The following is a 72,089-nucleotide window of genomic DNA, read 5'->3' as shown; positions in this document are numbered from 1 at the left end:
GTGAGATCCACACCATTGATCGGTAGGCCTCACTTGGCCCATCATAAAAATATGAAAACTAGCCTATAGGAACACCCACCGGTTGATCTCTTCGGTCCGTTGGAACGCCAATGTCCTTGTGCTTCACTTTGATGTAGAGAATGGGAGATGAATGGCTAAGATGGAGGATCTTGGGAGAGGGAAAGTGGGTCACACAACACTCTTTCTCACACTTGAAAAACCATGGACGTGGGATTTTATTTTTTTTCTTTGTTGCTTTGAAAAAAATGAAGGAATGAAAAAATAAAGGAGAGAGGGAGAGTAGCTTAGGTAGGTAATGATGACTTGTAAGAGAGGGTGGCTAGCATTAAATGCTTGTAAGAAGGGCTAAGGGTAGGGTGGCTAGCCATAAGTACTTGTAAGAAGGGATAGGGGTAGGTAGGGTGGCTATAGCTAAGGTAGGGTGACTATAGCTAGGGTAGGGTGATGTCATCGTTCTCATAATTTCCTAGAGATTGGTGCCACATGGAATAGGTGGGCCCCGCAATACGCGGTCCACGGTCATTATAATGCATGGTCCCCAACTTATGATCTAAGCGTCGGTTTGACGCACAAGACGCGGCGTTGGAACCGCAGCGACGGAGCGGTCGCAATAGTATAAGTCTTGGATTAATTCGACTTAAATTTACAAAATACGACTTAGGGTTATGCGCAAACGTTGATTATACGTCGCAGTTGCTGGAATTCGTCGAGAATGATCGCGGACATCGACGGAATAGTACGGATTAGGGCACGGGTCTTACAGCTCTCCCCTCCAAATAAAAATTTCGTCCTCGAAATTTAAACAACAACACAAGAAAACATAAATCATAATAGAAGAGGAAGCAAGGCATCGCCTTATAAATATCAGAGACAACATACGACATGCAACATACAATCAATCATCAAAGAGATGAGGATAGCGCTCTCGAATCTCAGCCTCGCGCTCCCAAGATGCCTCATCCACAGAATGGTGACCCCACTGAACCTTCACCAAGGGAATGACCTTGGTTCGGAGGACCTGCTCCTTCCGATCAAGGATACGAACTGGCTGCTCAATGTAAGAAGCGTCCTCACGAACCTCCAACGGCTGCCAATCGATAACAGGAACGATGTCTGACCCACACTTCCTTAACATAGAGACGTGGAAAACGTTGTGGACGCCAGACAACTGTGATGGTAAGGCAAGCCGATAGGCCACAGCGCTAATGCGCTCAGTGATTTCGAAAGGTCCTATGAATCTCGGGGCAAGCTTGCCCTTCGCTCCAAATCTAACTACGCCCTTCATGGGCGAGACCTTGAGATACACATGGTCCCCTACATCAAACTCCAAGGGACGACGCCGGCGATCAGCAAAACTCTTCTGCCGGCTCTGAGCTATGCGCATCCTCTGCCTAATAATATCAATAACCTCTGATGTCTCCTGCACAAGTTCGGGACCTAGGAGACGCCGCTCTCCAACCTCGGTCCAACAACTCGGAGATCTGCACGGCCTCCCATATAATGCCTCAAAAGGAGCCATGCCAATGGTCGCCTGGAAGCGAACTCAACCAATCGCAGATGCTCATCCCAGCCACCCCGAAGTCAATCACGCAGTTCGAAGCATATCCTCAAGGATCTGGTTGACCCTCTCGGCCTCGGCCATCGCCTACGGATGATACGCAGATCGAGCCGCAACTCGTGCCCATAGCTCTCAAAGCTCCTCCAATCGAGACGTGAACCTCGGGTCTCGGTCGAAACGATCGAGACCGGTACGCCGTGCAGTCTCACAATCTCCTCAAGGAATAACCTCGCAAGCCGGTCCAAAGGCCAAGTCGCACGAATCACAAGAAAATGTGCCGACTTCGTCAGACGGTCCACGACAACCCAGATAGCGTCATGACCGCGCTGAGTCCTCGGCAAACCCATAATGAAATCTGTAGATACGTGCTCCCACTTCCACATCGGGACGCTCAACGGCTGCAATAGACCAGGGGGTCTCTGATGATCGGCCTTGACACGCTGGCATGTGTCACACTCGGCCACAAAACTGGCAATCTGGCTCTTCATCCCTGCCCAGTAATACTGCCTCCTCATATCACGGTACATCTTTGTCGAACCAGGGTGGATAGAAAACCGCGATCGATGTGCCTCGGTCATAAGATCTCTGCACAACTCAGGAATATCCAGGACATACAATCAGCCTCTAAAACGAAGTCTACCATCGCACCAATCGCTAACTGCTCGACTCTCGATGCCGCCTCTGCTCGGTAATCCCGTAACGACTCATCTGTCCCGAGCCTCGATCACCCTTGCGACAAGAGAGGGTTGAATTGATGGCTCAATAGTCGAACGATAGAAGACTGCAGACCAAAATCAAAATCGTACTCGCTATATCCTCGAGCATTTTCCACTCGAATCATCATATGTGCCACTGGGCCTCGTGGCTGACGGCTAAGGGCATCCGCCACCACATTCACCTTGCCTAGGTGGTACCGGAGGTCAAAATCATAATCCTTCGTAAGCTCCATCTACCTCTTGTTCAGTTCAGACCGAGAAAATAGATACTTCAAGCTCTTATGGTCGAGAAGAGCTCGAACCTAACCCCATAGAGATAGTGTCTCCACACCTTCGATGCGAGCTGCCAACTCTAAGTCATGCGTGGGGTAGTTCAGGCCATGAACCTTGAGTGACGAGACGCAAAGGCTATAGGTCTGCCGTGCTGCAGGACAACACCTAATCCAATACGCGAAGCATCAAATACCACGAATCCATCACTCCAGAGGGAAGAGTGAGGACAGAGCGAATGTAGGCAGTCCTTCAGCTCCACGAATGCCCGCTCATATGTGTCAGTCCAAACAAAATCTGCGCCCTTCCAAGTCAACCTGGTCAACGGGGCTGCAATGTGGGAGAAGCCCTCAATGAAACACCAATAGTATCCTACTAAACCAAGGAAACTATGGATTTCGGACGCAGTCGTGGGCTGACCCCACTGACGCAATGCCTCAACCTTCGAGGGGTCCCCTGAGACACCCTCCCTTGTCACCACGTGACCGAGGAATCTCACCTCCTCCTGCCAGAACTCGCACTTCTCCAGCTTTGCATACAGCTGATGGGCACGTAGGGTCTGCAACGCAATCTCTAGATGCTGCATATGGTCCCCACTGGTCCTCAAATATATCAGAATATCGTCGATGAAGACCATAACAAATTGATCGAGATATGGACAGAACACCTCATTCATCAACTGCATGAAGGCCGCGGGTGTATTGGTTAGTTTGAAGGACATGACTTGAAACTCAAAATGACCATAATGCGTCCTGAAAGCCATCTTTAAGATGTCCTCCTCTCGGACTCGAATATGATGATAACTGGAACGCAGGTCAATCTTCGAAAAGAACTGTGCACCCTGCAGCTGATCAAACAAATCATCTATCCTCAAGAGTGGGTACTTGTTCTTGATAGTGATCCAGTTGAGCTCGCGATAATCTACGCAGAGCCTCAATGAGTCATCCTTCTTCCTGACGAAAAGTTCTAACACTCCCCAAGGCGAACTACTCGGATAAATAAATCCCAACTCACACAACTCGTCCAACTGTCACTGTAGCTCACGCAACTCTATCAGTGCCATACAGTACGGGGCCTTTGAGATAGGCGCAGTACTAGGCATGAGATCAATCTGAAACTCAATATGATAGCGCGGTGGCAATCCCGGAATCTCCTGGAACACGTCAGGGAAGTCACAAACAATCTGCAACCGATCAATACAATAGGCAATAGGCTCCTCAACGGCACAGGACATCAACCAAGACAATGGCTCTCCTCGGGGCTCGACAACGAACTAAAACTGCGGCAAGCCTGGTTTACAAAACGTGACTGTCCTTGTGGAACAATTCAAGATGGCGTGTACTCGGCAAGCCAATCCATGCCTAAGATAACGTCAAAATCTGACATTGACAAGGCAAACAAGTCAGCCGGCAAAAAGATATCACCGACAAAAACCGGGAAGATGGACGAAACGGCCCAATACCGTGGTCCTCCCCAAGGGCGTCGATACGATCAATCCCTCACTAGTAGACTCTGTCAACATCGATCGGCAGAAACCCTCGGACATGAATGAGTGAGAAGCGCATAATCAAATAATACTCGAGCGATGCATGAAGAGACGGGAAGTATACCCTCGACGACTCCTCCGATGATCATGGGTCCTGCTGAGCCTGCAGTAGAATCTAGCTCGAGCCGGCCGGGAAGGTGCTCGTCCTCTCGGCCCTCGGTGCTGCTGCCTCTGCGGCGACCTATATCTGCCCTCTCGCTGCCTGAGGTCTCGGCCGAGGCTGGGTCGTCGCCGATGAGGTTTGGCTGGTCTTTGGAGCCGAGGTCCGGTCTTTGAGGCCGCCTGTGGTCTGCTCTCGGCGGATGTAAGTGAGGCTCGCGTGGTGCTCTGCCGCCGCAGATGAGGGCGAGGCACTCGACAAGCGATGCCCTGTCCCACCACATCCAAAATAAGTCCCTGAACGGCTGCTGGGGTGGCGCCGGAGGTGTGCTTGGACGCTGGTGCTCTAGCAGTGGGTGGCTCTGCACTCGTGGTCGCCGCCGCCTGGGAGCTACCGGAGGGGTCTCGCCTCTTCGACCCTCCTCTCGATCTTTGTCGGCTCGCGCGGCCACCCACTCGACCTCATAAATCTGGGCCCTCCGCACTACCGCTCGAAAGGTCGGGAGCTCGTGCCCAATCACACGGCCTCGAAGACCGTAACGCAAGCCACTCTCGAAACGGCGGGCCTTCCGCCTCATCATCAACCATATAAGGCGCAAATCTCGATGCGCCACGAAACGAGCCGCATCGTGCCACTGGCTCATGTCTCCCGCACTGCAGTCTCGAACTCTAGTGCCTCTCGACGCCGAATATGGTCGGGAAGTATCGCTCCTCGAATCGATCTACAAAATCATCCCACGTCCAGACGTAGTCCCTGCGACGCCGGTAACCGAGGTCCACCAGTGCTCGGCCGCCTGAAAAAGAAACACCGCTAACCGAACTCGCTGGGTCGTGCATGACATGGTATCAAAATCTTCTCCACATCGGAGCGCCACCTCTCAGCCGCTGTCGCTCGCCCTGGAAACGTGGAGGATCAAACTGTCGAACTCTCGAAGTAGGGCACTTGCGCGCTCCTGCTCTGCCGGTGAAACAACCGGTGTCTGCTCGCTCGCAGTGCGGCCGTCACGGCTGCGATTCTGCTGCAACTGAGAAGCACTCACGGATACGGTTGGATCCGCACTGGTATCTGGTGGAGGTGCAGCAACCTCAGGATGGGCGGTATGAATCTCTGGTAGAGGAGAGACATCCTCAGGCTAGGCAGTAAGAATCTCTGATGGTGGAGCAGGGGTCGTAGGTGGTAATGCGGGAGCCGCAGGTGGTAGAGTTGAAGTATCCGGTGGTGGTGCGGGAGTCGATCGGGTCACTCTCCTGCGCGCCATGTCCTACAAGGAAGAGCGAAGGCGCCTATCAACTTTGAAAACTCTCGAAGGCACGCTCGTTAAGGGTCGGTAATAAAAGATCGCTAGGCTATCCGAACTTAGGACTTAATCATTCATAGCAGACATGTAATGTTGTTCTTGGTTATTCCCGAGTTATGCTCTGATACCAACTTCTGTCACGCCCCAAACTCAGAAACCGGGCTCACAAAATTTTCGATTGCCGAATCCGGCGCCGACAGCCTCCGTAGAACCCCATTCTCGGATCCCGGCACCCATTCACCAGGTTCCGATCCTGGGATACTACAAGGAGGGTTTCAAATCATCAGTCTGATTCATAATGAGCATAACAAAAGCATAACCCACAAACAATAAGCACAAGAACACCACCACAAAATCCACTATGATCAAAAACTTTTTAGTACAATGCGACAGAAAGGGGAAATACAATGTAACAAAAGGAGCAAAACTCCAGAAGCTCAGCTGCACGCTCCAACTACAACGAGACTATGGCTGCGACTGCGTCCTGGTGTCACCTGCACGCATCAATCGTGCATAAGCTTATAGAAAGCTTAGAGGGTGGTGTAAGTATGTGCGTAATATAAACGTGCTCAAAATGCAAGGTCAGGGTAATGCGGAATCATGGTGATGAGCACATGAATGCAATCAGCCGTATCAAGGCTATGCGGTGCAAGATATGAATGCTATCGGCCATAACACAGCCATGTGATGTGAGATGCAACTCAAGCAGGCCAATCCTCATCATGTATCAGTACAGTTCTCATTCAGGATAATCACCGGGGTTCAATACACTCCAAATGGCATGTCGCTCTGCGCGCAAACCAAGTGAGCGTAAGAAACCTCACTATCCGCTTGATCAATAGTCGTCAATACCTATCCGAGACGTCGATAGCGGACCCATTCGCGAGTTGGTCAAACTCAACCTAGTATTGCCCCCTACCCTTGGGCGAGTAAGGCCACACTCCTTTCCAACCGACCACGACACGGTGGGAGACGCGGCCTCTCGGTATTCGGCCCTCATGCGCTCGTACATCTACTCGGTCTCGACGTTGGAGTCATCCTCTCGGTACCATCGGGTTTAGGGATTTTCACCCAGGTGGACATCTATGGCGCCCGTATGCTAGAACCAAACATTTCCTATGTTCCAATCCCGCCACCCACGATGTGTCCGTGGAGGCTATGGCCCCGGTGTCGCTAGGGCATACAAGAACTACAATCACACAATGCAAGTGCATGAGTCACACTACCGTCATGCAATAGTCCTGCGTAAACCATGCGCTCATGCAGGGCAACTCCGCCTATCATAAACAAACTGCCGAAGGCATATGCTATGATCAATCACTCCTCATACCACATACATATGATGCGTATGATAATAAATCATGGATCTATACTAAACATGCATATAGGGATGGGCTCTGCGTATCATAGAGATGGGCCTAGACGGCTGCAGAGTATAAGTATGGACCTATCAGTGGGCCTTAAGGAGTGTGACAATGCGGACATTTAACCAACATTATCCTTACAATGTGGACGTCAAACCAACATTGTTCCCAAGGCATAGCCCGCCATAAAGTACCATTACACAAACCATAGGAAATCACACATTGCAATGGACCAATATACATCTCATTAGGCCTCGACCCATAGTTCTCAGATACATCAAATGGGCCATCTCATATGGGCCTTATATAAATCAAGTGGGTCGCATTAGTGGGCCTTATGTACATTGCAATGGGCCATAACCCATGGGCCTTTAAATACGTTAAATGGGTCGAATCACATGGGCCTTATGTATATACCAAGGTGGGCCTCAACAATGGCCACAAATACACATCCAGGTGGGCCTCAACAACGGCCACAAGTACACATCAAGTGGGCCTCAACAACGGCCATATGGTTGAACAACTTGGATGCAACACATGCATCATGGTGGGGCCCATAGAGGCCCACCATCATATATATATAATATTAATATATGTAAATATATACAATATTATATATAATAATAATATAATATTATATATATATATATACATATATATATATATATATATATAAATATGTATGTATGTATATCCACACACACTCACACAAGTGCACACACACCCACATGCATACACACGTGCACACCCACCCACATGCATACACACGTGCGCACACGTGCACACTCACGTGCAGCAGGGAGGGGGTCCCACCGTCCAGGAAGATGGTGCGGACGAACACATACATCAAGTAGGCCCCACCGTCCGTCTGGACGGTGGGCATGTAACACATGCATCACTGTGGGTCCCATGTGAGGCCCACCATAGCGTTTATCTTCCATCCGATCCGTTCATAAGGTCACACGGGCCAGGGTGAAGGGGAACAACAAATTTCAGCTTGATCTGGAACTTCTGTGGACCCAGAAAGGGTTTCAATGGTAGAGTTCAATTCACACTGTTTCTTGTGATGTGGGCCGCCCGAGCGTTGGATTGGCCTGATTTTTAGAGGGGGGTCCACGTCAGATAGTGGCCCACCAAATGGGCGGTGTGGATACAAAATATACATCATGGTGGGGCCCACGGATGGAGCCGTGGGTCCCTGCCTCTTGGCCGCCCGCCCGTGTAAAATGCAGCAGCGTCTGCTGCTGTGTCAGTGGCAGAAGGCGCTGCCCTTATATTTTTTTTTTTTGAAAATCCATGATCTTGGGGTTTTTTGAGTGCGGGGACCACATCAGGTGGATCCGTCCCAACTATCAATTCCTGGGTCTCAAAACAAACCCAACGAGCCCAACATTGGGTATTTTTCGGAGTACAGAGACGGTAGGGTGATTTTTGACGGTAAGGAAGTTGTTTTCGTATGCTCTGGCCCACCAAAAAATTGGATTAGTCCCATCCTTAGGCTCAACGCCTAAAATGATCCCCTGAATGGGATGGACGGCGTGGATTAAGCACAAACATCCAGGTGGGACCTGCATGAGCGGTCCGCCCCAAAACCCAAAGAAATTTCTTTTTTTTTTTTTTTTTGTTCAGCCAACGTCCAGCGTCCAGTTTGGTTCAGCCAACGTCCAGCGTCCCTGGACGCTGGACGGTTTTGGGCAGTGACTATACAAGGTGGGCCTTGCTCTGGTGGACCACCAAGGATGAATGGTATGGGTTCAACGCATATGAAGTGGGCCCCTCTTACCGATGGCTTGGATAAACCACATACTTCATGGTGGGGTCCATCCAAGTGGACCACATGGCCACATCATTATCATATGAAAGAAAATGAAAAAGAGAGAGTGAGAGAGAGAGAGGGAGAAAAAAAAGAGCGGGACACACGTGTGATGGAGGGACCCCGACATTATGGGCCCTCCCTTACATCCAATCATACACAAAAATAATCAAAGTGGGCCATCGGCCACATCTTTGGGTCCCAAGTGAGATCCACACCATTGATCGGTAGGCCTCACTTGGCCCATCATAAAAATATGAAAACTAGCCTATAGGAACACCCACCGGTTGATCTCTTTGGTCCGTTGGAACGCCAATGTCCTTGTGCTTCACTTTGATGTAGAGGATGGGAGATGAATGGCTAAGATGGAGGATCTTGGGAGAGGGAAAGTGGGTCACACAACACTCTTTCTCACACTTGAAAAACCATGGACGTGGGATTTTTTTTTTTTTTTCTTTGTTGCTTTGAAAAAATGAAGGAATGAAAAAATAAAGGAGAGAGGGAGAGATAAGAGAGAGGGAGAGTAGTTTAGGTAGGTAATGATGACTTGTAAGAGAGGGTGGCTAGCATTAAATGCTTGTAAGAAGGGCTAAGGGTAGGGTGGCTAGCCATAAGTACTTGTAAGAAGGGATAGGAGTAGGTAGGGTGGCTATAGCTAAGGTAGGGTGGCTATAGCTAGGGTAGGGTGATGTCATCGTTCTCATAATTTCCTAGAGATTGGTGCCACATGGAATAGGTGGGCCCCGCAATACGCGGTCCACGGTCATTATAATGCATGGTCCCCAACTTATGATCTAAGCGTCGGTTTGACGCACAAGACGCGGCGTTGGAACCGCAGCGACGGAGCGGTTGCAATAGTATAAGTCTTGGATTAATTCGACTTAAATTTACAAAATACGACTTAGGGTTATGCGCAAACGTTGATTATACGTCGCAGTTGCTGGAATTCGTCGAGAAGGATCGCGGACATCGACGGAATAGTACGGATTAGGGCACGGGTCTTACACTTCAGATGCGTTCTGGTTATGTAAATTCAAGATTTCTAGGTTTTTTTCACGATTTATTAGCAATCTTTGAAGTTATTAGATATAGATTGAAAATCGTCATTTTAGTGTTTTAATTGAAAAGGCTATTGGTACATCTACCAATCGTAGCTCGCCGATTTTTATATCTGGTGCGCTGAAGTCGATTGGAGATGTCGCTTGATGGTGTCTGATCTGGACCATTCATCAGTTGTGCCCCATCTTGACTGAGGTGGCCCACCACATTATAGTCTCCACATTGCTAGCCAGAACCGTGGAACTGATCCAAAACCAAACCGTTTTTCACAGTCCAGTTCCTGTCCGGTCCGAGGGTACCAACGGTCCGGTTCCGGTTCCAAAAATGGCAGAACCGTTAAGAACAGTTCGGTTCCGGTTTCACCCTAGAACTGGACCGAACCAACTCGTGTGCATCCCTATTCCAAACAAACCACAAGACAAGATATACGTGGAAAAACCCTAAACAAGGGTAAAAAACCACGGGTGTAAACTTCCACTATGAAAAAAATAAGATTACAAGCAATATACTAACCTTTTCCCTTTAGATGTATAGAGAAAACCCTTTACCCACACTTTAGAATAACTCCCATCATACCTAGAAAGGCCCTAAGAACTCCTATTTATATTTTAAGCAACTTTCCTTTCGCACTTCTGCGAAAACCGACTCAAATTTCAGTAGTCCGCACAAGATTTAGACTCAAATCTGCGTAAGCTCGACTGGTCGTGCAGAGTGCTCGACCAGTCAAGCGGCACCCTCGACCGGTCGAGCACATCCCACGACTGGTCGAGCACCTCGAAAATCCATAACCACTACTCGCTAGAAAACAAGTCGAGCCAGTCCACAACTGGTCATGTGGGCCCCTCAACTGGTCGAGCAGCCCACTCGACTGGTCGAGTGGTGCTGCCTAGATGTGACTCTGCATCTCAACAGATTGAACTTCATAAATCTACCCATTAAGATGCCTTTTCATTACTTGATTTGTGCCCATACAATAAGTAGCATTTATCATATGAATACATTAGGGCCTATTTGATTTTTTGGCTCGACTGTAATTACCTTATAAATAGGTAATAATTATTTACCTAGATAATTACCGCATCTTTCCCAATGCAGATGTGACAACTTACTTTTTTAACACTTATATTGAGAAATTTACGAAATCAATGTAGGGCCCATTGTGACGTATGTGACTTATCCACACCGCTCATTTGTTATGTCAGTTGAATTTAAGGCATGAAACCAAAAACAAGGCAGATCCATACCTCAAGTTGACCACACCACAGGAAACAACAGGAATCGAACACCTATCATTAAAAACTTCTTAGGGCCGTTAAAAGTTTTGGATCAAGCTAATATCTGTGTTTTCCACTTATCCATGTCCGTGTGACCCTATGAACGGATTAGATGATGAAAAAAACCTCAATGTGGGGCTAGTGAAGGAAATAACTTTCAACGGTGGATGAATTAATATCACTGTTTCCTTTCATGTGGGCCATTTGAGAGTTGGATCTACCTCATTTTTTGGCTGATGCGCCAAAAGGTTCTAAAAAAATAGATGGATGGTACGGATATATCATATACATTACGGTGGGGTCCATAAATTTAAATCAATACTTTTGTATCGATTTTTGAGGTAGAATTACTCTTACATTTTCAAACAGGTGAAAAGATAATAATTACTTATTTACAAGGATTTAGGTGAAAAGATAATAATTACTTATTTACCAGGATTTACATGCATCTTGGAAAATATTTTTTTTATTTTTTGTTAGTATACCCCACAGTCAATTCACACTTCTCTCTTAGCCACCCCCACAAGAGATTGATACCAAGACCTCAGTGTTGAAACTAGCTATCTTTCACTCTGTCTACCACCTGAGCTATGGATTAGGGTGTTCTGAATACATTAGATTGCTCCGATAATAAATACAGACAATGTATAACATTAGCTACAGTATATTCAAATTATCAGCATATACCAAAAAAGGAGGAAATTAGAGAATTTAGTATATTTCAAATTATCAACATATATCCAAAACAGGAGGAAATTAGAGAATTTCAAACATGTCAATGTAAATACTGGGGAATCTACTCTTTGTTGTTGTGGTGCCCAACACAAACCAAGACAGAAAAGAAAACTGTTGCACCATTCGGGAGCGGATTATGTGCGGCCCGGAAGAGGATTGCGTACTGAGTAACTGAGTACGCTAAGCATGCTGAGTAAACTATGTGGGGTCCACTGTGATTTATGTATTTTATCCACTTCGTCCATCCATTTTACCAGATAATTTTAGAGAGTCAACCTAAAAACGAAGTATATCTAAGCCTCAACTGGACCACACCATAGGAAGCAGTGTCAATTGAACATTTACCGTTGAAAATTTCTTGGGGGCCACAAAAGTTTTGGATCAAGCTTGTATTTGTGTTTTCCCTTCATCCATGTCTTTGTGATCTTATGAACAGGTTGGATGAGAAATAAACATCACTGTGGGCCCTAGAAAGGTTTCAATGGTGGAAGTCATTATTCCAACTGTTTCCTATGGTACGGTCTACTTGATCTTTGGGTATGCTTAAATTTTGATCTCAACCCATAAAATAATATGAAAAAATGGATGGACGACATAGATAGACCAGATATATTCACAGTGGTCCCGAGAGAGTTTACTCAGTATGATAAGAGCGTACTGAGTAACTCAGTACGCATTCCGATTCCGTGCGGCCCCACCCTCCCCCAAGACGGAAGCGGACTGCGTACCGAGTAACTCAGTACACTAAGCGTACTGATTAAACTCTGTGGAGTCTATTATGATTTATATATTTTATCCTGTCTGTCTATCCATTTTACAAGATAATTTTAGGGCCTTAGCTCAAAACCAAAGCATATGCAAGAATAAAATGGACCACACCACATAAAACAGTGTGAATTGAATTTATACCGTTGAAAAATTCTTGGGGACCACAGAAGTTCTGGATAAGGATTATATTTGTTTTTTCCCTTTCTCCATGTTTGTTTCGTCTTATGGACAGTTTGGATGAAAAATAAACATCACTGTGGGGCCTAGAAAGGTTTCAATGGTGGAAATCATTATTTCCACTGTTTCCTGTGGCATGGTCCACTTGAGGTTTGTATAAGCTTAAATTTTGGGATCAACGCCTCAAATTAGATGAAAAAACGGATAGAAAGTGTGGATAAACCCTATAAATTCACAGTGGGCCCAACTGAGTTTACTCAGTACGATAAGAGCATATTGAGTAACTCGGTAGGCAATCCGATTTTTTTATTTTATTTTTTACACAACAGTACCCAATCCGATTTCCCCAAAGGCGGTATGGCCCTTACTGTGGGGCCATCTTGATGTACGTATCCTATATTCACGTGGTTCATCCTTTTTATAGATCATTTTACAGCATCACCCAAAAATGGAAGATCCAAATCTCAGGTGGAGCGTACTATAAGGAAACGGTGGTGATTGAAAGTCCTACCATTAAAAACTTCCTAGGGCCCACTTTCATGTTTCAGTAATGTTTATTTGTCATCCAACCTGTTGATAAGATAAAATAATAAATAAATAAATTAAATTTAAAAAAAAAAAACCATGGATGAAGGGAAAAATACAAATATCAGCTTGATCCAAAACTTTTGTGGCCCATTAATGGTCTATCACTACTGTTTCCTATGTTATGATCCACCTGAGAATTGGATCTGCATCATTTTTGGTCTTATGCCCTAAAATGATCTCAAAAAACATATTGGCAGCATGGATATAGAATGTATACATGAAGGTGGGCCCCACCGTCTTGGGTGACGCCATGGCCATACCTAATCGGCTCCCCGCCCCATTCTTCCAGAGCAAGTAAGCTCTAGTGCAAAATTCTCACATCAGTAAAGATGACACAAACAATATTTGAATGGTCCAACATTTTCCTCAAAAAGAAAAGTCAATCATCAAAATGCATCCAGTGCCATTTGGTAAATGATATCAACACTAGAATCCCTTGACTGGTGCGCCTTGCGATGGATCCAGTTCATCCCATTAGTGGACCACTTCATGGACAAGTCATAGCCCAAAAGATTGTACCCATTAAAACTTCATAACTATCCAACCTGTTACTTGTTTTGGATGCTCAAAATGTTTCAAGCATCAGTCCACAATATATATATATATATATTATTGATTGGCGAAAACAACAAACCACTGCAATTTTTTTTACCACTGATTCTCCATGATGCATCCTATCAGTTGGTTGGTTTGGATTGATGGATGCATCTGCCAGTCTTATCAACATAAGATTTATTAAGTGATGATATTAAAAATAAAAATAAATAAATAAAATAACTACAGACAAGATAACCTTAATCCATGCATAAAATAACTCAATAAATCAACAAGCATCACTTGCTTCCAGAAATTAAGGAATCCACTATAAGAAATGAAAATGTAATGAACCAACGAGAAACGATCATGCATACATTTTTGTCAATGGGTAAAAGGTTAATCATAAAAAAACACAAAGTTGCTCCTATCTCTGAAAAACAAAAACAGATTGAACACCTTTCTCGTCATTTCTCAAAGAAGATAAACAGAGTCCTTAAAAAGTGACTCAACTAGAATAGGTGGGTCGACTTGAAATTCAGCTGAGTTGACTCGACTACTTTCCAACTTGATGAGTTTCATAACTATGGTTTGAATAACTAAAGAAGATTGAAACAAAGATCTAGGAATCTTGTTTCATGTTATTGATTTTATTTATTTATTTATTTATTATTATTATTATTATCAATTACAAATGAATTTTATTAAGCCAAATGAGAAAGAAAAGTTACAAGATCCATCAAGATAATGGGTAAGAATTCAATGTAGGAATAGAAGATTTATAAATCCCTTCCTTTGCTAATAGGACTGTCATACAATTACCCTCTACTGAAACTTCCTTGAACTAATTACTGAATGTGCATCAAGGATAAAGCTTAAGTTTGGGGGGATGTATGTGTGTGGGTGAGTGGCTGGAGGGCTGTTGTACTTCTCCCTGAAGCCCGATGAAGTACGGAGGACAAATCTCCCTCAACTAAAAGAGAACCTCCCACCTGGTTGTATCAGGTTATTGATGCTGAATGGATCAATAATAAATTCTAGAGCCTGGATCCAATACGAGCCCTCTAAATTCTATAGTGACATGAGTGCATGTGTGGGTAGGGGTGTGTGTGTGTGTGTTAAGGTATTCAAAATTGGTTACGTAACAGCCGTTATGTAACGGTAACGGTCATGAGTGTTATGCATTGTGGGGTTGAAATGGCTGTAACGGCCATTACAGAAAAAACAGGCCGTAAAGGCCCTAGAACAGCCATTACAGAAAAAACAGGCCGTAAAGGCCCTGTAACGGCCCGTAACGGTCCTGTAAAAGTTTTTTTATAAAATAAAAAAGGACCGTAATGGCCGATACGGGGGCTGTAACGGAAGTGGCCATTACGGCCACCGTTACCATTTTGGAACACCTTAGTGTGTGTGTATAAACATACATATTGTTTATCTTTGAGAAGAAAAGTCCAGCACATAAGTGTGAGATAAGAATTTGTCAGGTGCAGGACACCATGACCCACACTACTAAAAATCAGGTTGGTCCAGTCATCAGATGGGCCACAAGAATGCATTGAATATCGAGCATTAGCCACTTACTTCCTAAACTTGAGCTTTTTTCATACACACATGGCCTACCAGATGAGCAGACGGGATTGATTTTTAGCCCAGGAATTTTCACAGTGGGTCCTCAATCACGTGCAAAGTGCAAACATGCTGAAATGTGTACCACAAAGATATCCTCAACCCATATTCATGCAAATCTCTTGAAAGTTTCTCAAAGGTTCTCTTCTATTTGTTTCTAGAGCTATTGGGTATTTAGAGATGAAATCAAATTTCAAGCATGCCTGTGAAGCGGAAGTTCCAATCAGCGGAAATTCAGAGCCATAATAGTGCTGAAGACAATAATCAAGTACAACAAAATAAATGTGCAGTTCCAGTTTGCTTTTCTGAAGGCAGTTGGACACAACTGTGGCAGAGATCCTACAGAAACAATGATAACAAACATAGTCACAATCACAAATCCTCTCATAAGATGCAAACTTTATAAACAGAATCAATAATTCATATGAGATGGGAATTATACAATCCTCAACCCAACAAAAGACTAGTAACTAGGGTCCACTGTCTGTTCAAAAGGGGGGGCTCATGGTTCTATTATCCACAACATTAGTCTGATGGGCTAATCTCCCATAAATTTCCTAGATTGGAATCTTATAAATCCAATCTTTGGCCCTTTCCCATTAATGTATGGCTTTTTCTTCTTTTTTTTTTCTTAACCATTGATTCACCCTTAATTAATTGAAGGGTTGGATTGTCCCGTTATGGAGATGTTTGGGACATAGCCCATCCAAGGTGGGGCCATCAGGTCACCAATCTGGATCAGTACCATGATCTCCAATTGGACATACATGGGACCTGCTGACAAAAATACATATATCCTCAGGCCACTGATTAGATAATTCTCAGTACACAAAATGCAAGCCATGAGAAATACCAAATGTTCCTTGGGGTTAAGGGACACCCCAGAATGCCTTTCTTTCTCTATAGACTTGGCCAAAACTCGACCTGCCAAAACGATTTCAGGCAGTAAAATTATAGGCCACAATGCCCACCTCCACATTCGTGCACATGTTCAGGGATTGGGTCAAGGCCTGAATCAGCTACACTATGTTCCGAATTATCTCCCAAGGTAATGTGTGTAACATATCTATCAAATTTGTCTGATATGTGCTCATGCATAGTATCTTTGAGCTGACTGTTCCAAGATTGTATCCCTCCTGCCTGTTCTTGGCAATGCTGGGAGCAATACATTGAAATCATACATGACGAACAGGGTATACTATTTGCTGAAGTTCATTGAAGCAGAAGTGGCAGTGAGTTTCGTGACATTGTTTCAATGCAATCTGCAAAACACTGTAACAAGAAGCATACACAGATTTAGTGTACTATGTCTTATGACTAAATCAATGCATTAACCACTCAGACATTTTGAGAACTGTAAAATGTTTGTTTTGTTAATCATCCCTTAAGAACGAAATAAGAATACATATAAAATCTTATTGGGTGCAAAGAGAAAAACAAGGCCCATTAGACCAGTGATGCAATCAGCTAATGTAGTATGCTGCATTAGCATGTACTTCCTACATAGAAGTAGAGTTGAAGTCAGTATCTTTGAGTATGAGTTGGATTCTTATCCTGTGGGACATAACAGATTTAATTGTTGGATAAGAATAGAGCTACTATTTGTGAGAGGATTGGACGAAAAGAATTTCCATGAACTGAGCCAATAAATAAACATGCATGCCATTAAGTTCAACACTTTTTAGGGTTTTATTGTAACTGAATTTTTTAATGAGCCCTCCCTCCCTCCCTCAACAACCAATCCACCCACGACCAGACCATTCAAAAGCCCATGTGAGAAGGACTCTGATCATCTATAGGATACTCAACCCACCTGATCGTTGCTACCATTGTGGGGTCCCATCTAAAGTTCCTCCAGGGACAAGACCCCTTTAGTTTGTTTTCCTAGTTTCCTTCTTTAGTTTGTTTATCTTGGACAACAAGTTTCTCTTGGTATTTACATCATTTACCTTACAGTCCACTTTTTAGGTATCAAACAATGTTGGAACAACATGAAATTGGTCTTATTTGGAAACCTACTGAGTTAGCTTTCCACAAACCCATGATCATGTACAGATACCGTTTTAGTTACAGTCAATTTTTTCGAGGTGTGTATGATTGTGAAATTCCAAGTTAGAGATAGAATTAACTTACGACTCAGCTAACTTTAGGGCCAAGCAACTAACATCTACTGTTAAAGTTATGGTTGATGTTTTGAAGGAATGTATAGTGGTGAGATTCCAAGTTAGAGAGAGAATTAACTTAGGACTTTGCTAACTTGAGGGCAGAGCAACTAACATCTACATATGTGCATGCAATCTCTGAATTTTAATAGTTGAGTTAATTTTCATTCTGGAATGATTGATAAAAGGTTAAGATTGTCTCCCAAAGGAATGTGATTTGGTCATCGCTAAGTTAATGGTGGGTCTTACATGTTCGTGATTATATCTAGAACTTTGCTGAGTTTCTCATAGTTCTTAGTAACCGGGTTTTTCGTTTATCTGCCACTGAGCCACTCACCAGATTTTGAAGCATCCTTGTTTCTATGTTGCCTCTGGTTGACACTTCACTTTCAAACTCTCGACAGCTGATCATTTTGATGAACAGGACTGCACCAACCTTTCCATGGATCAAAGGCCCAACTCCACACCAACAAAGTCTTAAAAAGAGAAAAAAAGTGGAGTGCACAGGAGTAGTACATGTCAATATTTACATATTCCACATAATGATCCAAGTCATAGATTTTACATACAGCTCAGAAGGTCACATAAAAGTTACACAACCTGATTGCAGTCGACAACTATTTCCACCGGATGACACAAGTAAAACTTTCTAGTGAGTTGACTAGTGATGTCAACCTTCTGAGTGATAACCTAATATACAGAGCGGGTTTTTAGAGAATTCTCCACAATTTCTCTATGTATTGCTTTAGCCTCAATTGGGGCTTTTATAGAGATATACAACCTAATAGCAAGGAAATACTAATTACATAATCAATATACATGGAAGGAAACATTAATTATAGTAGAAAATCAATATAAATGCCACCCCCCCCCCCCCCAAAAAAAAATCGATGTGGGGGGATCAACTGACAACAGTTTGCAAATTAGGAAAGAGTGATGAGCAGGCATCATAATCTTGGTGACAATATCCGCAATATGATCTTGAGACAACACATGGAGAAGTGAAATAATCCCGGATAGAAACTTTTCCCAAATGAAATGGCAATAAACCTTAATGTGTTTTGTTCGCTCATGAAAGACATGATTAGAAGCAATTTGGATAACACTAGTATTATTGACATGGAGTGGAGTCAGTACAATTACATGAATCTTGAAATCAAATAGAAGACCTTGTAACCAAACGATCTCACCGCAGGCTAATGACATAGCTCGTACTAAGCTTTTGTGCTGGATTTAGAGACTGTGGACTACTTCTTACACTTCCAAGAGATAAGAGAAGTGCCAAGAAACATATAATATTCAGTGGTCAATCAACGTGTACTAGCACAACCAACCCAATTAATGTCGGCATAAGCAATTAGACCAAGGGAGGTGGTCGATGAGAAAATTAAGGATTGATTGATGGTGCCTCATAAGTAGCGGATAATCCTCAAGACTGAAAACAAAGAGAAAACGATATGAAAGCAAAGAGAAACGAATCTCCTTTGGTTTTCTATGTATTTGAGACAACCCAAAGGGGTTGAATATATAGAGATTTACAGTCATCTATACAAGATAAATGATAAAGACAGAATCATCTATTTATGGAAATTAGATATACAAGGCTTGTAAGACGCGTGTCTTAGCTCGTACCATTCCGTAGGTTTCCACGGTCATTCCAGTTGAATTTCGGCGACCCGCGATCTTTTATCGGTAGTTGCGCGTGACCCGAGTCGCATCTCGTATTCTAGAGTCGGCTCGACGCGAGACTTATACCAGTGCGACCGCGCCGTCACTGCGGTTTCGACGCCGCGTCTCGCGCGCCGAGGTGATACCCAGGCAAGGAGATGTGGGCCCGCGTTTGGTTCGAGGAAACGCCGCATGTTGCAATTCCGAGAAAATCTTTACGAAAGGTCACATCAATCTATCAATAAATCAAAGTACTCCCATCACCTCACACCCCATCCCCAAGTACAACCACCCCTCCCCTAAAGTCAACACTCTCTTACAAACAAGTACACCTACCCATCACTCACCATCCCTCTCTCCCATCAGTCCTCTCCCATCATCTCTCTCTCTCTCTCTCTCTCTCTCTCTCTCTCTTATTCTCTCTCTCATTCTCCCAAGCAACCCCAAGAGGAGAATCGTCCATGACTTCCATGGAGAACCCATGTGTGGCCCACCTTCCTATCACCCAATCCAAACCTCTAAAATCGATCTCAACCGTTGAATCTTGTTCCCTTCAAGCTCTACAACGCGTTGGTGGAAGAATGAAGAAGAAGATCCTAAGGTGGGTGTTCCTTTCATTTGATTTTGATGTACGGTCCACGTGGGCCCATAGTGGCGGGGTCCCTCCTCCACCTCTCTCTCTCTTGGTGTGTGGCCCACCAATGATGCTGGTGTTTTATCCATGGTGTGGGACCAGCCATGATGGATGGATCTATCCACACCATCCAGAAACCAGACGTGTGGGAACCACCCTGATGCATGTGTTGCCCTAGCCGTCCAGCTATGTGGGTCCCACCTTGATGTACCTGCTATATGAGCGTGGACCCCACCTTATTTTTTTTAGACCAGGGAGGTGGGCCACCTGGACGAGACACCCATCCAGACCGTCTGTCAGATGGACGTCCAGGTCTGGACGGTGGACCAATAGCCCTTCCAGCTGTTGTGTAGAAGCTCTCGGGATCCCACCACGGTATGTATCCATCCCGTAGACGTCACCAAGCTCTCAGGATCCCACCACGGTATGTATCCATCCCGTACACGTCACCAAGCTCTCAGGATCCCACCGTGGTATGTATCCATCCCACCTTTCATCTAGACGGTGGGAACCATCCTGATATACGTGGACGGTTAAGATTAAACAGCCTCAACGTCAGCAGTTCCGTGGACCCCCACCTGTACGTATATGTTGCATCCACACCGTCCAGTAGCTGGACGGTGGGTGCTGTTTGTTGCATGTGTTACAACCACCGTCCAGCAGCTGAACAGTGGCATACCTTGTGAAGCAAGTGTTTTATCTACCCCGTCCATCTCCCACGTGGAGACTACCATGATATATGTGTCTTAATCCACACCGTCCATCATCTAAGGACGTGGGACCCCAGCAGTAGACGGCTGCTTAATTGACGTCCACAAGTTCGGTGGGTCCCACGTGATATGGGTATTGCATCTACACCGTCCGTCTCTAGCGCCCAGGGCCTGGACTGGGCGGTGGTTTTTTTTCAAATAATAATCCATCATCTAAGGACGTGGGACCCCAGCAGTAGACGGCTGCTGAATTGACGTCCACAAGTTCGGTGGGTCCCACGTGATATGGGTATTGCATCTGCACCGTCCGTCTCTAGCGTCCAGGGCCTGGACTGGACGGTGGTTTTTTTCAGATAATAATTATAATAATACATTATATAATACATTACCTACAGCAGTAGTGTGACCTATCCACGTGGGGCCCTCCTAATGTATACATCTAACGCCGTCCATCTGTTCTCTAAACAGATTGACCGTCCGTGGACGGTGGGCCAGCTATATATAGAAGTGACGTCAGCAAGGTTTGGGGGTCCCACATACCTTGTGCTGCACCTCCACCGTTCATCTGACTGAACGGTGGGACCCACACGTGTGGAGTCCAGCACCGTCCAGCAGGGATGAAGGACCCCACCGTGATGTGGTGTTTTCACTAATGCCGTCCATCTAAAGGGCGAGCTCAGTTAAAGCTTGAGACCAAAATAAGACAGATCTATATCAAGAGGACCACACTACATAAAACATTGAGTGAACGTCCACCATTGAAACCCTTCTCGGGGTCACAACGGTTCTGGACCAATTTGAAATTTGTTTTTCATCTTAATTCAGGTTTGTGTGGCCTTATGAACAAATTGTATGGGAAATAAATATTATGGTGGGTCTTGAGAATTCTAATGGTGGGAATCATTATCACCACGGTTATTTGGAGTACCGTCCATGTGATTTAAATATTTCTTGTTAATACTCTAAAATGATCCCTAGGAATAGATGAATGGGGTAGATGGTGCGACCCCCTCTCTTGATGAAGGTTGGGCCCATGCCATGCGGCCCTTGTGAGGTGTATTAGGCCCATTAGTGCGGCCCATATAATGCGGCCCATGTATTGCTACCCATTTGATATTCAAGGCCCATGGGCGAGGCCCAATGTGATGTATTCAAGGCCCATGGGTGTGGCCTATTATGATACACTTGAGGCCCTCGCATGAAGCCCAATGCGATGTATGTGAGGTCCAATGTGATGCATGTGTAGCCGTTGCGTTGCGTATAAATCCCTTATGTATGCCACTCCTTGGGAACAATGTCGGTTAGATGTCCACATTGAGGGGCAATGATGGTTGGACGTCCTCATTGCGACCTTCCCTTAGGCCTTGTTAGGCCCATTCTCTTCGTGGGTAAACCCAAATAAGTGGGCCTCATTTGCCGTAGACGGATGACTTTATGCTATCGGATTTGATATAATCACGACCGAGTGCCGATCTTTATACTATGGTTGATCGGCTGATCATCCATAGACCCCGCCTTGTTTATCTGCTGATTATCGGTGCTGATTATCGATCGATTCCGATTGTCGTGATCGATTGTCGATTCCGATTTACGTGACCGATTTGCCGATTTTGATTATTGATCGATTCTGATTGTCGTGACCGATTGCCGATTCCGATTGACGCGACCGATTTGCTGATTCTGATTATCGATCGATTCCGATTACCGTGACCGATTGCCGATTCCGATTAACGTGATCGATTTACCGATTCTGATTATCGATCGATTTCGATTGTTGTGACCGATTGCCGATTCCGATTGACGTGACCGATTTGCCGATTCTGATTATCGATCGATTTCGATTGTCGTGACCGATTGCCGATTCTGATTGACGTGACCGATTTGTCAATTCTGATTATCGATCGATTCTGATTGTCGTGACCGATTGTTGATTCCGATTGACGTGACCGATTTACCGATTCTTATTATTGATCGATTTCGATTGTCATGACCGATTGCCAATTTCGATTGACGTGACTGATTTGCCGATTCCGATTGTCGTGGCCGATTGCTGATTAGCGATCGAGGCCGTTTATGATAACCAATTACCAATTCTGATTGTCGTGGCCGATTGCTAATTCTAATTGACTTGACCGATTTACCAATTCCAATTGTCGAGGCCAATTATGGATGCCGAGGCCGATTGTTGATTCCGACTCTGATTGTCGAAGACGATTGTCAAGGCCGATTGTCGAGGCCGTTCCGATTCTGATTATCGAGGCCGATTCTGATTTGTCGAGGCCGATTGTATAGGACGATTTCGATTGTCGAGGCCGAGTATTGAGGCCGATTCCGAGTGTCGATTCTGATTGTTAAGGCCGACCTCGATTGTCGAGGCCGATTTCGATTGCCTAGGTCGATTGTCATAACCTATATGATGTACATGCGACCTGTAGTTGAGGCCCATTATGACACGTATTAGGTTCATGATGCATGACCCATTTGATGTATTCAAGACCCATGTGTAGGGCCCACATGTCATGTATTTGAGGCCCATAGGCAAGGCCCATTGTGATGTATTCATGGCCCATGGGTAAGGCTCTTTATGATGTATTCATGGCCTATAGGCAATGCCCATTGTGATATGTATTAGGCCCATGAGAAGGGTCCACCTGTTGTGTATATGTGGCCCTTGAGTAAGGCCCATCGTGTTGTATATTAGGCCTTTGTGTGAGGCCGTGAGCCCATTATATGTGGCCATTCCTTGGGGGCAATGTTGATTAAATGTCCACATTGTCGAGGCCGATTGTTGATGCCGGTTATTGATACCGATTATAAGTATATAACAGCATAGCATCATAATATATGCCCATACGCATCATCTGCATGTTTGTTATGAGATGTGATTGACCATTGCATATGCCATAGGGCAGGTTGTTCATAGGGCTCCTTGATAAGCGGAATTGCCCCACATGAGAGCATGACATGCATAGGATTGATGCATGATTGGACTGTATGACTCATGCATCTCGCATTTGTGTGACATGACCACCATACGCCCTAACGACATCAGGGTCGTAGCCTCTATAGGTATTTCGTGGATAGCCAGATGAGACACCGAAAATCTGTTCTACATGGGGTGCTATAGATATCCTTGGGTGAAAGTCCCAGAACCCTCTTGCTTCCAGAGGTGGCTCCAATGTCTAAATCAAGTGAATGCATAAGCGCATGAGGGCCGTATACCGTTAAGGCGCGTATCCTACTGTGTCGTGGTCGGTTGGAAGGGGGTACGACCTTACCTGCCCTAGAGGGGGGACAATGCTAGGCTGAGTCTGACCAGCTTAAGGAATGGATCCGCTATCGATGAGCCGGGCCTGATATTTGCAGGCGGATAGTGAGGTCTCTTTCACTCACCTTGTTGCGCGCGATGAGGCGGCAATCTTGTTTGGAGTGTAATAGACCCCGGTGATTTCCCCAGAGAGTAACCATACTGATATATAGACTTATTGAGCAGGAATTGTATATCCATTCATTTATTCATTCACTATCCACTCGGGCTGGTGGTGCGTAATTATTTGTTACGTGTATCGTCGCACGACTAGGATTTCAGTTGGGCGCGCGACTAACCTAATATCAGGAGTTTACCACATTGAGTCGGACTAGCCTAATTTAGGTATGAGACTGGTTTGGATAGAAATTCCTTATGGTGGACCCCGTAGCCTGTGATACTACGTACTATCATCCCGACTTCACATTCCAGCATGGTTATTTCATTTCGCACCGCATATTACATTGCATTCGCAGTACTTAGCATTTTGGGTTACTATGTTTTTGCACTTATATGGCCTAGATAAGGTTAATGGTATTTGTGGCTTGTAAGGATTTACATATTGCATTGCATCCTCAGCATCTATTATTGTCTTATTATGTTTTGCATCGCATAGCCTTGGTACAACTGATAGCACTCATGGACTTACCAGTATATTTTCGCTTACTTGGATATCGTATGATTCATGTCTTGTCAGTATTTTCGCTTATTCCGATGATGTATGATTTATGGGCTTTATGGTATACTTGACACTTATTTTGTGCACACACTTTCACCACCCTCTAAGCTTTTGTAAGTTTATACACGATAAATGCGTGCAAATGACATTAGGTTGCAGCAGCGTTGAGCTTGGAGCGTGCAGCTGTCCTCTGGAGCTTTGATTTCGATATATATGTATTTCCCTTTCTGCATTGTATCCAAATGATTATAGTAGTGGATATGTGATGATGATGTTGCCTTTATGATTTGGGTATACTTGTGGTTATGCTTCTCATGAGACAAATGTACGTTGGAAAATCCTCCTTGTAGGATCCCAGGATCGAAACCTGGCATATGACGCTAGGGGCCGAGAATGGGGTACTACGAAGGCTGTAAGCACCGGGTTCGGCGATCGGGATTCCTGTGAATCCGATTTCTGGGTTTGGGGCATGACAAGGCTTGTGTGTGTATATACAAGGCATGTGGTTATACAAAGCATGTGGCCATGCAGCTTGTCTAACATTCCCCCTCAAACTAATGCTGGTCATCGACAAGTAATAGTTTGCTAACTATAAATGAGTGACGTGCAAAAGTGAGAGACTTCATGAGAATGTCTGCAATCTAATCATAAGATGCAACATGTGGAAGAGAAATGAGCCCAGATTGAAACTTCTCTCGGATGAAGTGACAGTCAACTTCAATATGCTTTGTCCGTTAATGAAAAACAGGGTTAAAGGCAATCTGAATGACACTTAGATTATCTACATGTAGTGGAGTAGGATTATGTATATGAACGTCCAAGTTAGAAAGAAGTCCACGTAACCAAACAAGTTCACTACAAGCAGCTGACATCGCTCGATACTCGGCCTCCGTGCTTGATTTGGAAACAGTGTCCTACTTCTTACACTTTCAAGAGATGAAAGAAGTACCAAGAAAAACACAGTAGCCAGTGGTAGATCTTCGTGTGAGAGCGCAACCAGTCCAGTCAGCATCCGAATAAGCACAAAGGTCTAGAGTTGTCGTGGAGGAGAAGAAAAATGATCGATCTAGAGTTCCACGTACATACCGTAGGATGCGCAACACCGCAGTCATATGAAGAGTCCGAAGAGAAGAAATAAACTAGCTGACAACTTGGATAGCGTAGGCAATATCAGGGCGAGTCATTGTTAAGTAAAACAGACTCCCAACCAAACGGTCATATAATGCGGGCCACGCAAGAAGATCACCATCATCACGGCTATATTGAACGTCAAGTTCTAAGGGAATCTGAACTGTCTTCTAATCCGTCAATGAAGCCAAAACGAGAAGATCCTAAGTATATTTATGCTGGTTGACCAAGATCCCACATTGAGAACGCGAAAATTCAAGCCTAAGAAAGTATGTTAGATGGCCGAGGTCCTTCATTTTGATGGATGATTTTAGAACTTCCTTTAATGCCGAGATAACATCGCTACTAGTCAGGAGTAGGTCGTCAACATATACGAGAACAATGACAATTCCATGATCAGTGGTGCATAAAAATAAGTGTCACGCCCCAAACTCGGAAAACGGGCTCACAAAATTTCCGATCGCCGAATCCGGTACCGACAGCCTCCGTAGTGCCCCATTTTCGGATTCCGGCATTCTCATGCCAGGTTCCGATCCTGGGATCCTACAAGGAGGGTTTTCATAATAAATTTTTTTTTTTGTAATAGAGCATAACCACAAGCATAACCAAGTCACAAAACAACATCACCACATATCCACTAAATCAAAAACTTTAAGTACAATGCAGAAAGGGAAATACAGGGTGATCAAAAGCTTCAAAATAAACTGATGTGCACTCCGGCCTCAGCGCTGCTGCTGTCCAACACAACCTGCACGCAACGATCGTGCATAAGCTTACAAAAGCTTAGAGGGTGGTGCAAGTGTGTGTGCAAGGCCAGCGCCAAGTGTACAATATCAGAGTAATGCGGAAATATGCGATAAGTCCATGAATGCCATCAGCTGCACCAATGCTATATGATGCAAGACATGAATGCTATCGGCCATACCAAGGCCATGCGATGCGAGGCCTATGTAGCCAAATGTCATATGCGAGATGCAAAGCAAGCATGTCAGTCCTCAGCAAGTACACATATAAGTACAGTTTCCCTCTGGGTATCACCGGGGTCTAGTACACTCACACTAACTGCCGCCTCCCTAGCTGCACAACCAAGCAAGTGGAAGAGACCACACTATCTGCCTGACCAGTAGTCTGCCAATGCCTACCCGACTCGTCTATAGCGGACTCATTTGTGAGCTGGTCAAACTCAGCCTAGCTTATAACCCCCTCACTCGGGTGGATAAGGCCACACCCCCTTCCAATCGACCACGACACAGTGGGAGACGCGGCCTACTGGTATTCGGCACTCGGGTGCTCATGTATCCACTCGGTCTAGACGTTGGAGCATCTCCTGGTACCAAAAAGGTTATGAGACTTTCATCCAAGGACATCCTAAGTGCCCACAATGCTAGAGCCAATATTTTCGGTATCCCATATGACCATCCACGATGTGCCTGTGGAGGCCACGGCCCGATGTCGCTAGGGCATGCAGTGAATCATGACACACAATGCGAAATGCATGAGTCAAATCGTCAAATCATGCAGTAATCCTGTGCGTACCACGCACTCATGTGGGGGCACTCCGTCTCATAAGGAGTCCCGTAAATGTCTCAGCCCAACGGCTTATGCTATGATCAAGCATTCCTCATATCAAGCATACATATGATGCATATGGGCATGTATCATGGAGCTATACTAAGCATGTTATAAAGTAAGGAACTATCAACAAGTATGGGCCTATCAATGGGCCTTAAGGAGAGTTACAATGCGGACATTTAACCAACATTGTATTTACAATGTGGACGTCAAACCGACATCGCTCCCAAGGCATGGCTCGCCATAAAATACCATTACACAAACCATATGGAATCACACATTGCAATGGACCCTAAGGACATCCCATTGGGCCTCGACCCATGGGCCTTAGACACATCAAATGGGCCGTATCACATGGGCCTTACATTCATCAAATGGGCCGCATTAATGAGCCTTACCAACGGGCCTTATGTACATTGCAATGGGCCATATCCCACGGGCCTTTGAAAACATCACAATGGGCCTTGTAACATGGTCCTTATGCATGCCAAATGGGCCTAATCATATGGGCCTTACGTATCTCAAATGGACCACACCAATTGGGTCCCATATGTGGATCAAATGGGCCTCATAACACGGGCCCTATAAATGTCAAGGTGGGCCTTAAAAATGGCCACAAATATATATATACATACATACATATATATATATATATATATAAATTCATGCCAAAGGATCAACCGATCCTTACTTCAAACAATAGTGGTAGGACCCACTTGAACCACATATCTGACCCACTTGAATCACTTGAATCGTGCCTTAAAATGAGCTTGCAAAAAGGATTGATGGTTGGGGATGCAACACAAGCATCATGGTGGGGTCCACTGTCCAGAGAGTGGACAGTGTGGATAAGCACATAAATCATGGTGGAGCTCACCGTCCACTGCCGTGGACGGCCTGGAGAGAACACATGCGCAGTGGGTTCCACCATCCTGTGCTAGGGACGGCGTGAATAGAAATACATACATCACTGTGGGTCCCACGTGGGGCCCACCATAACGTTTGCTTTCCATCCAACCTGTTGAGGAGGTCACGCAGACCTGGGTTGAAGTGGAGAAACAAATTTCATATTGATCCTAAACTTCTGTGGGCCCAAAAATGGTTTTAATGGTAGAGAGTTCAATCCCACTGTTTCCCTTGGTGTGGGCCAACTGAGTCTTGGATCTGGCTGATTTTTGGAGGGGGGCCACTTCAAGCAGGGTCCCACCTAAAGGACAGATTGGATGGCAAATATACATCACTGTGGGGCCCACGGCTGGAGCCGTGGGTCCCTGCTGGCCGCCCGCTAGACGCAGCAGCGGTCTGCTGCTTCTGACGCAGCAGGCGCTGCCTTGCATTTGGTTTTTTTTTTTTTTTTTTTTAAAAACTCGTTTTTCAACGGTTTTTCATACGTGGGGCCCGCATCAGGTAGATCTACCCCAGCCATTGGTCTCTACAGGCCATAACAAATCCGTAGAGTCCAATATTGGATATTTTTGGCATGAAAAAAAGGTTCAAGTGAATTTAAACGGTGAAAACCACTGTTTTGAAAGGTATGGCCCACCAGAAGCTTGGATCAGTTTCATCTTCTGGCTCAACGATTAAAATGGTTTGGAAAATGGAATGGACGGTGTGGATTAGCCCCATACATCAAGGTGGGGCCTACATGGGCAAACCCTTTCCAAAACTCATGAACCAAGCCCATATTTGTATTTTCATTTCAGTCCAGGGACGTCCCTGGATAGGGACGGCCTATGCACAGGACATGCACAAGGTGGGCCTTGCTCCTGTGGGCCACCAAATGGATGAATGGTAAGGATAAAACATACATTAAGGTGGGGCCCATCCAAGTGGGTCACATGGCCACCCCATCACACACAAAGATAATTAAATAAATAAATAAAAGAGAAGGAGAGAGAGAGATGGAGAGAGAGAGAGAGATATACACGTGTGATGGAGGGACCCCGGTACTATGGGCCCTCCGTTCCAAGCATCCAATCCATACATCAAGTGGGTCCCATTGCATATGGGCCCACCAAATTGAAAATCAATGGTGGAGATCCTTTCTCCACCAAACTAGAAGGTCTAGATGACCATATTTATGTAAGAAAATAAACATCATGATGGGATTCATGGAGAATGGCCCCATCATGGAATGATCTTAAGCATCAAGGTGGGCCATTAGCCACATCAAGGGTCCAAAGTGAGATCCATACCATTGATCGGTAGGCCTCACTTGGCCCATTATAAGAACATGAAAACCTAGCCTATAGAAGCACCCACCGGTCGATCTTCTCGGTCCGTTGAAATGCCGATCTCCTTAGGCTTCACTTCAACGGTGGAAGATGAAAAATGAAAGGCTAGGATGGAACATTTGGGATGGGAAAGTGGACCACACACATGCACTCTCTCACATGGAGAAGCTTGGACGTGAGCTCTCTCCTTGGTTGCTTGGAGTTGAGTTGAGAAATGAGAAAGAGAGAGGGAGAGATGGGATGTAAAGAGAGAGAGTGATGGATGTGAGTGATGGGTGAGGTGATGTGTACTTGACTAGCATGGGTGTGTAAGAGAGAGGGTGAGAATGGGTTGACTTTGGAGAGAGAAAGCATGGGTTGCTTGCACTTGACATGAGGTGATGGATGGGATTGATTTGACACATTGTAGAGATTCTCTTGGGATTGCAAACGCGCGACGTTTTCTTCGAAATAAACGCCGGCTCACATCTTCCTGCCAGGGTATCGGATCGGTGCAAGAGACGCGGCGTCGGAACCGCGACGACGGTGCGGTCGCAATGGTACAAGTCTCGAATTAAACTGACTCAAATCTACAACATACGACTTAGGGTCGATCGCAACGTCGATTATACATCACAGGTTGCCGAAATTCGACAAGAAGGATCGCGGGACTCGATGGAATAGAACGGACTAGGATACGGGTCTTACAATAAGGATGAATCATGACCACTTTGAGTAAAGCCAACACCCACAACAACATCGTGAAAGCGTTGGAATCATGCCCAGAGTGCTTGTTTGAGGCCGTACAGAGCTTTCTTTAGGCGACATACCATATTGGCAGGGATTAAAGAGCTAGGAGGAGGTTTTAAATATACTATTTCTTGGAGGTCTCCATGAAGAAAAGCATTTTTCACATCCATCTGATATAGTGGCCAAGAACGAACGGATGAGATTGCCAGAAGAGTGCGAACAGTTTTTATCTTGGCCACAGGAGTGAATGTCTCATCATAATCAATTCTGTGTCCCTGTTTGTATCCCTGAGCTACAAGTCGAGCCTTGCATCGATCCAATGATCCTTCAGACTTGATCTTTATAGAATAAATCCATTTACTACCAATTAATTGTTAGTCAGTGGGTCGAGTGACAATGTCTTACGTATGATTATCATCCAATACTGCAAGTTCTTCTGTTATAGCCTTCTTCCAATAATCATGAGTGGCTGCCTGAGTGTATGAAGTAGGAATAGATACAGTATCCAAAGTAGCATTCATGGCAGACAGAGTATATCAAGCGATCAGATTGTCGATATACACGAGAGGAACAACATATCAAGGTGGGTTCTGGATCGGCAACAGGTATAGTAGGTAGGGGTGTACATCAGGCCAAACCGAGTCGAACTGAGCTCAACCCGGCCTGGCCCGGTCACCAGCCAAACCCAGCCCAAACCCGGCATGGCCCGGTCACTGGGCCAATATGTCCAGCCCAAACTCGGCCTGATCAGCAATCAAGCGAGTTCGGGCTAGTTTCAGACCTTACAGCAAATTCATGGGTCGGGCGGCGTTCTCACTTTTCCGTCTCAAATGGTTAGGGTAAGGATTTAAGAATATATATATATATATATATATATATATATATATATATATATATATATATATATATATATATATATATATATCGGGCTAAGTTGAGTCGGGTTTCGGACCGAGTCGGGCCGAACTGGGACCTGTTCGAACTCGGCCCGAACTTATTTTTTAGTTGAAGAAAATGGCCCATCCCAGAAGGAACTCAGTTCCAAGTCGGGCCGAGTTGAGTTTTTTCGGGCATAGTCGAGCGAGTTAACCGGGCTAGCCCGGTTCGTATACAGCCCTAATAATAAGGAGAGTAATAGGTGGAGGATCTGTACATGGCCATCGTGAGTAAACCTGTAACAGACAAAAGAGAGTACTCGAGGCAAAAGGAATGTCAAGAAAGGTGGTAAGACCAAGAGAGTTTCGTGCGGTGGAGGAGGAACAGATGAATGAAAGGTATTATGCTAAAAAAAACTACATGTCGTGATACCCGAACACGATGAGAGATCGGATCATAACATCAAAAACCCTTCTGAGTTTTTCCAAAGGTCAAGTATATACATTTGACTGATTTTGGAGATAGTTTGTTACGTTCAGGTGATGCCAGGTGAACATAACATACGCAAGCAAAAACACGAAATATGGAATATATATGAGGTAAGCCGGTGAGAACAAAGTAAGGAGATTTATTGGTCAGAACTTTGGTTGGTATTCGGTTAATCAAGTAGACTGAATATAACATTGCTTCGGCTTAGAAAGACGAGGAACACTCATAGCTGTCATCAGGGTGTTGGCAGTTTCAACAATATGACAATTTTTTTCGTTCAGCCACCTCATTCTGTTGTGGAGTATCAGAACAGGTGTTTTAATGAATAATCCCATGACCCTGAAGATATGTTTGAAAATCTATTGACAGATATTCTCCCCCTGAGTTAGAGCGGAGAGTTTGAACTTTTACCTAAAATTGAGTGTCCGCCATGGAGTGAAATAACTTGAATTTTTCAAAAACTTGTGACTTAGAATGCAGAAAATAAATCGAGGTGTAACGTGTGAAATCATCAATGAATATGACATAGTATCGTAACCCAAAGTTTGACATAATTGGTGAAGGACCCCAGACATCCATATGCACTAGTTCAAACATAGATGATGATTTTTTAGTACTTAGAGGAAATGGAATACACTTACTCTTTGAAAGACAACAGGAAGAACAAGAATAATCCAAATCACTTTTATTAAGAGAAATATTCCTTAACATGCTAGAAGAAAATAACCGAATTAACCATTCTGAATGTGGATGACCTAGGCGAAAGTGCCAGAGTTTTCACATTTTATTTTCCAAACAAATATCTGATGACAATGGAGAAAAAACAACGAATCGGAGTGACAGACGGGTCAAAGTCCAGCATGTTCATACAACCATGCTGCCTACCCTTCCTAAGTACCTTCTCCATTGCCAGATCCTGCACAAAATAACAAATTGGAAGAAATATAACTGAGCAGTTATTAGATGTAAGTTGACCAACAGAAATTAAATTGGAGGATAGGTTAAGGACATGAAATACATCACGAAAGGTGAACTGGCGATGGGTAGAAGGAGAGAAAGTCAATGATCCAATAGATTGAATGGGTAGTCTAGTGTCATCCGTAGTAGAAATAGTCTGATTTCTAGTATAGGGACGAATGTCGTGAAGATGGGATATGTCACCAATCATATGATTGGAAGCACCGAAATCGAAGAACCATGTAGAAGATACGAATATACCTGATATTCTGGCCACAGAGAGGGCCTGCATAATCTGCTGGAGCATCGCAGGAGTTAAAGATGAAGAAGGTCCTTCAGCAGAAATAGTAAATGCAGTATCACTAATAGAAGACTCAAAAGAAATAGTCGTAGAAGTAGCAGAAATAGTATGACTACGGCCACGACCTCGACCACCACATCCACGGCCGAAAGAGGATGCAAAAGCACGTGTACAGTAGTCCTGAATACCATGACCAGACCGTCGATAATAAGCACACAAATCTTTGCACTGAGCGACTACATGTCCCACTTTGTTGCAGCCGCGACAAGTTAAATGAGTGGAACTATGGTTTGGTGCAGAGGTGGATGCAGTGAGTACCAGATCAGATGGTCGTGAATTAGGGACATGGGAGAGAGAACTTTCAGACGTTGTTCCTCAGCAAATAAATCATTGATAACTAAATTTAATGAAGGAGTTGGGCTACTGTTCAGGAGAGCAGCCCTACAATGTTCAAATTCTGCACACAACTTCATAAGAAACTGTCGAACGTGCGCACTATCGCGCATTGATTGGAAGATCTTAAAGTCATGAGAAAATTCTGGATCCATCATAACCATCTTTGTTCAAATTGTAACAATGGTAGAGTAAAATATTTGAATACTTTTGTCATCCTGAGTAAGGTGAACCAGATCTTGTTCCAGGCAGTATAACCGAGCCGTATTACTATGTTGATAAATAGTCTGGAGATGCTCCCATATAGCCTTAGCAATACAATGTGGCGTTAAGCCAACAACAATTAACCGATCGACCGAATCGAGAATCCAAGTAATAATCCATCCATTTTTCATTTCCTACTCAGCCACTTTGTCGGCATCTGTGGAAGTGGGGACAGTAACAGATCCATCAATTAGTTCCCACAAACCACAACCCTTGAGAAAACTCTGAAAGTGGATGGCCCATAGATTATAGTTGGTACCATCGAAACTACATCGTGGGGCCTCTGTACGAGAGTCCTTGTCAATAGATAAGAAGTAATATAAACCACGCCAAGAAAGAAGGTACCTTGCAGCAGGAGAAGTGGTTGCAGACAACAGAACAACAACCAACAAAAGGGGTTGGACAGAGACAGCAGGAGGCACTAGTTGCGGACTGATGCAGCAGGAGCGTGCGCAGCATGTGCCGACAGAGGTAGCAGGTGCGTACGTAGCAGGGGCGTGCAGACAGAGACAACACATGTGAACGGGCCTGGGGATGGTCGGATGGGCCTGGGGATGATCAGACAATGGTTGGGGATGATCAGACGGGGTTATTGATGCAGTAGGAGCGCAGAAGGGGCATAGAGGTGGTCCGGAACAGGATTTTTTGACATAGGAGGGGCCAGATCTGTCAAGAGATGGTACTAGTGATGAAGAAGGTGCCGAATCAGGATCGGTATAGCTCTAATACCATGAAAGTAAAGAGAAAACGATATGAAAGCAAAGAGAAACGATTCTCCTTTGGTTTTCTATGTATTTGAGACAACCCAAAGGGGTTGAATACATAGATATTTACAATCATCTATACAAGGTAAATAATAAAGACAGAATCATATATCTATGGAAATTAGATATACAAGGCTTGTGGCTATACAAGGCATGTGGTTCTACAAAGCATGTGGCAATGCGGCCTGTCTAACAAAGACAACGGTCATATGTAGAGTACGAGGTTCAATAACAAACTGACTAACCACTTAAACAACATAGGTGATGTCAGGTCCGGTCATTATTAGGTAAACGAGGTTGCCAACAAGAAGAAGAAAGAGAGTCAGCTACTAACAAATCACCATCTTGTTTACCATATTGAACATTTACCTCCATCGGAGTTTCAACTATCCGTTCATCCGAAAGCTGTGCTAGGTTGATGAGATCCATTGTATATTTTCTCTGACTGACAAGTATACCACGTTTATTATGAGAAACTTCCAATCCAAGAAAGTATATAAGTGGCTCCCGATCCTTCATATGAAAGGATGATTCAAGAGTCTGTTGGAGCTCTGTAATACATCTTGTGTCACTTCCTGTCAATGGTCAAGAGGTTCAAATGAGAAATGAAGGTCGATCGAAAGTCGTAGGCAAATGAACCGTAGAATTACTCTTTACCTCTGGAAAGAAGGTAATTTTAACTAACGTACTACATGCCCTAGACATAAGGAGGAACTTAGTCTCAGGGGATCTCTTGAGCAAACCTGGGATAAGGGTTGTGTTTGAGTCAGGTAAGCTGATCTTGTCTAAGAATGTGAACCTTGTGGGTAAGGGTTATGCTTGTAATAGGGTGATCAAATTTTGAATGAAAAGAATTCTTCTGCTTACATGATTGAGTCTGTAACCTAGTAGAAGGTGACCGAGAGAATGTCATTAGGAAAATACGTATAGTTTTAACTATATAAGATGAATATAAAACCTTTAGTGAAGTATGACTTCAAGAGACTCCGTTTTTTGGAAAGAGGCCATTAATGATGAAATGGATTTGATTATCAAAGTTAAAAAGCATAGTATGGGTTATGCATTGTGCCAGTCTCATTATATTGAGAAAATATTGAACAAGTATCAAGTATCAAGTTGAAAGAAAATAGTGGAAGAGCAGTTGCACAACTAGAGTATGCTAGTGCTTTAACAAGTCTTATGTATGTTATGCAATACACAAGACTAGATATATCATACACTGTGAGTAAACTAAGTAGGTTTACTAGTAATCCAAATGTTGAACAATGGAAAGTCATAAGTAGAGTTATAGGTTATCTAAAATAAACCAAAAAACTAGGGCTATTTTACTCAAAATTTCCATTAGTGTTGAAAGGATATGCCGATGCAAGTTGGATATTAAGTGCAAGGGACAACAAGTCCACTAAAAGGTGGATATTTACCTTAAGAGGTGAAACTGTATCTTAAAGATCCAAGAAACAAACTTGCTTAATGCACTCAATAATGGAATCTGAGTTCATAGGATTGGTTGTAACAAACAAAGAGGCTGAGTGGTTAAGGGATCTTCTATTAAAAATCTAATTATATGCGAAGCCTATACTGGCTATTTCACTTTATTACGACAGTGAAGTCACTCTAACGAGAGGCTACAGTGGTACCTATAATGAAAAGTACAGACACATAAGTTTGAGACATGATTATATAAGATACTTGATTTATGATTGAATCATTGAGATCTCATTTGTAAAGTTAAGTAATAACTTGGTTGATCCCTTCACTAAACCTCTGATGAGAGAGGTAGTAAGGACGACATCTAGAGGGATGTGGTTGAAACTCTTTAATCAAAGTTCCACCAGTGATAGAAACCCAACCCAAACTTAGAAAATCTCAAAGGTTGGGTTCAATGGGTAACAACAAATCACTGATAAGTGGAAAGTTTCAGCACTGAATCTAAAAATAACCTCATCCAGGATGAAAATGCTAACCTTTATAATAAGAGGGCTGAGTCTTGAAACTCTTAACGAAATCCAGTCAAATAAGACAAGTGTTTTAAGTAATGAAAACACTGGAAGGATTTCACCTATGTGAATGTATAAGTGGTGTTGCTTCTCATAATAATTAGAGTTCTCTCGGAATCGTTCATAAAATAGGATAAGCGCATAGCCATTAAAAGTATTAATTGAGTAATATAAAGGAAAATAAAACACAGAAGCTATTATGTGTGTAGTATTTTTTGTTATGTCATTTAGGAATAACTGGTTCAAAGGTTGTGACAACGAGAAATTTTGACAAAACTTTAAAATACTTACACTAAGGAAAGATTCAAATCATAAGATATCTTTCTCTATATATAATAATTATTCTTTATCTCTGGCATAAATTTTCTATTGTTAAAAAAAAAAACAGCGGGGGATTGTTGAAATTTGTGATTTTTAAAAAAATGAAAATTTAAAAATTTTGAGATTTTCATTTTTTTGCAAAAACACTTTTTAAGAATTTCAAATTTAAAAGCGCGGAGTGTGCTTTTATCCCATATCGAGTCTAAAAAATAAAAGTTCTAAAAGTTTATTTTGGGAACTGCATATAATCTAGATTTTTCCAACTCGGTGTGAAAGTTGGAGTTTTACAACTATAAATAGGACTCTCTATGATGCTCCAAAGCATCTTCTAGGGTTTGGAAAGGGAGAGGAGGCCTATGCAGAGTGCTAATAATATTCTTCCACTTTGATTTCTTCTTGTATTCTTTTATATCTTTTAGTTTTTCTTTTGTTTTTGAGTTAGCTATGACTAGCTAATCTCTTAGCTAGGGCTAAGAGGTGAAGCTGTAGTTTACTTTGATGCTTTCTTTGCTTTGATTCTTGTTTATGTTGAACGTCGTTTATTTCTAGTTTGAATTTAAGGAATATTTTCAATTTTTTATGATTTATTTTGACGCAAATTACAATAGATATTATGATAGCTTTGAATATCTTCTTTTCCTGTTTTGAGATTGTGAGATTGGTAAAACTCATGATTCCTCATCGTCTCCTGGGCATGGTGGATGCATGAATTCCCTTCCAATCATCACAATACTCCTTCATTGAGGACTAGATAAAGGAAAAGTTCAGAGATTTTATTTAATTGCTTCATCTTCCAATTGGATAGGATAAGACTCTAATTCCAGTTGTGTTTATTGAATCAAGTAAAGAAACATCCTGATAGCTACGAGTAGATCCTTGGTGCTCTAGTTTCCTTTTGATTATTGATACTTTATTCATAATTCGTCTCAACTATTCCAGAATTCAATTTAGATCTTTGTCTAGTTATAGTTTTAGTTATTTTCAGATTACGTACAAGTTTAGTCCATGTGAATTCGACCTCGGTCTTACCGAGTCATTACTACATCGCGACCCTACACTTGGGGCCGTAAACAAGTTTTTGGCTTCATTGCCAGGGATTACGGCTATGTTTTTTAAGATTAGTTGGTATTAGAATTAAGTTAAGATTAGGGTTAACTTTTTTTTTTAGGTTAGGATTTTTTTTCTGAAATTGTTTTTAGAAACTAACACTGTCTTCTGTTTTGTAGGATCTTAACATAGCAAATCCAATCTGGTAACCTCCTTCCAATTCTCTCTCTCTCTTTTCTAGATTTCTTATTTGCTTTAGTTTTCTTTCTCCTAAGTTTTAGTTGTTTGGTGCTTGAGGGCTATGCGTGTTTTATGCCCAATTGGGTTCATCATAACACTCTTCGTCTCTTGAGTAAAGGAGGATTAATTGAAAGGTTTCCTATCTATCAAAGGATTAGACATCACTTGAGATCCTCTTAGTTAATTAAAGTAATGACTGCAAATCAACCTCAATCTCCAATTGAGGAGGTTCAAGATGAGAATGATGTACATAATGCTCCCCGCCTCGTACTTTGTGAGATTATTTACAACTGGTGGGAGTGAGTACACCTTCCTGCATGGTGTTTCCACTTAATGCAGGAAACGTGAATGTTAAACTTGGAGTGATACAACTCCTTCCTAAATTCCATGGACTAGACTCTGAAAGTCTATACTTGCACATCAAAGAGTTTAATGAGATAGTCGCCACATTGTACTTTTCAAACGTTTCTGAGGACACAGTGCGACTCAAATTGTTCCCCTTTTCATTAAAGGAGAAGGCTAAGACGTGGATGCACTCCTTAAAGCCATGATCTATTGGCACATGGGCTGATATGACCCAGGAATTTCTTAAAAAGTTTTTCCTGTTTCATAAAACTAACACTTTAAAGAAGGTCATCATGAACTTTGCCCAAAAAGAGGAAGATACTTTCTTCTAATGTTGGCAAAGGTTCAAAGATCTCACAAATTCATGTCCACATCATGGCTATGAAATTTGATAGACAATAAGCTTTTTCTATAATGGATTAACTTTATCAATGCGCCAATTTATATAGATGAGTGTAACGGTGAATTTATGAACAAGGAGGCCAATAATGCATGGAATTACCTTGATCAATTGGCAGAAAATGCACAATCATGGGACACCTCCCCAAGACCAATCAAAGGAAAGGGGAGGAATATATGCCTTACAAGAAAAAGATAACATCAGTGCAAAGGTGGTCAATCTCACAAGAAAAGTCGAGGTCATGAAACTTAAAAAGGTGGAAGCTATCAAACCAAGGGAAGTCGTAGAAGTTATTTGTGATATTTGTGCTAGCAACATACATTCGACGCAGGATTGTCCCACAATCCCTATTTTTTAAGATTTATTAAATGAGCAATTAAATGTTATAAATACTTACCAACGACCATTCAGTGGACCCACTTCAAACACATATAATTCCAATTACAGGAACCATCCAAACTTCAGTTGGAGAAACGGACAAACGGTCAATCCTCAAGAGGCCCTTACTCAACTTCTAAATCAAAGGAAACCTCAAGCGGATCCAGTTCAAAAACTCATGCAAAACCAAGAGCTCTTCAACCAGAACATAGTGCAAGCATTCTAAGATCTCAAAACAACAATGAGAATGTTTACATCATCAATTCAAAGGATTGAGTCACACTTAGCGACTGGGGGCAAAGGGACTTTTCTAGCCCAACCTCTTCCCCATCCAAAGCCACAATGTAAAATCAATGACTCAAGCTCTTCCAATCAACATGTGGAACAAGCTAAGTCTATCACCATTCTTAGAAGTGGAAAGACAATTGAAAAAATAATTCCGGCGAGGGCTGAAAAGCCTAAGGACTCGGAAGAAGTTAAGAATGATAAACTTAGCAACATCCCACATGAGATGGAACTGGAATCTCAAAATAAGCTGATTGCACCATTCCCCCAATTGTTAATTGCACCAAAACCTCTATCTAACTCTCAGGATATTTTAGAGATGCTTAAGCAAGTGAATGTCAATATCCCTTTACTGGATGTCATTAAACAAATCCCTTCATATACTAAATTTCCAAAAGATCTATGTACAACCAAAAGAGATCAAAATATTTTTTAAAAAAATAAAAAATGACAGAAAAAGTGAGTGTCATCCTTAAGCAAGATGTGCCACAAAAATACAAAGATCCCGGTAGCCCAACCATCACATGTGTAATTGGGAATATTAAGTATAGGTGAATTAAAACCCACCCGGATCATATTACAGCTTGTTAATCTATCATTCTTAGTTTACGAACAATTAGGTATAGGTGAATTAAAACCCATTCGGATCATATTACAGCTTGTTGATTGATCATTTCGTGTACCGAGAAGAATGATTGAGGATGTTAATTTGACTTGGGGGCGAGTGTTAATTTGATCTCATCCTTAGTTTACAAACAATTAGGTATAGGTGAATTAAAACCCTCCCGGATCATATTACAACTTGTTGATCGATCAGTTCGTGTACCGAGAAGAATGATTGAGGATGTGTTGGTCCATGTTAATAAATTCTACTATCCAGTAGATTTTATTATTTTGTATACTCAACTTATTGTGGATGTGAGCACTCAGATACCCGTCATTCTTGGTCGTTCATTCCTTCCTACATTAAATGCCATCATTAATTGTTGGAATGGAATTATAAATTTATCTTTTGAAAAATGACATTAGAGCTCAATATCTTTTTTAATATGAGCAAACAAACAGATGATGAAGGCGATACCCACAACATTAACATGAGCGACTCTTTCGTAGAAGATAAAACACTTTTGACTCTATACTCTGACCCTCTAGAGACCTGCTTGGCCCACTCCCTCGATTTAGATGATGACATAATTCAGGAGATGGATGCCTTGCTTGATGTAATGCCGGTACATGAAATTAACCGGTGGATGACACAATTTAAGAAATTGCCCCAAACCGATGTACACGTTCAATTTGCTTCCTGTGAATAGTACTAAAGTTTCTGATTGTTAGTATATATATCATTGAAAGATATTGAGAATTAAGTTTAGAGAATTTTATCCATTCTTTTAAAAAAATGAAAAGAACCAGTCAAAAAAAAAGATCGACAAAAAGGTCATGAATGATGGAAAAACTAGAAATAAATGAAAAAATCTAAAAAGAATGAATAAATAAAAGGAACCGCCGATATAAAATAAAAAACTAGAAAAAGAAGGAAAATGTGATAAGTTCGGAATCAGTACTTAATTATTTAATAAAACTTGAGGTGATGAGCATGTCTAACAATATGAAATAGTACTATGTTATGGAAAGTAAATAGAATTGACTAAGCATATTAGAAAAAGTTGATATATGAACTTATGCTCATAAATGATTGATAAAGAAACTTTTTGATTGATTGCTTGTGTGATTCAGCTCTAAATTTTTAAATTTTCACTCTCGCTTCTTTCGATTGTACTCGTTCATACTTAATTGCACAAAAGATTATTTTCTAAAAGTGATTTGAACATTGAAGATCACTTCATGCATGCTTTGCTCGAGATTGGCAAAATGCTGGTTGGGGGGTATGTTGAGTGTAAAATATTGCATATTTTTTCTAATTATACTTTAATTTTATAAACATGATAGTGCTTAATTGATCTAAGTATGCATGTTTTCATGTGCGATGTAATTTCGAGAGCTTAAGGTAAAATTGAAGCCAAAAGGAAGATTTATGCTCAAAAGATTAGTAAATGAAGATTTGAAGACTTGGAAGTCATTAATGAAGAATTTACATGCCAAATATCCAAGAAAACTAAGTGATGATGAAGAGAATTAAAGATTTGAAGTGAAGAAAAAGAATCCTAAAATTGTCCTTAAAAAAAAACATATTCCTGAAATTATATTGAAAAAACATAATTTGAAACTCCGAATTTAAAAAATGAAAGTTTTAAAAGTCTATTTTAAAAACTGTGTAGAGTGTATAAATTTAAGGCGGTTTCTAAATTTTTCCAACTCGGTGTGAAAGTTGGAATTTCACAATTATAAATAGGACTCCCTAGGATGCTCTGAAGCATCTTCTAGGGTTTGGAAAGGGAGAGAAAGCCTAGGCGGATCGCTAACAACATTCTTCCATTTTGATTTCTTCATGTATTCTATTATACCTTTTACTTTTATTTTTTAGTTAGCTATCACTAGCTAATCTCTTAGCTGGGGCTAAGAGGTAAAGTTGTAGTTTATTTTAATGCTTATTTTGCTTTGATTCTTGTTTATGTTGAACATCATGTATTTCTAGTTTGAATTTAAGAAATATTTTTAGTTTTCTATGATTTATTGTGACTCAAATTACAATAGATGTTGTGATAGCTTTGAATATCTTCTTTTCTTATTTTCAGATTGTTAGATTGATCGAACTTATGATTCACCATCGTCTACTGGGCATGGTGGATGCATAGATTCCCTTCTAATCATCACAATATTCCTTCATTTAGAATTATATCAATGAAAAATTCAGAAATTTGATTTAATTGCTTCATCTTCCAATTTGATAGGATAGGACTCTGATTCCAATTGTGTTTATTGAATCAAGTAAGGTAACATCCTGATAGCTACAAGTGGATCCTTAGTGCTTTAGTTTCCTTTTGATTATTGATAATTTATTCACAATTCCTCTCGACTATTACAAAATTCAATTTAGATCTTTTTCTAGTTATAGTTCTAGTTATTTTCATATTACGTACAAGTTTAGTCCCTGTGGATTCGACCTCGGTCTCACCGAGTTATTACTACGTCGTGACCCTGCACTTGAGGTTGTGAATAGTAACCCATCAACAATTGATAAGGGGGTAAATCATAGTTTAAGGACAACGTATGTTTTACGTGATTCAGCTCGGTGAAACGAAAATAATTAACCTTATTATTTTATTTTTATTTTTTATTTCCAACACATTTTTCCAACATCGGAGATGACTGATTTTTGAGCGCATGATTGGAAATAATGTCACGACCCTAAATCTAGTGTTGGTAATCCATGATTACTAAACACCAAATTTTGGTTGATAGCCTCCGTAGAACTCTGATTTTGGGACTTCCAACTATTACATATTAAGTCCCATAAGCGGGGCTCCACAATGAGGATTTCTAAAAGTAAAGACGACAAACACATATCATTTCTCAAAATTTCATCATATTCAACATATATTACTGTGTACAACTGAGCACATCAAGGCAAAACCAAAACATAAACCATGTCATATTTATTATACCTAATATACATATTCAGGGTATTACAAAAAACCCCATTCTCGGATCCCGGCACCCATTCATCTGGTCCCGATCCTGGGATACTACAAGGAGGGTTTCAAATCATCAGTCTGATTCATAATGAGCATAACAAAAGCATAACCCACAAACAATAACCACAAGAACACCACCACAAAATCCACTATGATCAAAAACTTTTTAGTACAATGCGACAGAAAGGGGAATCACAATGTAACGAAAGAAACAAGACTCCAGAAGCTCGGCTGCACGCTCCAATACGGCGAGACTAAGGCTGCGACTGCGTCCTGGTGTCACCTGCACGCATCAATCGTGCATAAGCTTATAGAAAGCTTAGAGGGTGGTGTAAGTATGTGTGCAATATAAGCGTGCTCAAAATGCAAGGTCAGAGTAATACGGAATCATGGTGATGAGCACATGAATGCAATCAGCCGTACCAAGGCTATGCGGTGCAAGATATGAATGCTATCGGCCATAACACGGTCATGCGATGCGAGATGCAACTCAAGCATGCCAATCCTCAACATGTATCAGTACAATTCTCATTCTGGATAATCACCGGGGTTCAATCCACTCCAAATGGCACTGTCGCTCTCCTAGCCGCATAGTCCAAGTGAGCGTAAGAAACCTCACTATCCGCCCCGCCAATGGTCTGCCAATACCTATCCGGCACGTAGATAGCGGACCCATTCGCGAGCTGGTCAAACTCAGCCTAGTATTGCCCCCTACCCTCGGGCGAGTAAGGCCACACTCCTTTTCAACCGACCACGATATAGTGGGAGACGCGGCCTCCTGGTATTCGACCCTCATGCACTCATATATCTACTCGGTCTCGACGTTGGAGTCATCCTCTGGTACCATCGGGTTTAGGAATTTTCACCCAGGGACATCTATGGTGCCCGTATGCTAGAACCAAACATTTCCGGTATCCAATCCTGCCATCCACGATGTGTCTGTGGAGGCTATGGCCCTGATGTCGCTTCAAAAACGATCGAGACTGGAATGCCGTGCAGTCTCACAATCTCCTCAATGAATAGCCTCGCAAGCCGGTCCAAAGGCCAAGTTGCACGAATCACAAGAAAATGTGCTGACTTCATCAGACGGTCCACGACAACCCAGATGGCGTCATGACCGCGCTGAGTCCTCGGCAAACCCATAATAAAATCTGTAGATACGTGCTCCCACTTCCATGTCGGGACGCTCAACGGCTGCAATAGACCAGGGGGTCTCTGATGATCGGCTTTGACACGCTGGCATGTGTCACACTCGGTCACAAAACTGGCAATCTGGCGCTTCATCCCCGCCCAAAAATACTGTCTCCTTATATCACGGTACATCTTCGTCGAGCCAGGGTGAATAGAAAATCGCGATCGATGTGCCTCGGTCATAAGATCTCTGCGCAACTCAGGAATATCCGGGACACACAATCGGCCTCTAAAGCGAAGTCCACCATCAGAACCAATCTGCCAATCTGTCTGACTCTCAGATGCTGCCTCTGCTCGGTAATCCTGTAACGACTCATCTGTCTACTGAGCCTCGATCACCTTTGCAACAAGAGAGGGTTGAATCGACAGGCTCGATAGCTGAACGATGGACCAAAATCAAAGTCGTACTCTATATCCTCGAGCATCTTCCACTCCCGAATCATCATATGTGCCACTGGGCCTCGTTGACGGCTTAGGGCATCCGCCACCACATTTGCCTTGCCTTGGGTGGTACCGGAGGTCAAAATCATAGTCCTTTAAAAGCTCCATCCAGCGTCTCTGTCTCATGTTTAGCTCAGATCGAGAAAATAGATACTTCAAGCTCTTGTGGTCGAGAAGAGCTCGAACCTAACCCCATAGAGATAGTGTCTCCACACCTTCGGTGACTGCTGCCGCTCCAAATCGTGCGTGGGGTAGTTCAGCTCATGAACCTTGAGCCGACGAGACGCAAATGCTACAGGTCTGCCGCATGACAGCACCCAATCCAATACGCAAAGCATCGGAAATACTACGAATCCATCACTCCCGAGGGAAGAGTGAGGACAGAGCGAATGTGACGGTCCTTTCACTCCATAAATGCTCGCTCACAAAGCGTCACTCCAAATAAACTCGGCGCCCTTCCGAGTCAACTGGTCAATAGGGCTGCAATACGGAGAAGCCCTCAATGAAACGCCGATAATATCCCGCTAAACCAAGGAAATTGTGGATCTGACGCAGTCGTGGGCTGACCCCACCGACGCACGCTCAACCTTCGAGGGGTCCATAATGACACCCTTCCTCGTCACCATGTGACCGAGGAATCTCACCTCCTCCTGCCAGAACTCACACTTCTCTAGTTTCGCATATAACTGGTGGGCACGGAGGGTCTGCAAGGCGATCTCTAGATGCTGCATATGGTCCTCACGGGTCCTCGAATATATCAAAATGTCGTCGATGAAGACTACAACAAATTGATCGAGATATGGACGAAAGACCTCGTTCATCAACTGCATGAAGACCGAGGGTGCATTGGTCAGTCCAAAGGACATGACCTGAAACTCAAAATGACCATAACGCGTCCTGAAAGCTGTCTTCGGGATGTCCTCCTCTCGGACACAAATCTGATGATAACCAGAATGCAGGTCAATCTTCGAAAAGAACTGTGCACCCTGCAGCTGATCAAATAAATCGTCTATCCTTGGGAGCAGGTACTTGTTCTTAATCGTCACCCGATTGAGCTCGCGGTAATCTACGGAGAGCCTCAACGAGCCATCCTTCTTCCTAACGAAGAGTACCGACGCTCCCCAAGGCGAACTGCTCAGACGAATAAATCCTAACTCACGCAACTCGTCCAACTGTCGCTGCAGCTCACGCAACTCCATCGGTGCCATACGGTACGGGGCCTTCGAGATAGGCGCGGTACCGGGCACAAGGTCGATCTAGAACTCAATATGACGGCGCAGAGGTAATCTTGGAATCTCCTGGAACACGTCGGGGAATTCACAGACCACCGGCAACCGATCAATACAAATGGCAACAGGTTCCTCAACGGCGTAGGACATCAAGCAAGATAACAGCTCTCCTCGAGGCTCTGCAACGAACTGAAACTGCAGCAAGCCTGGTATGCAGAATGTGACTGTCCTCGCAGAACAGTCCAAGATAGCGTGGTACTCGGCAAGCCAATCCATGCCCAAGATAACGTCAAAATCTGTCATCGGCAGCACAACAAGTCAGCGGGTAAAAAGATATCACCGACAAGAACCGGGCAAGATGAACAGAAACGGCCCAATACTGTGGTCCTCCCCAAGGGCGTCGATACGGTCAATCCCTCACTAGTAGACTCTGTCGGCAATCCAGTCGATCGGCAGAAATCCTCGGACATGAATGAGTGAGAAGCGTCATAATCAAATAATACTCGGGCGATGCATGAAGAGATAGGAAGTATACCCTCAACAATTCCTCCGGATGACTGCGGGTCCTGCTGAGCCGCGTAGAATCTAGCCTGAGCTGGCTGGGGAGGTGCCTGTCCCCTCTGAGGTCCCCGTGCTGCCGCCTCTGCGGAGGCCTATCTGCAGCCTCTGCCGCCGTGGTCTCGGCGGCCGAGGTGGTGTGGGCCGCCGCGATGGGGTCAGTTGCTTTGCGAGGCTGCTACTGTGCTCTCAGCTACTGCGTTGGAGGCTTCTGTGACCCTCTCGACTGCTGCAGATGAGGGCGAGGGCACTCAGACAGTCTGTGCCCTGTCCCACCACATCCAAAACAAGTCCTTGTAAACGGCTGCTGGGGCTGCTGGTGCTTTAGCAGGTGGGTGGCTCCTATACCTCTGAGTCATCGCTGCTGCTGGGAGCTACTGAGGGGGTCTGCCTCTTCTGATCCCTCCTCTGATCTCTGTCGGCCTGCGTGCCGGCCCACTCAGTCTCATAGATCTGAGCCCTCCGCACTACTGCCTGAAAGGTGGGAAGCTCATGCCCAATCACACGGCCTCGAAGACCGTAACGTAAGCCGTTCTCGAAACGGCGGGCCTTCCGCCCCTCATCATCAACCATATAAGGCGCAAACCTCGATAGCGCCACGAAACAAGCCGCGTACTGTGCCACAGTCATGTCTCCCTGCACCAGAGTCTCGAACTCTGGTGCTCTTTGACGTTGAATATGGTCAGGGAAATACTGCTCCTCGAATCGGTTTATAAAATCATCCCATGTCCAAACATAGTCAGGTCCTGCGACGCGGGTAACGGAGGTCCACCAGTGCTCGGCCTCGCCCTGGAAAAGAAACACTGCCAACCGAACTCGCTGCTCGGTCGTGCATGACATGGTATCGAAGATCTTCTCCATATCGGAGCGCCAACTCTCCGCTACTGTCGGAACTCTCGAAGTAGGGCACTCGCCGCTCCTGCTCTGCCTGGGCCGGTGAAACAACCGGGTGTCTGCTCTGCCCCTGAAGTGCGGCTGTCACAGCCTGCAGCATCTGCTGTAACTAGGAAGCACACATAGATACGGTCGGATCCGCACCGGTCTCTGGTGGAGGAGCAGCATCTTCAGGATGGGCAGTATGAATATCTGGTAGAGGAGCGACATCCTCAGGCTAGGCAATAGGAATCTCTGGTGGTGGAGCAGGGATCGTAGGTGGTAATGCGGGAGCCGCAGGTGGTGGAGCCGGAGTCTCAGGTGGTGGTGCGGGAGTCGATCAGGTCACTCTCCTGTGCGCCATGTCCTACAGGAAAGAGCGAAGGTGCCTATCAACTTAAAGGCTCGCGAAGGCACGCATGTTAAGGATCTGTAATAAAAGATCGCTAGGCTGTCACGCCCCAAACTCGGAAACCAGGCTCATAGAATTCCTGATCACCGAATCCGGCGCCGACAGCCTCCGTAGAACCCCATTCTTGGACCCCGACACCCATTCACCCCGATCCTGGGATACTACAAGGAGGATTTATAATCATCAGTCTGAGTCATAATGAGCATAACCAAAAGCATAACCCACAAACAATAACTACAGGAACACCACCACAAAATCCACTATGATTAAAAACTTTGAGTACAATGCGACTGAAAGGGAAAATACAATGTAACAAAAGAAACAAAACTCCAGAAGCTCGGCTGCACGCTCCAGCTACAGCGAGACTATGGCTGCGACTGCGTCCTGGTGTCACCTGCACGCATCAATCGTGCATAAGCTTATAGAAAGCTTAGAGGGTGGTGTAAGTGTGTGCGTAATATAAACGTGCTTAAAATGCAAATGTCAGAGTAATGCGGAATCATGGTGATGAGTACATGAATGCAATCAGCTGTACCAAGGCTATGCGGTGCAAGATATGAATGCCATCGGCCATAACACGGCCATGAGATGCGAAATGCAACTCAAGCATGCCAATCCTCAACATGTATCAGTACAGTTCTCATTCTGGATAATCAACGAGGTTCAATACACTCCAAATGGCACTGTCGCTCTCCTAGCCGCACAGTCCAAGTGAGCGTAAGAAACCTCACTATCCGCCTGGCCAATAGTCTGCTAATACCTATCCGGCACGTCGATAGCGGACCCATTCGAGAGCTGGTCAAACTCAGCCTAGTATTGCCCCCTACCCTCGGGCGAGTAAGGCCACACTCCTTTCCAACCGACCACAACACAGTAGGAGACGCGGCCTCCTGGAATTCGGCCCTCGTGCGCTCATATATCCACTCGGTCTCGACATTGGAGTCATCCTCTGGTACCATCGAGTTTAGAGATTTTCACCCAGGGACGTCTATGGCGCCCGTATGCTAGAACCAAATATTTTCGGTATCCAATCCTGCCATCCACGATGTGTCTGTGGAGGCTACGACCCTGATGTCGCTAGGGCATACAGTAACTACAATCACACAAATGCAAATGCATGAATCACACTATCAGTCATGCAACAGTCCTGCGTGTACCATGCACTTATATGGGTAAACTCCGTCTATCAGGGAGCTCATAAACAGTCCGCCCGAAGGCATATGCTATGATCGGTCACTCCTCATATCAGGCATACATATCATACGAATGATCATGAATCATGGATCTATACTAAACATGTATAAAGATATGGGCTCTGTGTATAACGGAGATGGGCCTAGATGGCCTACTTACCATAAGTATGGGCCTATCAGTGGGCCTTAGGGAGAGTTATAATGCGGACATTTAACCAACATTATCCGTTCAATGTGGACGTCAAACCAGCATTCCTCCCAAGGCGTGGCCTGTTACAAAATCAATATGTATACCATGGTGGAATTACACTACATTGGGCCTTATGTACATCCTATTGGGCCTTGACCCGTGGGCCTCTAATACATTAAATGGCCTCATACATGGGTCTCACAGATACATATCGAGGTGGGCCTCAATGACGGGCCACAATTGCATCAACATGGGCCTAGTCACACGGGCCTTGCATTCGTCAAGTGGGCCACACCAGTGGGCCTTGTATACATTACAATGGGCCTCATAGCATGGTCTAAAAAAATTCCAAATGATTGGACGGGTTGGATGAAATACAAGCATCATTGTGGGGCCCGCTCTAATGGAGGGTGTGGTTTTCAATACATACATAAGTGGGTCCCATGTGGGGCCTACCATAATGTTTATTTTCCATCCATTCCATTGACAAGGTCACTCAGACCTGAGGCCCACAGTAATATTTGTTTTCCACCCGACCTGAGCCCAATATAATATTTAATTGCCATCCAACCATTCACAAGGTCACTTGGACCAGGTAGGGCCCAATGTGATACTTGTTGCAATCTAATCTATTCATATGGTCACGTGGACCTTGAGTAGGCCCCCAATGATATTTATTTGCCATCCAATTTATCCATAAGGTCATGTGGACCTTGAGTAGAGTAGAGCCCACAGTGATATTTGTTTGCCATCCAACTGTTGAGGAGGTCACGTGGGCCTGGATAGGGCCCACTGTGATATTTATTTTCCGTCCAACTGTGCCCACTGTAATGTTTATTTGACATTCAACTGACCATAAGGTCACAGTCAGGGGCCCACCGCGATGTGGTCCACAGATCCAGCCCATTCATTGGGTGCGTCCCACTTGGCTGACCGTTCAGACCAAGTTTCAGCTTCATCCAAATTTCAGGTGGGCCCCACCAAGTGTTTTTATATGTTTAGGTATGTTTTCACATAATTTTAGATGGTATGGCCCGCCTGAGTTCCGTTTACAGCTGATTTTTGGGGTGGACGGCTGGTCCGTGGGGACCCACCAAATGCATGGTTTTGATGTCCGAAACGCATCACGTGGGGCCCATAGCTGGGGCCGTGAGCCCCAGCCCGGTCGCCCGTCCGTCACCCGCAGGCAGCGCCTGCTGCGTGCGCTGACAGCAGCAGCAGCTGCTGTAAGTGTTTGTTTTTTTTTTTTTGAAAACCAATTTTTCCACGGTTTTCCTGGGGTAGGGCCCTCATCAGATCGATCCGATCCCGCCAGTGGTCCCTGTAGGTTGATACAATCCCATAGAGTCCAATATTGGGATATTTCAGACATACAAGAGCATCAGGGAGGTATTTTAATGGTAATACCGCTATTTCCTTTGGTATGGCCCGCTTGATTATCAGATTAGTCCAAATTTTTGGTTCAACGGCTAAAATGAACTGGGTAACGGAATAGACGGCTTAGATTATATATATACATCAAGATGGGGCCTACATGAGTGGCCCACCATTTTGGCTAGCTCGTTAATACCTCCCATGTCATTTTACACTTCCCTGTTTGCCAACGTCCAGGGACGCTGTACGGCATGCATAAACACATTATCGTGGTGGGTCCCACGTGGACGTGGCCCACCAACATATATGTATATGCATATACATATAATATATATCTTATAATATATATATATATATAATACATATTATATTATATATATATTATATAAAATAAAACATGTATATAAACAAAAAGAAATGCCTTGGGCCCATCCGAACTGTGGATGGTGTGGATCATCACCTGTAATAAAGTGGGCCACACCGTCTGATGTAGATGGACGGGGTAGATGTAACACACATTGGTGGGATCCACACCATTACAAAGAGAGAGAGAGAGAGAGAGAGAGAGAGAGAGAGATATACGGTGAGATAGAGGAACCCCGCCACTATGGGCCCTCTTGATTAAATCACATACATCCAAATGGATCCCACCAACAAGTGGGCCCTAAAATTTAAAATAATGGCAAATCACCCACCTTATCTTCCTTCTTCTTGGTCCCTTAGACTCCAATGCTCCTTAGCTTCAACTTTGATGGAGGTTGATGGGGTTTAGATGGTTGAGATGGAAGATGAGAAGGTGGACCACACTTGAGAGGGAGAGAAGGGTTGGACGTGTGGGGGTTGAGTTGCTTGGAGAGATTTGAGAAATGAGAGAGAAAATGAGAGGATGGGAGTGATATGAGGTGATGGAGTGATGGGTGTAATTAATGAAGCATGGGTTTGTTTGAAAAGTTAGTAAAAGAGGGATGGGTGAAGAGAGAGAGAGGGTTGACTTTGTGGAGAAAGAGGGATGGGTTGTTGTACTTGAGGTATGGTTGCATTTATGGTTGATTGATGGGACTAATAGTATAGAGATTCCCTCGAAATTCGCAACGCGTGGTGTTTTTTCGGAATAAACACAGATCGGCATCTTCTTGCCTGGGTATCGGTTCGGTGCGCAAGTCACGGCGTTGGAACCGCGGCGACGACGCGGTCGCTATGATACAACTTCCGGATCAAGCCGACGTCGGTGCGTGAAACTTGGATTAGGATCATGCGCAAACGCCGGATACGGTGCGAAGGTTGCCGCAATTTGACCGGAAGGGCCGCGAAAGCCAACGGACTAGGACACGGGTCTTACAGTTCTCTCCTCCAAATAAAAATTTCGTCCTCGAAATTTACACAATCAAAGCAAGGAATCATAACTCATAATAAAGAGGAAACAAGGCATCGTCGAATAAATATTAGAGACAACATACAACATACAGCATTCAATCAATCATCAAAGAGATGAGGATAGCTCTCTCAAATCTCAGCCTCGCGCTCCCAAGATGCCTCATCCACAGAATGGTGACCCCACTGAACCTTCACCAAGGGGATGACCTTGGTTCGGAGGACCTGCTCCTTCCGATCAAGGATACGAACTGGCTGCTCAATGTAAGAAGCGTCCTCACGAACCTCCAACGGCTGCCAATCGATAACAGGAACGATGTCTGACCCACACTTCCTTAACATAGAGACATGGAAAACTTCGTGAGACAACCGAGATGGTAAGGCAAGCCGATAGGCCACAGCGCCAATGCGCTGGGATCTCGAAAGGTCCTATGAATCTGGGCAAGCTTGCCCTTCGCTCCAAATCTAACTACGCCCTTCATGGGGAGACCTTGAGATACACATGGTCCCCTACATCAAACCCAAGGGACGACGCAGGCGATCAGTAAGGTCTGAGCTGTGCGCATCCTCTACCCGATGATATCAATAACCTCTGATGTCTCCTGCACAAGCTGGGACCTAGGAGACGCCGCTCTCCAACCTCCGTCCAACAACTCGATCTGCATGGTCCGCCATATAATGCCTCAAAAGGAGCCATGCCAAGGTCGCCCGATAGGTTTTGTATGCGAACCCCAATCGCGATGCTCATCCCCTTACCAGAAGTCAATCAGCAGCAAGCATATCCTCAAGGATCTGGACCCTTTCGGCGCCACGGTCCGGGGATGATAGCGGCGAGCCGCTCGTGCCCATAGCTCCAAAGCTCCTCCAACGAGCGTGAACCTCGGGTCTCGGCGAAAGATCGAGCCGGTCGCCGTGCGCCTCACAATCTCCTCAATGAATAACCTTGCATCGGCCAAAGGCCAAGTCGCACGAATCGCAAGAAAATGTGCCGATTCGGACGGTCCACGACAACCCAGATGGCGTGACCACGCCGAGTCCTTGGCAAACCCATAATAAAATCAGATACGTGCTCCCACTTCCATCGGGACGCTCAATGGCCAATAGACCAGGGGGTCTCCGATGATCGGCCCACACCGGCATGTGTCACACTCGGCCAAAAAACTGGCTATCTGGCGCTCCAAAATACTGCCTCCTCATATCACGACATCTTTCGAGCCGGGGTGGATAGAAAACGCGATCGATGTGCCTCGGTATAATCTCTCCGCAACTCAGGAATATTCCGGACACACAATCGGCCTCTAAAGCGAAGTCCACCATCCACCAATCCAACTGTCGACTCTCGATGCCGCGCTCGGTAATCCCTAACGACTATCTCTTGAGCCTCGATCACCCTTGCACAAGAGAGGGTTGAATCGAAAGGCTCGATAACTAAGATTGCAAACCAAAATCAAAGTCGTACTGCTATATCCTCGAGCATCTTCCACTCGAATCATCATATGTGCCACCAGGCCCTGACGGCGAAGGGCATCCGCCACCACATTGCCTTGCCTGGGTGGTCCTGGAGGTCAAAATCATAATCCTTGAGGAGCTCCACCGCCTCATGTTCAACTCAGACTGAGAGAATAGTACTTCAAGCTCTTGTGGTGAGAAGAGCTCGAACCTAACCCCATAGAGATAGTGTCTCCACACCTTCCGTGCCCAGCTCCTAATCATGCGTGGGGTAGTTCACCATGAACCTTGAGGACGAGAGCAAAGCCAGTCCCGTCCGCATCGGACGACCCAATCCAATACGCGAAGCATCGGTAAATACCACGAATCCATCACTCCCGGAGGAAGAGTGAGGACATGAGCGGACGCGACGGCCCTTACTCCATAAATGCTCGCCACGGCAACTCCAAATAAATCCGCCTTCCTCAATGGTCAACGGGGAATACGAGAAGCCCTCAATGAAACGCCGATAATATCCCGCTAAACCAAGGAAATTGAGATCTGGGCTGGTCCCACTGACGCACCGCCTCAACCTTCGAGGGGTCCCCCGACACCCTCCCTCGTCACCAGTGACCGAGGAATCTCACCTCCTCCCGCCAGAACTCACACTTCCGCCGCTTGGTGGGCCGAGGGTCTGCAAGGCGATCTAGATCCGCATATGCTCCTCACGGTCCTCGAATATATCGAATGTCCGATGAAGACCACAACAAACGATCGAGATATGGAGAAAGACCTCGTCATCAATGCATGAAGACCGCGGTGCATTGGTCACCCAAAGGACATGACCAAACTCAAAATGACCCCGAAAGCCCTTATGTCCTCCTCTCGGACACAAATATGATAACGCACGTCAATCTTCGAAAAGAACTGGGCACCTCAACTGATCAAATAAATCATTTATCCTGGAGCGGGTACTTGTTCTTAATCGTGACCCGGTTGAGCTCGCGGTAATCACGTAAAGCCAACGAGCCATCCTTCTTCCTAACGAAGAGTCCGGCGCTCCCCAAGGCGAACTGCTGGAATGAAATCCAACTCACGCAACTCGCCCAACTGACGCTGCAGCAACGATGCCATATGGTATGGGGCCTTCGAGATAGGCGCGGCGCACAAGGTCTATCTGAACTCAATATGACGGCGGGAGGAATCCCAATCTCCCGAACACGCCGGGGAAGTCGCAAACAACCGGCCACCGATCAATACAATCTCAATGGCGTAGGACATCAACCAAGATAACGGCTCTCCTGGGGCTCCAAGTAAATGCGGCAAGCCGGTATGCGAATGTGACTATCCTCGCAGTCCAAGATAGTGTGGTACTCAAGCCAATCCATGCCCAAGATAACATCGAAATCAGACATCAACAAGTCAGCGGGTAAAAAGATATCACCGACAAGAACCGGCAAGGGCCCAATCCTGTGGTCCTCCCCAAGGGCGCCGATATGGTCAATCCCTCACTAGAAGACTCGGTCGGCAATCCATCCTCCGACATGAATGAGTGAGAAGCGCCAAAAAATAATACTCGAGCGATGCATGAAGAGACGAGGATACCCTCGACGACTCCTCCGATGATCGGGTCCCCGAGCCGCGTAAAATCTAGCCCGAGCGGGGGGAGGTGCCTGCCCCTCCGAGGTCCCCTGCCGCGGCCGCGGCGCCCTGCGCCCGGGGTCTCGCGGGGCCGGGTGGGTGGGGGCCGATGCCGCGGGCCAGGGGCCCACGGCCCCTGGGAGGCCCCGGTGGTCTCTCGGGGGATGAGGGAGGCCGTGTGGCCTCTCGATCGCCGAGATGAGGGCGAGGGCACTGGACAGGGTGCCCCCGTCCCACCACATCCAAAACAAGTCCCTCTGGCGGGGTGGCGCGAGGTCCCTGGGCCCGGGGTGCTCGCGGGGGTGGCTCCTAACCGTGGTCGGCCGCCGGGAGCTAAGGAGGGGTGCCTTCCGACCCTCCTCCGATCTCTTCGGCGCGACCCCACTCGCCTCTAAACGAGCCTCCGCACTCCCAAAAGGTCAAGCTCGTGCCCAATCACACGGCCTCGAAGGCCGTAACGTAAGCCGTTCTCAAAGCGGCCTTCTACGCCTCATCATCAACCATATAGGGCGCGAACCTCGATAGCCGAAACGAGCCGCGTACTGTGCCACGGCCATGTCTCCCCGCACGAGTCTCGAACTCTAATGCCTCTCGCGCCGAATATGGTCGGGGAAAATCGCTCCTCAAATGGTCTATAAAATCATCCCATGTCCGGACATAGTCGGGTCCTGCGACGCGGCTAACCGAGGTCCACGCGGCCTCGCCCTGAAAAAGAAACACCGCCAACCGAACTCGCCGGGCTCATGACATGGTATCAAGATCTTCTCCAATCGGAGCGCCATCTCCTCCCGGATCCGGCTCGCCCGAAACGGGAGGATCAAATTGCGAACTCTAAGTAGGGCACTCGCGCCTCGCTGCTCGGGTGAAACAACCGGTGTCGCCCCAAGTGCGGCCACCTGCGATCTGCTGGAAGCACTCACGGATACGGCCGGATCCGCACCCGGCGTGGGGAGAACTCCTCAAGCTGGAAATATGGTAGAGGAGCGACATCCTCAGGGGCGAGGAATCTCTGGTGGAGCGGGGTCGTAGGTGGAGTGGGGAGCCGCAGTGGTGGAGAAGTCTGGTGGTGCGGAGTCGATCGGGTCACTCTCCGGCGCGCCATGTCTCAGGAAAGAGCGAAGGTGCCTATCAACTTAAAGGCTCCCGAAGGCAAGGTTCTGCAATAAAAGATCGCTAGGCTATCCGAACTTAGGACTTAAATCATTCATAGCAGAATGTAATGTTGTTCGTGGTTATTCCCGAGTTATGCTCTGATACTTTGTCACGCCCCAAACCGGGCTCACAAAATTCCCGATCACCGAAGCGACACCTCCGTAGAACCCCATTCTGACTCGCACCCATTCACCGGTTCCGATCCGAGGATACTACAAGGAGGATTTATAATCATCTCCGATTCATAATGAGCATAACCAAAAGCATAACCCACAAACAATAACCAAGAACTCCACAAAAATCCACTATGATAAAAAACTTTTACAATGCATAAAGGGAAAATACAATGTAACAAAAGAAAAAACTAACCCGCACGCCCACTACATCGAGACTATGGCGCATCGGCCCCGGCGTCACCCCACGCATCAATCGTGCATAAGCTTATAAAGCTTAGAGGGTGGTGTAAGTGTGTGCGAATATAAACGTGCTTAAAATGCAAAGGTTGAGTAATGCGGAATCATGGTGATGAGTACATGAATGCAATCAGTCAAGGCTATGCGGTGCAAGATATGAATGCCATCGGCCATAACACGACATGGTATGGAATGCAACTCAAGCATGCCAATCCTCAACATGTATCAATACAATTCTCATTCTTGATAATCACGGGTTCAATACACTCCAAATGGCACTCTCAGGCGCGCAGTCCAAGTGAGCTAAGAAACCTCACTATCCGCCCGGCCAATACCGCCAATACCTATCCGGCACGCGATAGCGGACCCATTCGCGAGCTGTCAAACTCACCCTAGTATTGCCCCCTACCCTGGGCGAGTAAGGCCACACTCCTTTCCAACCGACCACGACACGGTGGGAGACGCGGCCTCCCGGTATTCGGCCCTCGTGCGCTCAATATCCACTGGCTCGACATTGGAGTCATCCTCCTTACCATCGGGTTTAGGATTTTCACCGGGGACATCTATGGCGCCCGTATGCTGAACCAAATATTTTGTATTCCAATCCCCCATCCAAATGTTTCCAGGAGGCTATGGCCCCCGATGTCGCTAGGGCATAAAATAAAATGCAAAAATGCATGAATCACATAATCCAGCCATCCGTTGTACCATGCACTTATATGAGGCAACTCCATCTATCAGGGAGCTCATAAACAGTCCGCCCGAAGGCATATGATATGATTGGTCACTCCTCATATCAGGCATACATATGATGCGAATAATCATGAATCATGGATCTATACTAAACATGTATAAAGAGATGGGCTCTATGTATAATGGAGATGGGCCGCCTACTTACCATAAGTATGGGCCTATCAGTGGGCCTTAGGGAGAGTTATAATGCGGACATTTAACCAACATTATCCGTTCAATGTGGACGTCAAACCAGCATTCCTCCCAAGGCGTGGCCCGTTACAAAATCAATACGTATACCATGGTAGAATTACACTACATTGGGCCTTATGTACATCCTATTGGGCCTTGACCCGTGAGCCTCTAATACATCAAATGGCCTCATACATGGGTCTCACAGATACATATCGAGGTGGGCCTCAATGACGGGCCACAATTGCATCAACATGGGCCTAGTCACACGGGCCTTGCATTCGTCAAGTGGGCCACACCAGTGGGCCTTGTATACATTACAATGGGCCTCATAGCATGGTCTAAAAAAATTCCAAATGATTGGATGGGTTGGATGAAATATAAGCATCATTGTGGGGCCCGCTCTAATGGAGGGTGTGGTTTTCAATACATACATAAGTGGGTCCCATGTGGGGCCTACCATAATGTTTATTTTCCATCCATTCCATTGACAAGGTCACTCAGACCTGGGGCCCACAGTAATATTTATTTTCCACCCGACCTGAGCCCAATATAATATTTAATTGCCATCCAACCATTCACAAGGTCACTTGGACCAGGTAGGGCCCAATGTGATACTTGTTGCAATCTAATCTATTCATATGGTCACGTGGACCTTGAGTAGGCCCCCAATGATATTTATTTGCCATCCAATTTATCCATAAGGTCATGTGGACCTTGAGTAGAGTAGAGCCCACAGTGATATTTGTTTGCCATCCAACTGTTGAGGAGGTCACGTGGGCCTGGATAGGGCCAACTGTGATATTTATTTTCTGTCCAACTGTGCCCACTGTCATGTTTATTTGACATTCAACTGACCATAAGGTCACAGTCAGGGGCCCACCGCGATGTGGTCCACAGATCCAGCCTATTCATTGGGTGCATCCCACTTGGCTGACCGTTCAGACCAAGTTTCAGCTTCATCCAAATTTCGGGTGGGCCCCACCAAGTGTTTTTATATGTTTAGGTATGTTTTCACATAATTTTAGATGGTATGGCCCGCCTGAGTTCCGTTTACAGCTGATTTTTGGGGTGGACGGCTGGTCCGTGGGGACCCACCAAATACATGGTTTTGATGTCCCAAACGCATCACGTGGGGCCCATAGCTGGGGCCGTGAGCCCCAGCCCGGTCGCCCGTCCGTCACCCGCAGGCAGCGCCTGCTGCGTGGGCTGACAACAGCAGCAGCTGCTGTAAGTGTTTGTTTTTTTTTTTTTTTTTAAAAGCAATTTTTCCACGGTTTTCCTGGGGTAGGGCCCTCATCAGATCGATCCGATCCCGCCACTGGTCCCTGTAGGTTGATACAATCCCATAGAGTCCAATATTAGGATATTTCAAACATACAAGAGCATCAGGGAGGTATTTTAATGGTAATACCACTATTTCCTTTGATATGGCCCGCTTGATTATCAGATTAGTCCAAATTTTTGGTTCAACGGCTGAAATGAACTGGGTAACGGAATAGACGGCTTAGATTATATATATACATCAAGGAAGGGCCTGCATGAGTGGCCCACCATTTTGGCTAGCTCGTTAGATCCTCCCATGTCATTTTACACTTCCCTGTTTGCCAACGTCCAGGGACGTTGGACAGCATGCATAAACACATTATCGTGGTGGGTCCCACGTGGACGTGGCCCACCAACATATATGTATATACATATACATATAATATATATCTTATAATATATATATATATAATACATATTATATTATATATATATTATATAAAATAAAACATGTATATAAACAAAAAGAAATGCCTTGGGCCCATCCGAACAGTGGATGGTGTGGATCATCACCTGTAATAAAGTGGGCCACACCGTCTGATGTAGATGGACGGGGTAGATGTAACACACATTGGTGGGATCCACACCATTACAAAGAAAGAGAGAGAGAGAGATATACGGTGAGATAGAGGAACCCCGCCACTATGGGCCCTCTTGATTAAATCACATACATCCAAATGGGTCCTACCAACAAGTGGGCCCTAAAATTTAAAATAATGGCAAATCACCCACCTTATCTTCCTTCTTCTTGGTCCCTTAGACTCCAATGCTCCTTAGCTTCAACTTTGATGGAGGTTGATGGGGTTTAGATGGTTGAGATGGAAGATAAGAAGGTGGACCACACTTGAGAGGGAGAGAAGGGTTGGACGTATGGGGGTTGAGTTGCTTGGAGAGATTTGAGAAATGAGAGAGAAAATGAGAGGATGGAGTGATATGAGGTGATGGAGTGATGGATGTAATTAATGAAGCATGGGTTTGTTTGAAAAGTGAGTAAAAGAGGGATGGGTGAAGAGAGAGAGAGCGAGTTGACTTTGTGGAGAAAGAGGGATGGGTTGTTGTACTTGAGGTATGGTTGCATTTATGGTTGATTGATGGGACTAATAGTGTAGAGATTCCCTCGAAATCCGCAACGCGGAGTGTTTCTTCGGAATAAACGCAGATCGGCATCTTCTTGCCTGGGTATCGGTTCGGTGCACAAGTCACGGCGTTGAAACCGCGGCGACGATGCGGTCGCTATGATACAACTTTCGGATCAAGCCGACTTCGGTGCACGGAACTTGGCTTAGGATCATGCGCAAACGCCGGATATGGTGCGAAGGTTGCCACAATTTGACCGGAAGGACCGCGGAAGCCAACGGACTAGGACACAGGTCTTACATAGGCTATCCGAACTTAGGACTTAAATCATACATAGCAGACATGTAATGTTGTTCTTGGTTATTCCCGAGTTATGCTCTGATACCAACTTCTGTCACGCCCCGAACTCAGAAACCGGGCTCACAAAATTTCCGATCACCGAATCCGGCGCCGACAGCCTCCGTAGAACCTCATTTTCGGATCCCGGCACCCATTCACCAGGTCCCGATCCTGGGATACTATAAGGAGGATTTCAAATCATCAGTCTGATTCATAATGAGCATAACAAAAGCATAACCCACAAACAATAACCACAAGAACACCACCACAAAATCCACTATGATCAAAAACTTTTTAGTACAATGCGACAGAAAGGGAAAATACAATGTAGTGCAAAAGATAGAAACTCCAAAGCTCGTCTGCACGCTCCTGCTGCTACTATGGCTGCGACTGCGTCCTGGCGTCACCTGCACGCATCAATCGTGCATAAGCTTATAGAAAGCTTAGAGGGTGGTGTAAGTATGTGTGCAATATAAGCGTGCTCAAAATGTAAGGTCAGAGTAATGCGGAATCATGGTGATGAGCACATGAATGCAATCAGCCGTACCAAGGCTATGCGGTGCAAGATATGAATGCTATCGGCCATAACACGGCCATGCGATGCGAGATGCAACTCAAGCATGTCAATCCTCAACATGTATTAGTACAGTTCTCATTCTGGATAATCACCGGGGTTCAATCCACTCTAAATGGCACTGTCGCTCTCCTAACCGCATAGTCCAAGTGAGCGTAAGAAACCTCACTATCCGCCTGGCCAATGGTCTGCCAATACCTATCCGGCACGTCGATAGCGGACCCATTCGCGAGCTGGTCAAACTCAGCCTAGTATTGCCCCCTACTCTCGGGCGAGTAAGGCCACACTCCTTTCCAACCGACCACGACACAGTGGGAGACGCGGCCTCCTGGTATTCGGCCCTCATGCACTCATATATCCACTCGGTCTCAACGTTGGAGTCATCCTTTGGTACCATCGGGTTTAGGAATTTTCACCCAGGGACATCTATGGTGCCCGTATGCTAGAATCAAACAGTTCCGGTATCCAATCCTGCCATCCATGATGTGTCTGTGGAGGCTATGGCCCTGATGTCGCTAGGGCATACAATAACTACAATCACACAAATGCAAGTGCATGAATCACACTATCAGTCATGCAACAGTCCTGCGTGTACCATGCACTTATATGGGACAACTCTGCCTATCATGGAGCCCATAAACAGTCTGCCCAAAGGCATATGCTATGATCGGTCACTCCTTACATCAGGCATACATATGATGCGAATGATCATGAATCATGGATCTATACTAAACATGTTATGTGGTAATGGGCTCTGATCAAAATGAAGATGGGCCTGGACGGCCTATATACTACAGGTATGGGCCTATTAATGGACCTTAGGGAGAATCGTAATGCGGACATTTAACCAACATTATCCTCACAATGTGGACATCAAACCAACATTGCTCCCAAGGGATGGCCTTCCAAGAATCACACATTTCAATGGGCCTTTTGTACATCTTATTGGGCCTCGACCCATGGGCCTCTAATACATCAAATGGCCTCATACATGGGTCTTACATATATCAAGGTGGGCTCTCAATGACGGGCCACAAATGCATCAACATGGGCTTAGTCACATAGGCTTGCATACATCACAATGGGCCTCATAATATGGGCCTTATACAAATCAAGGTGGGCCTCAACAAGGACCACCAATACATGAAGATGGGCCTCCACAATGGGCCTTAAATTATCTCCAAAACGGTTGGATAGTCGAATGAAACACATGCATCCTGATGGAGCCCACACTAATGGAGGGTGTGGTTTACAATACTTACATAAGTGGGGCCCACCATAATGCTTATTTTCCACCCAGCCTAAGGCCCAATATAATGTTTATTTTCCACCCAACTTAAGGCCCAACATAATGTTTATTTTCCACCCAACTGTTCATAAAGCCACCTGAACCAAGGTAGGGCCCACTGGACTGGGCCCACTGGAATGTTTATTTTCCACCCAAACTATTCATAAGGTCACACGGACCGTGGGTGGGGCCCACCATTTATTTTTGCATCCCTCGCACACGGTCAGGGAGCCCACCGTGCTGATTTTTTTGTTATTATTATATATTTTTTTTATACACGTGGATAGGGAGCCCACCGTGATGTGGTCCACAAATCCAGCCCGCTCATTATGTGTGTCCCACTTGGTTGAGGGCACAGACCAAGTTTCAGCCACATCCACATTTCAGGTAGGCCCCACCAAGTGTTTTTATATGTTTAGACATGTCTTCACATGATTTTAAATGGTGTGGCTCACCTAAGCTCAGATTGAGATCATTTTTCGGCTCAACGCCTAAAATGATATGAGGAAGAGGATGGACGGCTTGGATTTAACTTATACATCAGGGTGGAGCTTGCATGAGAGGCCCAATGCCAGTTAACACTTCACCGTTGCCAACGTCCAGTGTCCAGGGACACTGGACGACTTACATAATCACTTCATTGTGGTGGGTCCCACGTGGACGTGGCCCACCAATATAAATACTTATACATATAATATATATCTTATATTATATATGTATATAAATACATATTATATTATATATTATATACATATATTATATAAAATATAACATATATGTATATATATATATATATAAAAAGATGCATTGGGCCCATCCAAACAGTGGATGGTGTGGATCATCACCTGTAATAGAGTGAGCCACACCGTTTGATGTAAATGGACGGGGTAGATATAATACATCTTGGTGGGATCCACACCATCACAACAAGAGAGAGAGAAATATACGGTGAGATAGAGAGGAGGGACCCCGCCACTATGGGCCTTCCATTGATACAACACATACATCAAAATGGGTCCCACAACAAGTGGGCCCTAAAGATCAAGATTTCAACGGTGGATCACCCACCTTTAAGCCTCATCCTTGTTCCCTTGGCCTCAAATGCTCCTTAGCTTCAACTTTGATGGAGGTTGATGGGGTTTAGATGGTTGAGATGGAAGATGAGAAGGTGGACCACACTTGGGAGGGAGAGGAAAGCTTGGACGTTTAAAAGGTTTGAGTTGCTTGGAGATTTGAGAAATGAGAGAGAGAGAGAGAGGTGATATGGATGAGTGAGGTGTGATGGGTGATGGGTTGGGTTGAAAAATTGTAAAAGGGGTATGGTTGTTGTTGAAAATGGGAAAAAGAGGAATTGTGAGGTGGAAAGAGGGTAGACTTTTGAAAAAGGAGGGAATGGGTGAAGTACTTGAGGTATGGTTGCATTAATGGTTGATTGATGGAACTAATTGTGTAGAGATTCCCTCGAAATCTGCAACGCGCGGTGTTTCTTCGGAATAAACGTAGATCGGCATCTTCTTGCCTGGGTATCGGTTTAGTGCGCGAGTCACGGCGTTGGAACCGTGGCGACGACGCGGTCGCCAAGATATAGGTTTTGGTTCGAGCCGACGTCGGTGTGCGAGACCTGGCTTAAGATCGCGCGTAAACATCGGATATGGTGCGAAGGTTGCCGAAATTTGACCGGAAGGACCGCGGAAGTTAACGGAACGGTACGGATTACGACACGGGTCTTACAAAGGCAAAACTAAAACATAAACCATGTCATATTTACTATACCTGATGTACATATTCAGGGTATTACAAAAAAATATATACACTGATATGTACAAAACAAAAAGGACAACTGGAGTCTGTAGCCTCTACTCCTGCAGCTCCCTACTCTCACTTGTAAAAAAAAATAGAAAGGAAAGCTTGAGCTACTAAGCCCAGTGAATGCGTGTGTGCAATGAAAATGCATGTTTCATGTCATGCTCATATAATGTGTAGGAATGCATAGGCTTTCTCGATCGATAATAATAAACTAAAGATATAATGCATTATGCCACCTTTTTATGTTCCAAATCATTTTTATATACAGAGGTGGGACTTCTACCCACTTGAAACATATATACTCTTTCAACGTTTCCACACCTTTCTATATTTCCCAATTGGATCACCAAAGTCTAAAACAGAGCTGGGACTCGCATATGATTGCTACCCACTTGTATAGACTTTTCCACCGTGGTCAACTACAGAGGTGGGACTACATAGTTCATGGGCCGAACTAGTTTAACCCACTTGTGTTGAACCTCACTATCTGCCTAACAGTGAGAAGTCATAAGTCGCCTGGCAAAACGATAGCGAACAATTTACAAGTTCGTCACACACAACCTATCTTTGCTTGCCCATAAGCAGGTCAAGTTAAACCTCTCAACCAATCGACAAGCATTGATGGGAGTCGCTGCCTACTTTGGAATTTGGCATTTCAGCGCTCTATTCTTCCACCCGGTCTAGGCATTGGTTGCTCTCAATGGTACCAATCGGGGTTTAGGGACTTTCACCCATGGTCCCTCTAATCATGTCTTGTTGAATTTCACATTTTCGGTATGGTGTCCAACTCAAGTCATAACAAAGTATGTTTCATCGTATTTACAATCACCATATGCATGAGTCCATATACAATCACAATATATATATGTTTCAAGACAAGTAAAGGATGACCTTCTTCATGTGGTTTTAAGTGTCTCATCGGGGTCTCATGTAATGCATCATGTATCTAGACGGTTCACATACTAATCATAAACAAATCGTCTGTCACAACACAACCCACTATGATCACCATACTATGATATGAATCATTCACTCTAAATCATACAATGATACAACACCTATGAACCATGCATATGATATGCACATGACTTAGCCAATCTAACTCCAATTCGAGATTCATTTCGCTATAAGACTTCATGCCACAAGTATGCATTTTCTCAAGAATTAACTACATCAAAAGGAGGAAAGATAATTCTTTTAAACATTTTTTCAAACAGGTAGCGGGCGGATTTTGTAAGGGACAGAGAAACCGATGGCAATACATATGAATTTGAACAAAACTAAATCATCTCTATTATCCAACCTTCCATTAATAATCTCACTAACTAAATCAGAAAATCCAACAAAAACCTTCAAACATTCTGGCAATAACCTAACCCTAAATTAGTAAATTCAGCAATCACTTAACCCTAAATCAGAAAATCGAGCAATAACCTAACCTTTAAGTAGAAAATCTAGCAATCACCTAACCCTAAATGAATATCCAGCGATAACCTAACCTTAAAACAGAAAATCCAATAATAACCTAACCCGAAAATAGAAAATCCAGCAATCACCTAACCCTAAATAAAAATCCAGCAATAACCTAACCCTAAACCAGAAAATCTAGCAATAACCTAACCCTAAAACAAAAAATCCAGCAATCAACTAACCCTAAATAAAAATCCAACAATAACCTAACCCTAAAACAGAAAATCCAACAAGAACCTAACCCTAAAACAGAAAATCCAGCAATAACCTATCCCGAAATTAGAAAATTTAGCAATCGGGTTTTCAAAGAAACCCCAATGTACACATATGCGTGCTCCCAATCTATGCACTCACCTATAACTATTAGAGGATTGGTTCTCAACCTTAGCTTCTATTTCTTTTTCTTCTTCTTCTTCTCAACTAGAGTGCTGGAAATGGGATATTAAAAGAGTATTTTTATATTTTTATGTTTATATTTATGTTTGGGAGGTGTTTTGTGATGTTTTTGAGAAGTGTAGACTTATGGTAATAATACAATAATTTATTTAAGTAATTTGAACTAACGTATTTCAAGGAGTTTAAAAACATTGAGGTCATTTGAGTATATTTTCTCAAAATATATATGTACATATCTATACATAACTTACAATCTGGGTGTCCTATTGACATACCGTTTTCTCTATTAATTCCATAACTTGACTATGGTCACAACGGTTAGGCTCTCGGACCTAACAGATTTTAAAAACTTGATGGTGGGGCTCTATCAGATAAAATAAGGACATAAGTGTCATTTCTAAGATTGTTTAATTTTAAGTCCGTATCTTAAAATTCGGACATCGGGTTGAAATATAGCTTGCGACTCGATAACGGAACAACATTATGATCAAGTCAAAACATTCTTGAGGCCAATGGACCTACAGTCAACGACTATCCAGTGTACAAACTAGATTTTGGGGCCTCGGGTCTTACAAATAATCTCGCCAAATGGATGAACAACGGTATGGATATAATAAAAATATCATTATGGAACCATGTAAATTTGAACTCCTTTGAACTGTTCACACAATCCGAGGTTGAGGAGAGTTAATGCTCATCTTCGCAATACACAGTGCACACACAAGCCAGGTGGGTGGTGTGTTGAGTGTTGATGTCACCAAATTCTGTACGTAGGTCCCACCATAAGTTATTTGTTATATCCAAATCGTCCATCCATTTTGCGAGCTCCTTGTAAGGCTTGAGCCGATAAATAAGAGAGATCCAAAGATCAAGTGGACTACAGTGCAAAAATGAGCAAGAGATTGAACGTCTACCACTGAACCCTTACGGGGGTGATAGAAGTTTTGGATCAATATGATATTTATTTTTTCTCTTCATCCAAGTCCGTATGACCTTATGAACAGATTAGATGAGAAATAAACGTATGATAGGCCCAATAAATGTTTTAACTAGGATAATCATTGCCCCACTGCTATTTGTGGTATGGTCCACTTGAGCTCTGGATACGACTCATTTTTGAGCTCACTCTCTAAGATAATCTCACCAAATGGATGAACGGTGTGCGGTACACCAGTCAATCTGCTTCCCATGTCTAAAAGGCCGTACAAGTTATTCTAAAGGAAGGGAGATGTTGCAAGTAGAGACTTGGCGACGGCGAAACGGCGTTGGGAGTAGTCACGCGATAAAATACTCCACCGATTTCAACTAACCGGTTTCCTTCTTTATTACGTATGCCAAGATCTACATAATGTATTTTTAAAATTTATTATCAAACGGCTGAAGTCAAGACACGACTCAACCTTATGCTAGGCTTGTTTACACTAGACCGTGTGTGTGTGTATATATATATATATGAGAACTCATCATGCGTTATGTGTCTCCAAAATCTGAACGGTCCACATGATGCAGCACTCCATGAAACCTCTGGGTCTCAACTTTTGCTTTGATCCAAAACTTTGGGTGGGGTATAAAAAAGAAAACAATTTCCTCCCTTGATTTGCATCTCTCTTTGTTATGGCCCACAAGAGTTTTAGATCAGGGTGAAAATTGGTCCCTTAGGGTTTCATGGGATGCCGCATCACATGGACCGTTCAGATTAGACACCCACGACACATGTGCAAAGGTGTGCATGCCTTTGCACACTCGTGAGAACTTTTTGACAACTCATCTCCCATAATTATGAACCCAAAATTTGAACCGTCACCTCATGAAACCCCTTCGGGTACCTTTTATCTTGATTCAAAACTTCGGTGGGTCATGGCAAAAGAGAGGCAAATGAAGGGAGGAAATTGTTTCATTTTTCCATGACCCACTAAAGTTTTAGATCGGGGTAAAAGTTGGGATATGAGGGTTTCATCATGTGCTGCATCACATGGACAGTTCAGATTTTAGGCTGATATTATAGGAGATGAGTTGTCAAGTTCTCATGAGTTCTTGTGAAAACTGGCGCGCATGCGAGCATTCCTCTCTCTCTCTCTCTCTCTCTCTCTCTCTCTCTCTCTCTCTCTCTCTCTGTATAAGCTGCTCTCTCTGTATAAGCTGAAGTTTGGAGTTACCCCCTTTTGAATGGAAAGTGCACTCATTAAGGGGTCACATCTTGAATATGGACCATTGGCTGATTTTACTAACCATACATTCGTGGCCCAATTGATGAGTAGAACATCCGGATGCATATAAAGTAAGAATATTTATTATTATTATTATTATTTTCCCAGAAAGATAAGAGCAAGCCACTTGTAATTTTATTGATACTTGAAAATTATATAATACTAATCAATTTTCTCCCCCAAATTCTCATTATTATGCTTTCTATTACAACTCTCATAAAAAAGTATTAAAAAACAACACCACGACTTGGATTACAAAAAATTATTCATTATTCATGACCTGATTTTCCATCAAACTTCTTCAATCTAACATCTTGTAAAGCAACAGTAACAAAACAGTCTATTGATCATCTTATCGAAGAAGCGGTAATAGGCAATTCTCCAAGACTTCTTGAGCATTAAAACACCACAAAAAGCCCAAAACCCCACTGCAAATCCTGGTCCTAAAGCAGAATAAAACCAACGCATTTCATACTCTTCTTCATCTTTTTCTATATCACCACTAACAGGCATTAGTCCTTGAGGTGTCTCATCGCCAACACACTTATCTGTTAGAGGAGGTCCACAGAGTCCGTTGTTGCCGATATAAATAGAAGGATCTTCAAGCGTCTGGAGCTGATTTCCCAATGGAATTCTCCCCGACAAGTTGTTATATGACAAATTCAAGTAACTTAGAAAAGTTAAATTTGACATGCTCAGAGGAATTGTACTTGAAAGCTGATTTTTAGAGAAATCGAGAGACTCTAGCAATGCCAATTTGCCAATCTTGTTTGGGATCTTTCCGCTCAAATGATTTCCAGATAAGTTTAAGATACGCAATCCAAAAAGACTTGTGAGTTTCTCAGGGATCTCTCCAGAGAAGTTATTGCTAGAAAGGTCCATGCATGTAACCAATGAAACTGTTTTAGTATATTCAAGCATTTGCCCCTTCACTGACACAAGCAAGTTTTCCTCGTAATATGATGCTGTCCTTCCATAAGAAAGAATGCGATTCGTCTTCTGCTCATTCTTCATGGCCATGAGATTCTCAAGACTTTGAGGAATTGATCCAGACAAACAATTTTCTGCCACATCAAGGACCTGAAGAGAAGTTAGGTTTAATAGTTGTGGTGGGATGTTGCCAGTAAACACATTGGACCGCAGACGCAGAATTCTTAAAGCTTGAAAGCTTTCACCAATCCATGTGGGAATTTGGCTTGAGAAATTGTTGTATCCAAGGTCGAGAGTCTTCAAACTAGCACAGTTCTTCAAAGACAAAGGGATTTCTCCTGATAGGCCATTGTCGCTCAAGTGCATTGTTTGGAGTCCACGTAACCGACCCAAAGACCTGGGTATTCCTCCCGATAACCTGTTCTTGCTCAAATCAAGTGCATCAAGGGCTACACAATAACCCAATGTCAATGGAATGATACCACTTAAATTGTTTTGAGAAAGATCAAGGACATTCAAGAAATTCATTCCTTCAAAGGATGAGGGAATTCTGCCACTGATTTGGTTACCAGCAACAGAAAAGAATGATAAGGTGGGCATTGTGGATGTAAAATTTCGTGGGAATGGCCCAGAAAATTGATTTTTGGAGAGATCAAGTACTATGGCTCCATTCAATATGCAAGGTATGGGACCACTGAAATGATTCGAACTCAAATCAATGTATGCCCGGGGATACATTCTTAAAGGGTTGGGCAATTGGCCAGATATCTCATTATTTGAAAGGTTTAATGATGAAATTGGAAGTGCTAAATCCCAAAACCAGGTGGGCATGACATCAGAAATGGATGCATTGGAGATATCTAAGGATGAAATGAGCTTTTGTGTTTGTAGCCAGGTTGGAAATCGAGGGCCCAAATGACAAGATGTTAGGATCATTTGTTCAAGCTGAAATGGAGGGACCCAATCAGGATGTAGATCAAAAACCAAAGAATTGGAAGGCAAAAATAAAAACCTCAACTTTTTAAGCTTTTCAAAATGACTTTCGGACACATTTCCAGTTAAGGAGTTGTAAGAGAGGTCAAGCCAAAACAAGTTAGAAAGTTTTCCTAGAGTTGCTGGGATTGTCCCATTCAACTGATTCCCCCAGAGAGATAAATGTTGTAAGGAAGACAATTTTCCAAGCTCTATAGGGATATTCCCAGTCAATTGATTTCCCATGAGACCTAAATATTCCAAGGAAGACAATCCTCCAAGAGCTGCGGGGATTGGGCCCTGTAGCATGCAATCGTAGAGATAAAGGTTTCTAAGATTTTTGAGCTCATCCATCCAATCAGGAATGGCTGCATGCATATGGTATCCTTCCAATAACAGATACTCTAAATTGATAAGCTTAGTTATGGCTCTTGGAATGCTACCTGTTGTGTTCTCATTGAAAAACAAAGAGAGATCCACAAGCGAGGTAATATTCCCAACAGACTCTGGGATTCCTCCATGCAGCTGACTGAAAACCAGAAGAAGTAGCTTCAACTTACTCCAACTGCCTTCTAGAAGTTCCAACCAATCAACGCTAAGGTTATCTCTACGTGATCCCAACCGCAACTCTTCCAAGTTGGGAAGTTGTGAAAACTGCCCAGGAACCTGACCTTGAAACTCGTTATACGAGAGATCTAAAGACACAAGGCTACTAATGTTAGCTATCCAGTTTGGAATTGTAGAGTTGAAGTGGTTCAAACTGAGATCAAGGACACGGAGAGATGTGAAATTAACATAAGAAAGAGTGGGAGAAATATATGAAAGGTAACATCCTTGTAAGCGTAGCTCAACAAGGGAAGGAGACTTGTTCATTACATTCACCCAATCATCGCTTACCATGTAAAGGTTCACAAAAGACATGTCCAGGTACTTGAGAGAAGGTAGGCTTGTCAACCACCCAAGGTTTTCCACATTCAAGTAGAAGCTTAGATTCGAATAAAGCTGCAAGGAAATGAGCTTAGAGAGGTTTCCAAGCTGATGAGGAATTGTCCCTACGAACCCCGCCGATGATAAGTTCAAGTACCTCAACTCCTTCATTGAACCCAAGAAATCTGGAAATGGGTTGCCAATAAAATCATTATAGCTCAAGTCCAAGAACTGAAGATGCTTCAGTTCAATCAAAGCCGGATCAATTCTGCCACTTAGACTGAAAGCTGGATGTAAGAGGTCGCTGTGGAGGTCAAGTTTAACAACATACCCAGTTTTGTTGTGGCAGGTAATTCCACTCCATTTGCAGCAGTTTGAGGCATCATCCCAAGAAGAGAGACGATTCGACGGATCGTTGAGAGCCTTTCGAAAGGTGGTGAGAGCTTTTATCTCCCAATCCAAGCAACCATTCACCTTCCAATATCCTCCAGAATATATTAGTATATTTAAAAGAAATAGGGAAATAACAATGCCTCTTTGTTGAGAAAAACATCTCTCCATTTCTTCTCTCGTGTAAGAAAAGAAAATAGCTTCTTTGTTGATTTCTCCCAACCCCATCCTTAATTTATAAGATTTGAAGACCATATCCATCCATCATGCTAGTTCACCACCATTTTCTCCTAAGGCTGATCAGGCAATCCTAAGAAAATCTTATGTAGTGGTTGACCATCACACGAGTGTAGCTCCTATGTAACATAGTCTAATAAAATCTTATTGAAAACAAGGAAAGCAATATTTCCTTTTCCATAATTTATTGGAAATAACGATTCCTGAAACAGTAATTCCTTTCCCATGCTTTTCAAGAGTCCAAACAGGCCCTTCATAGTAAATAAAATAATAGTTCTACAAAAAAATCCATATAGGCCCAATCTCTGCCCATCTGTGAATGTAGTATAACAAATAAATTACATCAAGATGATAATATTAACCATCTGATTGTTACTTTTCAATTTAGACCATATAGTATTTTAATTTTAACCATCCATTTGATAACCATAAATGGATGGTTAGGATTGACTAATCAGATCGATTTTAGATGCTTGATCCATCCACAGTGAAATTCACAATTTGGATGGTTTGGATCATGACTAGCCCCGTGTAGGGAAGCTGTACATGAGTCGAACCAGTTTGGCCCAGCTCAGCCAGCAGCTAACCCCAGCTTGAGCTTGGCTCGGCTCGGTCCTCGAGCCTAATTAGACTGCTCAGCTCAGTTAGGTCAGCAACTCAGGCAGTTTGAGCTGAGTTCAAGCCTATGCGACGTTTTCTCAAACATATAGATCGTGTCTTCAATTTCTCACATAATGCAAAACAGTAACAACAGTATACGTATTTCATCAAACACTTGGCGGGTAGCATCAAAATCAATATATGATGGGAGTTTTATAATGTGATTTTTATTATTATT

General features: G+C 44.2%; 1 protein-coding gene across 1 annotated transcript; it reads right to left on the bottom strand.

The window, feature by feature from the left end:
- Positions 1-68,101: 68,101 nt before the first annotated feature.
- On the bottom strand, positions 68,102-71,242 carry LOC131228807 (receptor-like protein EIX2). The gene has a single exon (XM_058224668.1). The coding sequence runs from the start codon at positions 71,240-71,242 to the stop codon at positions 68,102-68,104; it is 3,141 nt and encodes a 1,046-aa protein (XP_058080651.1).
- Between the last annotated feature and the right edge of the window lie 847 nt (positions 71,243-72,089).

Source organism: Magnolia sinica, chromosome 16 (assembly GCF_029962835.1).
Source record: "Magnolia sinica isolate HGM2019 chromosome 16, MsV1, whole genome shotgun sequence".
Classification (NCBI taxonomy): Eukaryota; Viridiplantae; Streptophyta; class Magnoliopsida; order Magnoliales; family Magnoliaceae; genus Magnolia; species Magnolia sinica.
Note: the sequence above shows the minus strand (reverse complement) of the source record. Positions and strands in the feature narration are given on the sequence as shown.

Excerpts from the sequence above, each read along its gene's own strand:
- LOC131228807 (XM_058224668.1), bottom strand. The coding sequence starts at position 71,242 with ATGGGGTTGGGAGAAATCAACAAAGAAGCTATTTTCTTTTCTTACACG.